The 72,089-nt window shown below is 46.6% G+C and overlaps 1 protein-coding gene across 1 annotated transcript; it reads right to left on the reverse strand.

Moving 5' to 3' along the window:
• Positions 1–9,317: 9,317 nt before the first annotated feature.
• Positions 9,318–42,971, reverse strand: LOC142578043 (uncharacterized). Its single transcript, XM_075687462.1, has 8 exons — positions 42,896–42,971; positions 38,739–38,964; positions 36,123–36,303; positions 28,993–29,108; positions 25,951–26,098; positions 18,191–18,394; positions 13,558–13,683; positions 9,318–9,620 (listed from the first exon to the last, which is right to left on the reverse strand). Exons 1-8 carry the CDS (start codon positions 42,948–42,950, stop codon positions 9,408–9,410), a joined length of 1,269 nt encoding a protein of 422 aa, XP_075543577.1. The 5' UTR covers positions 42,951–42,971; the 3' UTR covers positions 9,318–9,407.
• Between the last annotated feature and the right edge of the window lie 29,118 nt (positions 42,972–72,089).

Below are 72,089 nucleotides of genomic sequence, written 5' to 3' on the forward strand. Positions count from 1 at the left end.
GTGAGCGGGATGAGCAGTCGTTTGTTGAGCTTAAGCCCTAGTGAGCGCGGATGAGCACAATTTTGATGAGGTTTTGTTGGAATGAGCCGGGATGAGCAGTCGTTTGATGAGCTTGAGTCCTAGTGAGCGCGGATCAGCACAGTTTTGATGAAGTTTAGTTGGAGTGAGCCAGGATGAAGCAGTGGTTTGATGAGTTTGATTCCTGTTGATCCCAGATGAATAGAATGTTAGTGAGTATGAGTCCGAGTGAACCTTGCTGAGTAGAATTTTGTTGAGTGTGAATTCAACTCAGCATTAAACATAAAATATACAATTTGTGAGTGAGTGTGAATGAATTCCGATGGCTTTGCCGCCCTATAAACAGGGCGTCCATATTTGCTTCACAATGTAGCTGAAGGGTTGCTTTGGCGGCCAACTTTTTCAGTGGTCCACGTGCTCAGTGATATGCCATTTCTTCTACGCTATGATGCAAAAAACTTCTATGTCTTTTTCAGACGGTAATCATTAAAGGGGAGATCAATGTTAAAAAGAATATTTCAGGTTTGGTATTATGAAGCTGGTCCATGTGAAAAGTAGTGAAAGCGATTCACTGGCGACGTATTAACGTCAGGTCATCGACAGTTTGTGCAGCGTTGCCACTAGGCTGGTTGTGTGGTCAAGGCATAGGAAATATGACCGCATACGACTTTACATGCAGTTCAATAGAAGTCTCCGACTGGCACTTGTACACAACAAACGGGTGCACCATTGCTTCCCTATTGTCCCAGTGACAATACTGAGGTTTGTGTTGGGCCATTGCCCATCTATAATTTAGAATATTAGCAACAGAAGGGCATCAGTGTGTTTGATGTACGCCTTCAAGTTTACTAGATAAGGGGTTGGCACTTTAATAACAAAATTATGCACTTTGATCTTCCGTGCCATCTCAACAAGATGGAAGGGAAAATTTACTGGGCCCCCAGCAGACGCCATAAAATCAGGGACGTCACGTTGAGTTAGTCGGCCAATTTCCAGCCGGCGTCGCGACCTGTCTTTCGTATTTTCGGCTTTTCTTGCTTAGGCAGCCAATTCTGAAGGTAAAAGTGTCGTTTTTGGTACTCAAGAAGGATAGCTTACTAATATCGTTGATCAAATTTTTATAGTTCGTTCTAAGCGCTTGTAAAATTTTATCACAGGTTGCATGATTACAGTGCGAACAGTTTCATGGTCTAGACTCTATAGTATGTATTAAGAATATTGTAAAAGAATTTAAGGCAGTCCAGATCGCAGCGCGCCGAGAGTGGTGTCATGCTGAGGGAAGGAAGGAAGAGCAGCCAAGGCAAGGACTATCGGTCGTACCTGCGACATATGAGGCGCAAAAATTTTGTCTGCGTGGATTCCATTTTTCTAGCATTGCACAAGTTGGCAGCACACAAAACAACAGAGGTGTCCTCAAGCCCCGGTTGCGGACGCCGTTTTGCGCAGCAATACCTTCGTATCCTTAGGTGTAGCAGAAAGCGGGCGCTTTACATATGCAATTTTTTAATGCGAAATCATTCTATACTCCATTGCGCGAAAATCTGGCATTGTAGTCGGCGGCGTGACCAAATGATGGTACCAGAAATGGCCGACGACAAAGAGTAACAACACGTAAAAAACAACCTGGTTAACGTCAAATTTCGCAGGGAGATTCCCGTACACAATGTAAACTGATGCTGTTGACAATATTATTAGGTAAATTTTGGTCTAGCTGGGTATCGAACACGGCATCCTGGGTGCGAGGCAAGCACGCTGCCCGGACGCTACAGCGGCTCTTAGTTCTGATTGATTAAATGTGTGCATAGTGCGTGTGTCATACAAGCAGCTAGGTTCTTTCGTGAAAGCTCCTTGGCGTCATTGCATACGTCACGTCGCAGGCATCTGTAGTCGCGGACAACTTTCTGTGGCAATGAAGGAAAAGCTACGGGCGCGTGGCTGCTGCACACGTGTTGCGGCACCAAGTAGTGCGCCAGCGTTTGACATTGCTTTTGGTTGCTCAGAACAGAAGCCGAATCGACGCAGCTTCCACGTGCGACGGTTTCGCGTTTGCCCAGACGCGGAAGGGAAGAGCCGCGAAATTAGAAAACTTGCATTTAGTGGTGTGTTTTACCTTATTTAACTGTTGCTAATAAGGTATTGATGTTTTCTATTCCCCACCTCAAACTAACGCGGATGAAAAATTGGAGGACGCTTAAGCTTCGCCTTCAAGAGTGGAACGCGACAGCGTTCCCGTCGACCCGCCAAGGGGTATTGGGCTACGGCGCAGCGACTACGCGCCCCGCATCGGACGCGGTGAGCGTCGAGCAACGCAGCGTTCGGCGCGACAACGAAATGTGCGCCTCAGCAAGCGACGCACGCCTGAGCCTTAGAAACAGCTCGTTTCTAAGGTAACACCGCGTTCACTAGAGGCGCTTTTGTACCGCTTTGAAGCATAGAACTCGTGGCTCAGTGGTAACGTCTCCGTCTCACACTCCGGAGACCCTGGTTCGATTCCCACCCAGCCCATCTTGGAAGTTGCTTTTTATTTATGAAGTGCCTGCAGGGATTTATCGCTCACGGCCAACGCCGCGGACGCCGACGCCGACACCGACGCCGACGCCGACGACACCGGCTTTTCTGCGACACGAGCTCCTTAACGCTATCGCGTTAAAATGCGGGACTCTCTTCAGAAGCGCTGTCACATGCGCGCGCTTTGTTTCCGTAACATACTCTTCATTGCCACAGAAAGTTGTCCGCGAGTATAGATGACTAAACGTGTTTCTAGTGCATGCATCGTTGGACACATGGCGGCGTAGCCAAAGTGTAGGTGGTGGTGCCATGTGATGAGTGCATAAAATGAGTGCATCAAATAGAAAAGCATTAATGTCCAGTAGAACGCCTCTGACAGATCCTCCGAATTAGGAACTCCTCGAGGGAAAGCGAACGCGTTTTCATTTGGCCTTGCCGAGGCGCAGGTGAAACGCAGACGAGAGCTTGCGCACACAACTAACGCGTAGAAAATATCATTTCACCAAAACGACTATAATGCTTCCGCATTCCTACTCCAACACGTAAGCAGTCTTAACTGCTTCTGTCTAATTCTTTAAAGTAATTTAAAGGCTACCATATGTACTTGCTTTGACCGTAATAATATACTTGTGGAACCAACACCAAGATACATTCGATTTGAGGAGGAGATGGAGCCGCCGCGGCTAGGTGTTGCGCTGCTAAGCACGAGGTCGCGGGATAAAATCCTGATCGCGGGATCGAATCCCAGCGGTGGCGGTCGCATTGGGGAAACGTTAAAGATTTCGAGTGGGGCAAAATGCGAAAAATGCCCACGTCCTGTGCATTGGGGTACGTTAAATATCCACTGGTGGTCAAAATTAATCTGGAGTGCCCCACTACGGCATGCCTCATCATGCCATCGTGGTTTCGGCACGTAATTATTCCAATGAATAGGGAAAACTGTGAAGACTACAGCTTTCCCTAGAAATAAAATTCACAAAGGCAATTCGTTCGATTTGTATGGTGAATCTTCTCGAGGCCGCGGCAGCATGCACGTAGACGACACGGCACTAAGTCAAACCATCTGATTGCATCTAATGGACATGTAGGCGGGTAGCTAACGTGTTTGACCTTTGCACTCAGCGAGCTCGTATCGCCTTAGTGTGAGAGAAGTAATCTGAGGAACAGCATCCTGCCACACATATTGCAAGCGCTGCTGCTTTGTGCCGTGTGCGCATGCCTCTACCGCATGGTAACCATTGCACACAATGCGCCGATGTCTCCCTTGTGCGCACAGATCTATTACCAAGACATCAAGCATTCATAGTTAGAAACTATAGGTCTCCTCAGCCTTTCTGTGACTTGCACCTACAACAGCGGAGAGCACCCTTGTGCGTAGGTAAATGACTCACAGTTATTTTATTGCATTTAACGAGTTCTATTTCAAAGTCATTGTAGTGAACGACTCGCGATGCAGTTCGCTTTGACAACCGTGGAAATGCCTTGCTTGGCATCAAAATACGTCAGTTCAGCTTAAGTTTGGTGTATCGTTGTGACGTGTCCCTAAAATAACTGAAGCCATATGTTTTCGAGACAGAAACATGCGGAAACGTTGTGTACAAATGCAAGAAGCATGGATGTAACGGGGAAAATCATTGGCATGGATCAGTCAGCTTCGTCCCCATCACATAATATTGGTAGTTTCTGTCATCAACCGGACACTACCAATTCAATAACTATCGCCTTCTTGGAGTAAGCTAAGACGAAGCACAAATTGAGGAATCGCGCAATATAATTCGAGCGGCGTAAACGATGTTTCTTCACGTCTGGACCGATGATATGCAGACGCGACTGAACTGAAGCATATGGAAGTTAGCGCAGCATTTGATAGAGATTTTATTCTTTTTATGCAGGCAAAGAGGGTCAGATGGTAATCGAAGAAGCACGAGAATATCACGCGTAAGCCATACGTCCATTTACCACCTGCGACATGCGCTCAAAAGAAAGGAAGACTGGATGCCATGAGGTAATGCCATATGTGCACAGAGTATGCCATATATCTGAAGAAGGTGGCTAACATGCGTAGGATGCCCATTGTTTTATTAGCTCCCACCAAGCTGGCAGAGTTGCGTCCACGAATTACTGGTGTTCCTTAGCGAGGGTGTCAGAAGAGGTATTCAAAATCTTCCAGGCGTTGTGTCGGATAAGAAATCCCCCTGAGTAGCAGCAAGAATCCCGGCATTTGACAAACGGGACGCTGCTATAGTGACCGGCAGTGGGATCAGGGATCACGTTGCCCGCGTCGATAAAGCTTAAGGCACATCGTCCTCAGCACTGCGAGGCTTGCCTAGGCGTGCCTGGGGCTCTATAACGTAAAACAATTCCAATATGTTCTTATTCCAATCTCCTGACGTCAAATTTGATTGCGTAACCGCTGACGCAAGCATCCGGCGGTGACCCGCTGGCTTGTCGGAAGAGACCAATCAAACGCTATCTTCATCTATAGGAGGTCACTTTATTTGTTTTAAAAACGAATAACACTGCTTACACTGAGTGGCTTGTCTTATCTAATTGGCTGACAAGAGGCGGAGAGCACACTCAAGTGGAGAAGGATTTGATGGGGCCGAGCCAGTGCAATGAAAATCCTTAACCGGATGAAGAGTGTTGTGCTGGCGTCTGTGATTGGTCCGCTTTCCTTTACTTAGCTTGCGGTGGCTGGTCGAAAATTGCGGCGGCACGCAAGGGAATGTTAGGGGGCTGCTAAAACGATCCCTAAGCAAAAAAGAGTAGGCAGAGCAAGGTCGTGAATGCGCCGAAAGTGTTCGAAAACGTTACACGGCCACGCAAAAAGTTTCATTGTACAGAAATAAACTCATATTCTCCAGCAGGTGCGAGTACGTAGCCAGTGCCTGAGTGATCGGCGGCAGCGTTCTTTTATTGCTTTCGGAACGGGGCAGCCTGTGGCTATACAGCAGAAATTTCAGTTTTCTTCGGCATATTATTTCATCTCTAACGCGTACACGATACTCTGACGCGGTGAGTTTGGCGGTTTTGTGACTTCGCGTGCACGCAGGTGGAGTGGGCGCAGCCCTAAATCTTTTGACCGATAGCTGAGGTCTAACGGCGAAAAGGCGTCGAATCATAAATAACAATTTTTCTTTTGATCGGTCCAATCATGCATAACCATTGCATATCATAATATGTGTAACGTCATATTAGATGGGACGCTATCGCTGTTTTTGTGACGTTGCGTGACAGAAATTCGACGTGGGGATGGTCCAAAAATGTTTTTCACCGATCGCGTAGGGCTGATTGCAGGATTAGAATAGAAAAGTGTGGAATAGCTTTACGTTATAGGAGCCCCTGGTTTTGCGTAAGTTGGGACTGTAGGTAAGAACATAGATGAAACTGCGAGGAAATTATTGGAGGACTTTATATCAGAAAGAAATGGTCTGCTCGTGTTATTACCACATCCAGTACGTTGTTTCCTTCGCTAATATTCGATTTGAAAAACAGCTTTTATTTATTTCTATGCCACGCATTCCCTGTATACTGCGCGCGCGTGGATGTCATCTTCGTTTTGTAAGTGGGTCAGCTAATAAACAGTTGACACCTGACGCGTCTCTGTGTGCATGTTTCCTTGTTCCTATTCCCCTGCTTTATGTTCCTACTTAGCGCCAAGAACAACATGCATATTATGTGTCTACACTCCGTGTGGCGGGTATTTGGAGCCAGGTGGTTCAATGTGACGTGCAGTATAGGTGTCGTATGGGGGGGGGGGGGGAGATCCTACAGACATGATTCTTGAAATGACCATGCGTTGCGTAGCCGGTCGCTACAACAAACGAAATTTCCATACGTTGCTGACAGCGGGAAAGGACCACGTATCTTGGTCATTCATGTGTGACACAATGTTTTAGAAGAGATGTCGACGCCGCTGCACAGATTCCCTGCTGAAGACATCGTCGTTCGTTTTCAAGTTTGGCACGGATCAAGCAGAGGGACGTATCAAATCACACTACGATAAACGCCGTGCCAAAATAGATGAGGGTGTGTTTGTTATAGGTGTCGGTAAAACCTAAAAAATTCAATTGGGGTGTTTTACGTACAAAACCACGATTTCATTATGAGGCATGTCGTAGTGGGGGACTAAGGAAATTTGGGCCACCTGGGCTTCTTTAACGTGCACCTAAATCTATGAACACGGGTGTTTTCGCATTTCGCCCCCACCTAAATGCAGCCGCCGTGGCCGGGGCTCAATTCTGCAACGTCGTGCTTAGTAGCCGAACACCATAACTACTAAGCAACCGAGGCTGTTTGGTAAAATCTAGATTCGACGTGTTAGCCGCTTCATGAGTGTACATAGGAGCTATGGGTTATTCAGTGTTGTAATGGCCAACAGTAGTTTTATGCCATCAAGACACAAGGCTTGCGTTTATAGCGTTTTATGGAGTAGAAATAACAAGCGGTGTAATGCAATTATGAGGCGGTAAGAATACACTTTTATTCATCTGTAATGCTTCCGGCAAAAATTACCTGCCGTCATACCTCATTGTGCAACAAGCAAGTTCACGTACCCATAGCTGCTAGTGAAAACTAACGGGGTACTAAATTTAAATTAAATTATGGGTTTTACGTGCTAAAAGCACTTTCTAATTATGAGGCACGCCGTAGTGGAGGACTCCGGAAATTTCGACCACCTGGGGTTCTTTAACGTGCACCTAAATCTAAGTACACGGGTGTTTTCGCAGTTCGCCCCCATTGAAATGCGGCCGCCGTGGCCGGGATTCGATCCCGTGACCTCGTGCTCAGCAGCCCAACACCATAGCCACTGAGCAACCACGGCGGGTACGCATGAGTGATGTGCGCTGTGTGCGCTGTGGAGAAGTACATCAATTAGCCACTGATACCATAGCCACTGATCAACCACGGCGGGTGGGGTGCTAAATTTGAGCAAACTCATACCTATCAGTTGTCAGCGCTTTACGGTCAGTAATTTGCGTTGTATTTGTAACAGGAGCATGCTAGCCCAATGAATAATGAATAGACGTAAGGTCACGGCTCTGGAGTTCCTTCTTGCAAACTCAGCACGTCTGGTGGAAGCGCGATCAGCATGATGACGAGATGATTACAGCGGCAAAGCCACTCATACACTGTACCTTACGCAAACAATATTGCAATGAAGAAAGCCAGAGTGTAGGCAGCAGCTTTGCGAAAAAGCGTCGCGTGCAGCATAGGCTACAGTTCGGAGACTGTGCTCGGTTAACCGCTCTACACAACTTTGGCACGTTTCATCTTATGAACTTCCTTTAAAGTATTCATGAATAGTAGCACATATATGGCAACCATTTTTGCAATTCAAACAATTCACAGCATCCGTGGCAGTGCACTACCTACACGGATAGACAACGTCATCGAACTGTTAGGCGCTATTCTGCGTATTTCTTCACTACACAGCATTCTTTACATATTCCTGCAGTAATATTAGGGCATATCGCTTCATGAGAACACGGAAAATCAGCATCTTACCCATGGCTTTCCAGATAAGAGCGAAGCAGGTACGGAAAAAACGCCCCTCTTACTTTTCGTCGTCTTCAGGAATGTGCACGCACGTCTGTATTTATGACATATGTCCACTACGGTAGAGAAGCCAGTGAGAATAAAAATCACGATGGCATTGTCACGCTGTCAGAGGTCTGTACATATCAGGCCTGCAAGCGTAGGCTGACGTCGTTTATTTTGTGAACTTTTCTTTTCATCCACTTACAATATTTTTTTTCTTCACACAACACAACGCAAAACATGCGGAGTCATCTCGGGAACCCCTGCGAAACGCCGCTCTCATGATACCTCATTCTATCAAAAATTATCACCACTGTGCACGTGATCCGGCTATCTACCATTGCAGCTCGTACTGCTATGCATGCAAAGCAGTTGTGTTACTCGTATTTTCTTGCCGATTCTTTCTTTTTTAGCAACAAAGTAAGGGCTTAATGTGTTGAAACAAAGTTGTGGCTGCCTGCAGCAAATTGCTTCTAACAGTTGACGAGTGAATTGCTGTTGATGAATCAAACATAGTATATAAAATGGGCATCATGGATAGTGGTGGAAGAGAAGGTTCTTGTTCATTCAATTTACTGACTTGACTGAATTAGCGGTGCTATCACGCTAATCAAAAAATCGATTGCACACTTTAAAACTCCTTAGGCTGTCAGTCTTCTCGGCAGTGACAGATCGCGCAAAGGGCGAGGAAGGTAGGGCGGCACCATTCAAGCGAACGGTTTCTGTCGTCTAGAAACCCTCGTTATCACTAACGAGAGTTTTTTTTTTTATCGAACGCTCGTTCACGGTACGAAGGACACTGCACGCATGCGCCTTATCACGATGTACTTTTACATATTTCTGACACGTTTCATGTAAATAGAAAAATATAAGAGTAAGGCTTGGCGCTTTACTTGAAAGAAATGCTGCCAAAGATCACAAAAGCGCCTGTGTGATTTATGGAATGTACAGGACCGAGCGACCGTCTCTGGTACAAGGCCCTTTCACTACGTTGATGACATCAGCGCTTGGCGTTGGCCTCTTAAAAATCTTTTTCTTCCCCTTTCCCTATTCCCCCAATACGGCATTGACAAGCATCCTCTCTCCTGGTAAACCTCCCTGCCTGTCATTTATCCTGATCTCTGGCTTTCTCTGTTTGAGAGGAAGAATGCAGTAGTCAACAGCGGTGCAGTACTAACGATAAACCATGAAAAAAAGTTCATTGACTGCCAACTTTCAGCAGTCACAACTTTGAAGAAAGAAATGTCGCTTTATTTTCTTCAATTTACAAACCTAGCGCCCCTCGCAAGGAACAGAAGTTTTATTCGCAAAATCATCACAATGTTATCAAAGGACTGAAATTAGCCACGGGCATCATCCTCCTTGAGTTCCAGGCACGCTCTCCGCTGCATACGGGACGTGTACTTGAAGGCGAAGAACTCGGCCAATTTCTTGAGCATGCGCAGCCGGGGGAAAGAGCCGTAGCCGCAGGTGTTACTGCCGTCTTCGAACTGGACATCTGCAGCGGCTAGCGTATACTTCAAGTCCGTCATGTTGGCCTTAGTGATGCACAACTGCGCAATCATTTTTGCCAGAAAAAAACAACAAAGAAACGAGAAATGAGTGGCTCGATCAGACCACGTAACAAAGAAGCTAACAGCCACGGATGCAACAGAGTACAAAATTAGGGTTCATATTTCCAGAGTATTCTTCCTCTACATCCCACCTCGACCATGGTGACCTGGACAAGAAAAAGGCCGATGGCAGCGGCACTCGTTGACGGAAGTGGTCACTGCGCTGCGTTCACGCTCTGCGGCGATTCTTGAGAAGCGCAGCCTATATATATGGTCGAGGGGCAGCGCGGTGAACAACTAAATTAGGTGGATGTATAGATTTACTCAATTTTTACCACAGTGTATTTCACGAATATTGGGTGAGACTTTATTTCCTAACAAATCAAAAGTCGTACCTTTCATGCATATGAGATAACTTCCGCAAAAGGGCATTCAGGAATCATACTTTTGCGTGTTTATTGAACTGTACACCCTCATTCTAAACAAATAGTTGGCACTAAATTCCCGATTAAACTCTCACTTCAATGCAGCAATGGACCGCGCAAATAGTGAAGCTGAGAGAGTATAGACAAAACGCAGCCTTTCGAAAAGCTCAAACACAACGATGTAGTTGATAGCGGAGCTAAAAAAAAGACACCGTCGCCATTCTCGTTTGCAGGAAGCGCCACGCTACCCATAATGGTGAGAACCAGTGCGGCTCCACGGCATGACTTCCTTGATTAGGCGGCACCCGCGGCATGCTTTTTGAGAAATCTTGGAGGCGATGTACTGGGATGATGCCATATACGCTGACCACCAGATGCGTGCGTCGTCTGCTTAGGGGCTACTTAAAGGCCGCTAACCAGAAAATTACGCGACAGCTGCAGATTTGTCAAGATTCCATTGAACACGCCGTGGTTGCTCAGTAGCTATGGTGTTGGGCTGCTGAGCACAAAGTCGCGAGATCGAAGCCCAGCCACGGCGGCCGCATTTAGATGGGGGCGAAATGCGAAAACACCCGTGTACATAGATTTAGGTGCACGCTAAAGAACCCCAGGTGGTCGAAACTTCCGGAGTCCTCCACTACGGCATGTCTCATAATCAGTTCGTCGTTTTGGCCCGTAAAGCCCCATAATTTAGGATTGCATTAATAGGATATACTGTTCGCTTATAACAAATTTAGCGAATGTGGAGTTGCGTCACATAGAACACGCACAAAAAAGAGCTCTTTCAACAGCGAACTCATGGCAGAAAACCTCTGCCGATTATTGACCAGCACGCGGGCTAAGGTAAATTAATGAGGAGAGTTCCTGTCGATGAATAGGACCGTGCGCCATAGCAACGCAAATTACATAGCCGGACTTCTAGCTTCAATTGGGGCGAAGAGGGGAGAGCACAGAAGCCCTCCCATTGAACTTACGTCATCCAACTGCTCTGAATGCTGGTTACGTTAATGTGACCGCGCAAAAGATAACTGATGCTAAACACTGGTACTCTCACAGTTCGCTTTATGAAGTTTTTACAGCTACTAGCGACAGCTTGCGCTGATCTTACTCATTTTTATTGTGATAAAAATTATGTGAACACTTCAGGTGAATTTCCATGGGCGCTGTCACCGTCGACGTCTCCGTGAGGTTCCGTATAAAGTCCAAGTTCCATTAGATTGATGCCACGCGCCGAACGCTGTACGTGTTAGGAAAAGTATGCGAGGGTGAGCGAAGAAGAGCTGCGTTTACACGGATACGACGTTCTCGTATCCGTATTCGTATCGTATTCGTTCTCGTGTCGTAAGTACTTATGGCCAGTCCGCCCAAACTACCTTCTCATTGTGCCCTTAGCATGGCGGCCAGAAATTCTGCACGCCCTGCATGATGATCAGACGTCAGGGCACCTCCGATTTTCCCGTACGCTCGCAAGGATACAGCAGAAGTACTACTAGCAGCGCTTCACCATCGACGACGCCCGCTACGTCAAGACATACCGAGACTGTGTGTGACGCTAGACAGCCCCGACAAGGTCAGCAACACTGCTGCAGCCAGTCGAGCCTCCTTACCGACCCTTCCGACAAGTCGGGATGGACTTATTGGGGCCATTTCCGACGTCATCTTTCGGAAATAAGGGGATTCCCGTGGCTACCGACCACCTGACCCACTACGCCGAAACGAAAGCTCTGCCTGAAGGTAGTAGGGCCAAAGCGGCGAAATTCTTCGTCGAGAATACACTGCTACGACATGGTGTCCCGGAAATGCTCATCAGCGACGGAGGAACGGCTTTTACAGAGGAGCTCACTTAAGCGATTCGGCAACACCACCGCACAAGACACAGGAGGACCAGCCTTCGACGAATGGTCTTACCGAGACCCTAAATAGGACCTTCGCCAACATGTGGGCGAGGGTCTATATTGAAATATGTTTTTTTTTCTGTGCAGGCCATTAGTCCCTGCGTTTTTGATAATGCCCTATTGTTGTTCGTCTTTGAAACACTGCCTACTGTTTCTGCGACTAGAATCCGCATATTTGGCTATCTATCCTTGGTTGTAGTTTCTTTTCTTTTTACTGCCGTCATTGTGATTGGTACACTCTTAGTTCTTGTGTGCAGTTTTGCCATATTTATAATTCCAGCCAATATTCTTTTTTATTTTTTTTTCGTGTTAACCTTTTTCCTGCCCAACCTTATATTGCCGTCATACCACTTTATTATCGATTTCTGCATTTCTTTCTGTTAAATTGCAAATTTAAGCCGTATGTACACTGTCGAGTTACTTTGTACTTTACTTACCCCCTTTACTCGATGCCCTGTCAGGGGGTCTGTAAGGTATATTAAATAAATAAATAATTAATATGGGCAATCTACGTCGAACACAAATCGTGGGATACCGTGCTTCCGTAAGTAACCTTCGCTTATAATACGGCCCCTGAAAGAAAGAGCGTAGATCACTCCATTCGAGCTTGTTTACGGAAGGAACCCAACGACGACTCTCGACACCATGCTGCCGCACGTCACCGGCAAAGAGAATCTCGACGTCGCCACCTACCTCCAGCGCGCCGAAGAAGCCCGACAGCTCGCCCTCCTTATCAAAAACCAGCAGAGGACCTACAGCCGGCACTACAATATCCGACGACGATACGTGGAGTACCAGCCTGGCGACCGCGCTTGGGTTTGAACCCTTATACGCCGACGAGGTCTAAGTAAGAAACTTCCGCGACGCTACTTCTGACCCTACAAGATCATCCGACGAATTGGTGCACTGGAGTGGTCGTGCCAGACGGCATTTCGCTACCCCAACACCCTCTGGACTATAGCATGGACTATATCAAGTCGCTCACGACTTGATATAGTCCATGCTGTGCGACTTAAGCCGTTCTACCAGCGCCGACTAACTTTGGGACTCTGTTTCTTCGTTACTCTTTCTTTGCTAACCGTGCTTTTGTTTTTCCACTCTGCTGTTTGTAGCATCGGGACGATGCTCTTTAAGATGGTGACATTGACACGTCTACTTGCTTATCTTTCTCGGGTGATCGCTTCTTCATCATCTAACAAAGGTTAAACGTTACCGCAATGCGCAGGACGCGTCTCCACAATCGTAAGTTTCTCAAATGCTACCGATGGTTCTATCCGTTGTTGTCACCGAACCTAGCGTAGTCTGATTGTAGGCATGACTCAAATTGTGTAGCACTTTCTAGAAGACACGCGAGCATTGGCGATTGTTCGAGAGATTTTAATGATTCACGTATAAAAGCCGACGCGCTTGCCCCGCCGATCAGATTTCGGCGATCGTCGACTGTGTTCGCCGCTATCATTGCGCTTTGAGAGCAATTTCCTTTTGTGGGCACCGGTTCGCCCAATAAAAGTTTGGTTCCGTTATTCACAGTTCTGCGACTATTTTTTTAACCGTCACAACAAAGTGACAGTATTATCAATCCGAAATCTGTCGCCACCTTTAAGCATGCGCTCTCACCTTGAAGCGCAGGCTTGAAGCACTGTCATACGTAAAGAACAACCTCTCCGTCTTGTTGTACGCCACGAGCGCTTGGAACTCTCGGTCCAATTGGAATGTATTGTTTAATGCGGGATTCTTGCAAGCCTGTCGAAAGAAATGAACGATGCCTCAGCTGCCATGACATTCTTCCTGGGCATACTTGAAAACCTTCAACATATTCTATTCCCATTGGTTGACACACGAGACGATTTTTGCCAATCGTTAATAAAACATTGACAATCTAAATCAATAATTGCTAACCAAGAGTCACTAGATTTTAAGTTTTTCTTTTAAATGCAACAAACCTCGTCAAATTCGGTGCATTGGTTGCCGATAAACACTAATTCTCCTTTTATACGTATTTAGATAGGAGCACCAGAGCTAAAGCTTCCTCTTAAGAAATTGCTTAAATTACGCGTGGCTCAGTACTAGAAGCAGCGTAGTCAGAGCGAGGGCTAAAAGGTACTTCCAGTAGCGCACTGATGTTCTTGAAATACAAGTACCAATCTATGTTTCATATGTAAACCGAAAAGCAGAATAAAATAATAAAAACGAAGGGTACGTCAACCTGTAGCAGTGGTCCTCGTAAAGAAAGTGCCCAGTTCACAAAACAATATAATGAGAACATCACTGCACTCTCCACGATAGCTTCTTCTCTACAAAAGAAGCTAGCGCACAGGTTAGTCTAAATTTAAGATGGGGCGGAAAGGTGGAAACAACCTTTCGGAAAGAAAGGTTGTTTCTTTTGTTGGAAGAACAGGAACAAGGTGTCTCTGAGACACACAACCCATTTCATCCAACTTTTGTTGGATCGCACTCGAGAGATCGTTTCTTTTCTTAGAAAAAACAGCGAAATATTTGTTGATTTCCCGTCGATACACGTATCCTAAAGGCAAGGTTGACACGTCGACAAAAAATCGGGTCGTATTATTTATCATTCCTTCTGAGTAGTATTCGCGACGAAAATGCTGTCAAACACTTTTAAACGTGAACGCCCAGATCTAGATCTTTCAAATTACACTTGCTGAGGTTTTTATTGATATGTGCCACGCAAAAAGTATCCAAGTTAATGACCGGTTTAAAATGTTCACTCTTTCCGTAATATCAATGTTTTTAAGGAATACGCCCTCACAAGAAGACCAGTATAGAATAGACGCAGTGGTAGCTCAGTGGCTATGCGTTTGAATTGCAGAGTGCGATGTTGTGGGTCCGATTCCACCTATTGCGGTGGTATTCCAATGGAGGCAAAATGCTAAAACGCTCGCCCTCTCTACCCACTGGGTGCACGCTAAAAAACTACAGATTGTCGAAATAAACAGCGAGACCCGTGCCATGGCCTAAGTCTTATCGGTTTTTTCACACGTGAAGCACTAAATATTGCATTTAATCTAGAACTTACAGCTACAAAGTCGCATTTCTTCTATGTTGCACCGAATTACGGTGTTTCTACCGTTCCAATGCCACATGCCAGTTTTACAGCCGGCCCTCCTAAAAGTCACGTTAATAAAGTTCTATCACTGACACCAATTCAGCATCTAGAAAAATGCAATCAGAAGTGTTTTGTAAACAAGCATTAATCATTTCTTATTTAATATCTGCTCTTCACATCATAGAGGACATTTCTGACAACAATTTTACTAGATTGAGCATCTTATACAAAGAAAATTCTATGACCAGTTTAACTATCAATTGAGTGCTTCAATATAATTCATCATCATCATCATCAGCCTAGTTACGCCCACTGCAGGGCAAAGGCCTCTCCCATACTTCTCCAACTACCCCGGTCATGTACTAATTGTGGCCATCTTGTCCCTGCAAACGTCTTAATGTCATCCGCCCACCTAACTGTCTGCCGCCCCCTGCTACGCTTCTCTTCCATTCGAATCCAGTCCGTAACCCTTACTGACCATAAGTTATCTTCCCTCCTCATTACATGTCCGGCTGATGCCCATTTCTTTTTCTTGATTTCCACTAAGATGTCATTTACCCGCGTTTGTTCCCTCACCCAATCTGCTCTTTTCTTATCCCTTAACGTTACACCCATCATTCTTCTTTCCATAGCTCGTTGCGTCGTCCTCAATTTGAGTAGAACCCTTTTCGTTAGCCTCCAGGTTTCTGCCCCGTAGGTGAGTACTGGTAACACACAGCTGTTATACACCTTCCTTTTGAGGGATAGTGGCAACCTGCTGTTCATGATTTGAGAATGCCTGCCAAACGCACCCCAGCCCATTCTTATTCTTCTGGTTATTTCAGTCTCATGATCCGAACCCGTGGTCACTAGCTGCCCTAAATAGACGTATTCCCTTACCACTTCCAGTGCCTCGCTATCTATCGTAAACTGCTGTTCTCTTCCGAGACTGTTAAATATTACTTTAGTTTTCTGCAGATTAATTTTCAGACCCACCCTTCTGCTTTGCCTCTCCAGGTCAGTGAGCATGCATTGCAATTGGTCTCCTGAGTTACTGAGCAAGGCAATATCATCAGCGAATCGCAAGTTGCTAAGGTATTCTCCATCAACTTTTATCCCCAATTCTTCCCACTCCAGGTCTCTGAATACCTCCTGTAAACATGCTGTGAATAGCATTGGAGAGATCGTATCTCCCTGTCTTACGCCTTTCTTTATTGGGATTTTGTTGCTTTCTTTGTGGAGGACTACGGTGGCTGTGGAGCCGCCATAGATATCTTCCAATATTTTTACATATGGCTCATCTACAACCTGATTCCGTAATGCCTCCATGACTGCTGAGGTTTCGACTGAATCAAACGCTTTCTCGTAATCAGTGAAAGCTATATATAAGGGTTGGTTATATTCTGCACATTTCTCTATCACTTGATTGATAGTGTGAATCTGGTATATTGTTGAGTAGCCTTTACGGAATCCTGCCTGGTCCTTTGGTTGACAGAGGTCTAAGGTGTTCCTAATTCTATTTGCGATTACCTTAGTAAATACTTTGTAGGCAACGGACAGTAAGCTGATCGGTCTATAATTTTTCAAGTCTTTGGCGTCCCCTTTCTTATGGATTAGGATTATGTTAGCGTTCTTCCAAGATTCCGGTACGTTCGAGGTCATGAGGCATTGTGTATATAGGGCGGTCAATCTTTCTAGGACAGTGTTCCCACCATCCTTCAACAAATCTGCTGTTACCTGATCCTCCCCAGCTGCCTTCCCCCTTTGCATAGCTCCTAAGGCTTTCTTTACTTCTTCTGGCGTTACCTGTGGGATTTCGAATTCCTCTAGGCTATTCTCTTTTCCACTATCGTCGTGGGTGCTACTGGTACTGTATAAGTCTCTATAGAACTCCTCAGCGACTTGAACTATCTCATCCATATTAGTAACGATATTGCCGGCTTTGTCTCTTAACGCACACATCTGATTCTTGCCTATTCCTAGTTTCTTCTTCACTGCTTCTTTCTTCTTTCTTCTTCAAATGGAGGAAGCCTAAAAGGCTTCCTCCATTCCTGAGAGCCTGTTCAATTCTATCCATATTAGAATTGAACAGGCTCTCAGGAACAGGCTCTCAGGCTCTCAATATAATTACTTCCTATAAAATCACACTCTAATACCTTCTGGACAGTCACGGGTAATCCTCATTAAGTCAGCTCGCTTCCTGCCGAGCGTCAACCAATTGCCTTACCTTGAGGGCCTGCTGCTGTCTTTGGAAATCGCCGGTGTAAGCACGAAATTTGGTGGCCGAGAGGGAAAAGTAGACGTGCAACAGTGGATGAGCTTAGAGCAGTTGTCCCGTTAGCTCAGCTTTTTGCTCACTGTTGCGCGCCGTGAAGTTATGGCTGCAGTAACTTTCCTTCTCTCAGTGAGAAATCGTGTAATAGCAGCTTGAAATATATTCTGGTAATGTTCAGTTTGATTTAGAATCTTGAGTCCAAGGAATTATTTACAATTCAAACAACATTTCTGACGTGTGTTGAGAGTAAACAGAGCTTTATAAGCTGTCGCACGGCCTCAATAACATCAGTACACTGTAGCTTACTCACACTAAGTAAACTGGTATCTAAATTGTTCGCCACAGCCTGAGATTCTCGAATCAGCGCTATTATTAGCTTACGTTAAGTGAGCATTCAGCCAGTATTTTGTGCAGCAGTAGGTACAGCGATTATATTGTGGCCGTTACCCTTACAAGGCAGTTTGCGTTCGTGACATGTGCATAATCAATTAGGTTTTAGGGAACCTAAAATGGCCACTTGGCCATTGCATGATAGCGCCCAATATATCCACAATACATACCATAAGATCGAAATAGCTAAGTAAATGCGTCATTCATTTTAGGTAGCGTCATTTATTTAGTGTCAGGTATTTGGCAAGATGGCACAGGTGCAAGTGCATATGATACCTTTCAGAAAACGCCCGTTTCCTCTTCTTTGTTTTTCCATAACAAAAGTCAGTCCACCGGCACGAGGCATAAAACTGACTGCTCATTACAAAAGTACGCTGGCCGATAATAAAACTACGGGTCTTCGATATTCTTAAACAAAATAGAACATCACTGTTATTGCTTCCACTCTCTTGGGCGTTTGTTAGCAGACGTGTCAGTACGTAGCCGACGCAAAGAATGCCGAAGTGCTTCTCCGGCGCAGAAGTTACAAACATGCGCACCTCGGCAATGTTGGCGATTTGGTCATCTTCCGTTGGCTTGCGAGGTCGGCATTTCTGCCCGAGGGTGTAATTCCCGGGGTCGTTTGGCGCAAAGTCAGAGTACAGCGGCACATACCACCGGCCGCCCAGCCCCACGGCCACAGCGTACGTCGTGGTGGAAGGCCACAAATCGTGCTTGTGTTGAAGGTGGTAAATGGAGTCGGCCTGAGCAATGAATGCGTTTTCACAGTGAACACTCGTACAGAGCAATGCGGTGAATGCGGCACTCATAAATTATGCGTAACACTTTGGTAGCGTCATGAGGTACTATAAAGCTGTCGTGCGCGGTTGACCTTGAACGGGGAAGCTTACGTCTTCCTAAACAAATGCTGCCTGTGTACCTTTCACAACGAAGTTGTCAGCCTGTAGTTGGTCGGGATTTTTCTTGGGCTGGTTCTGTGCTCACCCAAGAACAGTACCGCCACCTATCAAACGCGGTCACTAAAACAGACCTCGAAGAGCAGGTGGAAAATGGTTTTGTCTAAGAGAAATACCTTTTCTCGTATATTAGATTTGCAATACAAAGTTACCATGCCTGCAGCCTGTGTGTAAGCTGTACTATAGGAATTGTGACGCAATTTACTTTTAGAAATTTAATTAGTTCAATAACGCCCTTGCTCTTGGCGAAGGGCCTAGGATAATGAGGATGCATGCTGCGCTTCCGCAACGTCTGCGCCTGCGTGACGTGCGTCTGCGCACAATGTATCTATCCTTGATGTGTAGGCGCTCTGCTCATTGCAGATGTTGCACACCGTGTGCTCCGACCGCAATAGTCATAATGGCAAACACTGTTCAGAAACAGTACCGCCACCTAGTGGCCAAGGCCACTCAGATAAACCTCAAAGCCCAGCTGGAAAAGGGCCTTGAGTTTCCGCGTGACAGAAATATGCTTCCTCGTATATTCGAGTTACAATCCGAAGCTATCATGTCTGCAGCTTGTGTGTAGATGCTCGTTCCCAGTAAGCCGACGCGACACCACCATCTACAAGAGCATGACAAGACAACGACGGTCGTTATCGGCCTACTAGTCTGCAGACTGTCACTGAGAGGCATTCTGTTCCGTTAAGCCGACAACGCAGCCGACAACCGCGAGATTTCGCAATGTGACAGCATTTCTTGACGCCGACCCTGAAAAAAACAGTGAACAGACTGTTGCTCGGGTAGTCGTCGTAAAATCTGCCGCAGAGTGCAAACATCGCACCGACACCAAGATTGCCGCACCAAAAAATAATGGAAACATACTTTCGAAGTTGAAATGCATGATCGTCAGGCCTTGCCAGCAGTCTTTTATCGAGCGAGAGCCGGTGCCGATTTTGTTCAGCGAGGAACCTACCTGCAGCCAAGGGGTTCATGCTCGTATAGGCGTCTGCAACTAAAAGCTCGCCCACTAGAGTCCGCACGGAGAGACAGCCTACCCAAGTTCAAACTTGAAGCGAAAAAGGCCCCCTCCTCTCAGCATGCGCTGAATGGCTCGTAGTTCTCAAATCGCCCTGATACCTCCGCGCACAATCTCGAAAATTATAAAAAAGTTACGGATATCGGACGACTTATTCTCTACCATTATGTGTGTCATAGCGGCGGAAAGACAGCAATGTATAAATTCGCCTTTTCGCGAAAAAAGCAGACGACGCGCATCGGGTAGCGATTGGAAAAGAAACTTGGCAGTGAGAGAAAGCGACGACTGATACTACACCGGTTTGTTCGAAACACTTTACTCGGGACTTCTTTCTTCTCGGGAAGCAGAACATTGCTACCATATATATACATTGCTTTCAATATGCTGCTGGCCCTTCAAATCGCGGAGTGCGCTTTATTTAGGCAGGCGCTTTAATAAATTATAGTGATGTACGTTTAGGCTTCATGTGGTTTATTCGTTTATAGCTTCCTGCCCCAGTAGCAGCGTTCCTAATGATTGGGGTAGCAAGAATGTGCTTTTGTCTTCAGGCACGGAAGCACAAATGATAACTGCTTCCGAAAGTCTCAAGTTAATCAGAACACATGCTATGCCGCGACGCGATATATAGCCTTCATAGCATGCTTTAGTTTTGCGGTGCAACCAAAAGATGATCTTTTCTCATTCAACTAGTTGAGTTGTCAGTTCATTTGCTCGCAAAAAAATTTGAAACAACAGCAAACAGCGTTCGTTCCACATTTGGAGCGTTCGACCGGCGCACACCGCTGCTAGTTTGCTTCCAGAGACTGTGCACACACCTAAATTCTATTACAACTGGATCATTACGTATCCTAGTCACGCATTTACAGTAATACAGCTGACGTTGCCCAAAAGAAAACTTTCACTAAATTGTGGAAACATGTTGGAAGAAACTGGCATGCAAAAAAAAAAACTGCAACTTGAAGGCGCTGCCATGTAAGTCATGTATGGTCGTGTCGTTGACATCGGTGCAGTGTGACAGGAGTGCCGACAGGACGGAAAACGCTGTCGCCAACAGTCGACAGACCAAAATCGGTGTCCTGTCGGCCTAGAGTGAACTGCCTTAAAATAACACTAAAGGCAAATATAAAGCCGACACGGGCTGTTGAAATATCAATATCCTCGCAGCGCTTGTTTCGGGCCAAAAAGGACTTCGTTTTACGAGAAAATTGTGCCGGAAGGAAGGATCCGCATACCTTTAGCCCAATTCAAGTCGCCCGCCCCCGAGCGGGGAGTGCTGACGTCGCATACGCCATCACCGCCCTTTACTACCACCGGTGAGTAAAACGGTGCCCGACAGATAGCAGTACGGTTTTCTGCGCAAAACCCGAACAGGCGGCAATGGAGGAACCGAGCCATGACAGAGCGTTGAATACGACGCTGCAGCCGCATTTGGTCAAGTAGCCTATGCCATTAGGAAATCCCGCAACATCACGCGGACATGGCAATCTACGCTACTTGCAGTTTGTGAGATTGGCGAGCCAGCCAAACCAGCGCAGCACTACGCGATAACGAAACTACTGAAACGCGATAGCGCATGTGGCGTAGAGCAGAGAAAGCAAAACATTTCGACCGCCCGCGTCATTGTCAAGGTTAACGTCAGTGAGTTTGTTTTTGTAAACATCAAATAGGACTACGCAAGTAGCGTTTTCTTTCTACTTATAATGCAATTCAACAATATTTTATTATCACTGGTTGAGTAATAGTTATAGAATTATAATGAGTGACTTTGTCATCCGGCTAGTACATGAATGTCCCAGGGGAGTCTCTAATCGTGTCACGCAGTCACCTCAGCATCTTGATTACTAAGGCTCTGTACGCGATAATATTGACACCTTATACGCTCACGAGCACTAATCTACCGCTTTACCTTTACTTAACGTTTGCGTTTATTGTCCATTTTAGACGTACTTTACCATGACTGACGCAATTTGCTTTGAAAAATCAATTACTTTAATAACGCACTAGCGCTTGGCGGAGGGCCCACAAGAATGAGGATGTGTGCTACACTTTCAGACACGTGCGTGCACGCATGATGTACGCCACTTGTGATGGTGGTGCTTCTAAAACGTCGGCAACAGCTTCTCTGTACAAGCGGATTCACAGGGTGGAATGCAGGCAGATTTTTTTTTTACGCTCGCGCATATTCTATCAATGTTTTGCTTAATACAAAAGGCATTTTATCATTAAAACTACACTCTTAAGCAAAATTATACGCTTTTGCCACACATCAATAATCTTCATCTGTTTTATCCGCATTTCCTTTCTTTAACGCGGCGAGCCCGGTACTTCCCAGTAACGAACGGCACGCGCGTTATCAGCATGACATAGCATTCCCGACAGGAAAATAGCGGGCGCGGCGTTTTGAAGAAAGGAAACGCAAGCAAGGCAGATGACGATTATTGTTGCGTGGGAGAGATAACACCGAAAAGGGTGAACTTTTGCCTAAGGGTGTACTAATGCTTCTCGACATTGGGCCAATATGCAGATGTTAAAACAGTTGTGCTTTGCTTTACGGCCACTGCTCGTGCTGACCAGCGAAGTAGACATCGAAGTTGCCTTCCAGGGAAAAATTTGTTTGCCAGGTTCACAGGTTCACCCAAACCTGTGTTGCACCTATGGTGTTTTTGTGCGGAACCCATCGCCTCGTGCTCCATATCGTTGAAGGAGAACCTCCATCCATTAGCAATGGCATCTTGATACATGTTACAAAGGAAACGAGCAAATTATTGGGACACTAGAGAGGACAGGTGGCTACACGCACTAGCTACCATTGGATCTAATGTCAATGAACCTGTTTCGTCACTGTTAACTTCACTGGGTCGTCCTGTTCTGCTTTGCATTGGCAGAAGTGTGATCGGGTACGTTAGCGCAGCGTTAGTCACTACTGTGGGAACTTGTGCGCTTATTCCGAGGGAAACATGTACAGAATGGAACTGCAACTGTTAAAACACATTACCAAACGTCATTTCAGTTCGAACGATCACTATACGCGCCAACTTTTTTTTTTTTGCAGGCGCCTACATCGTCAGTGGCCTTCGTGTCCCGAGAAAAGTCAATTGCGTACATATCCAGATCCTAAACCTCTATTGAAATTACATGCACCCGTTCATCTTCTGCACAGTGTTTTGCTGCATAGCAATTACGTGTCTGCCCGGCTAATCCGCAAAACCAGGTGGTCCCTCCAAAGCGACCGACCCTGCTGCGAGTAACACTATCTATGGAACTGATCCAGTTGGATCTGCCGCTAACACCAAGATGTGAGTACTTGTCGAAAAACCGATCGAGCAGACGCGCCAAGTCCCCTCAAAAGAAGGCAGAAATACAGCTTTGCCGTATGAAATGAGTTATGCGTTTGCACCCTATAGCGTAAAACTATTCCAATATGTTTTTATTCCAATCTGCTGACGTCAAACTTGCGTAAACGCCAACGCGAGCATCGGGCGGTCACCCGCAGTGTTGTGTAAGCAGACCAATGAAGCGGTCTCCTCTTTCATAGGAGCTCACTTTTGTTTGCTTGAAAAACGAATAACATTGCCTACACTATGAAGCTTGTCTTATCTAATTGACTGGCAATAGGCAAGGAGCACGCTCAAGTGGAGAGGGCTTTCATGGCGCCGAGCCACGGCATTGAAAATCGATAACCGGATGAAGAGGGTGGTGCCGCGTCTGCGATTGGTCCGCTTCCCCTTATCTTAGCTCGCGGTGGCTGGTCGAAAATCGCGGCGGCATGCAACGGAAGCTTAAGAATGACGCTAAAACGAATCCTCCGGAAAGAAGAGTTGCCAGAACGACGTCGTAAACGGTCTGAAAGTACTTTAAAACGTTACATGGATACGCGAAATGTTTTGTTATACGCAAATGCACCAATGCTTTCCGGCAGGTGCGAGGAGCCAGTGCCTGATACATCAGCAGCCACCATCTTTTATTTCTTCCGGAATGGGGCAGCCTGCGGCTATTCAGAAGAAAATTCAGTTTTGTTCGACATATTAATGCATCTTTAACGCGTGCACGTCCCTTTGACGCTGTGAGTTTCTGCGGTTTTGTGACGTCGCGTGACAGGCAGGTGAAGTGAGTGCAGCCCGAAAACTTTTTACCAATAACGGAGGGCTATAACGGCGACGAATCATAAATAACTATTTTTCACTTGTTCGGTCAAATAATGCATAATCAGTATGTACACGTCATATCAGATGAGGAGCTATCGCAATTTTCGTGACCTCGAGTTACAAACAGGTGAAGTGGGGGTGGTCTAAAAAAGTTTTTAACCAATCGCCCAGGGCTGCTCGCAGAATTTGAATAGAAAAGTTTGGAATAGTTTTACGTTATAGCGCCCCTAGTTTCAGCGAGCACATGTATAGACTAGTCGTTCTTTCGTTGAGCCTTTCCGTAGTCTGAGATTAGAGCGAATAACAGGAACCTCTGCAGAAGTATAGCTAAACTACATTTAAGCGGATTCTTTATGAATGCCGCCCTTTGTGCGAGCTATTCGGTAAATCTGCAGCAGCAGCAGCAGCTACGGTCAGCATAACCCGGCAGGGTTCACAAAAGAAGTGAACTAGGGTGGTTGCTTGGGCTAGTTGGTAATTCATGATCAAAAATAACGTACAGCGCAAAGGACCAGGACAGCGATAGACGACATACACAGCGCTGTGTATGTCGTCTATCGCTGTCCTGGTCCTTTGCGCTGTACGTTATTTTTGATCACAAAAGAAGCCACGACTTAAAACGCGCATTTGCACTTCCTGCGCTCTAGATGATGTAAGAATCAGGAGCAATGTGGTAATATTTATTCGTGTAGGTGCTACGGGAGCTGAGGAGAGAGAGAGGGAGAGAGAACAGACTTTATTTATCCAAAAAAATAAAAATATCGGTCAATGCCCTCAGTTCAGGGCACCTCGCTGGCAGTCTTCTCCAGTGCCTACCTGAAAAATTCCGCCAGGTAAACTTGCTCTACAGAAATAGGGGCCTGAGTCAGCCATGCAGTCGTGGGTGGCGAGGAAAGTTGTGAAGAGGGAGGTCAGTGTTATATACGTAGTGTTAGGATATCCATGCACCATTCACAAGGGAGAGGCGCTCAATCAATAGTCAACGATGCAGGTGTAATCATGATGATTATATAATGTGTTTGCGTGTACATATCGTATTAATGTGCCCTGTTGACGTGGTACGTTTGGGTGTAGCTGCGGAAACACTCTTTCTGTTCTGTAGGGCTCTAGTTCTGGTGAACCTTTCCATGATCCCGTCTCAATTTTCATCACGGACGCGTTGCTTAGCCCTTCATTTCCCAGCAGCCCCGACGGCCATGTATGTACCCAGGTGATTTCTGTTGGTTTGTGAATGCGTCGTTGTAAATCTTTGTTAATGGGATCGTGCAGCTCTGGGTTTTGTAACTATCGACAGGCTCTGGTTGAGTCTGTGAAAAGTATTGGTATGTGTGGCTGATGTGCTGGCTGTTGTTGCATACGATATGCTATTGCTCGAAGTTCTGCTGTGACGTGCTGTGACGGAGGTGGAGGACTGCATTTAATTAGAACGGTTTTATTACCCTGTTTTTGCTAGCTTGCGTTGGTGAATATGAATCTGCACGCAGCAAGCTGTCTCCCTAGAGGAATCTTTTTTTCTGCTTGCCAGGAAAGACGACACATTGCAATCTATTTCATTCCAGCATGCAGAAATGCAGGTTACCAAGTGCACATCGTCGTAAGAGTGCTTATCACATTGCTTTGAATACATTTCATGTTGAGATATGTCATGGCGTTGTTTAGGCTAGATCATTCCAAATTACCACACTGACTTGAGCAGCTATCGCGAGTCACATAAAGTGTGCCATTAGCGGCCTGCGCTGTGGTTTTCTTATCATGTATTATTTTTCTGGAGCTGTAGGACACAATTATAACGTAAGTACGCTGTCTTAAAATTGAAAGACACGCGACTTCAAGAAACCTTGGCGCGGTCAACAAAGATATATCGCTATGAAACAGCCGCTTTCGTGTGACTTGTTCGTTGCTATACATAACGCCAGCGTTGACGGTCTCCCCAGCCATCTCCCATTTTTTAGCATTTTATTAATGTTTTGTAAGTGTGAGCTCCGAAATAATGACGGATTACCGAAATATCTTACTCAAAGAAATATGACAGAGTACTTCGAAACGAGGACGTAACACAGAGTGGATAACCACGAGCGCTGTAACCACATATTACTTATCTGCAACATAGATCCAGAAATGAAATTCACCGTAAAGTCCTTTCAAGGTACTCTAGTATAGTTGCCGGTGAGTCGTCTTACCAGGCGGACAGGGTATAAAGACCTGCTAAACGGGGGGTCGAGGAGCTCCGATGACAATATAGTTGGCGGCACGAGAAGACAATCCGTGTACCAGTTGTCAGCCTCGGCATGGTATGCGATAACCACAAAAATGTCCACGTGAAATGCCCTGCAGCGAAAAAGAACGATATCTTCGGCTCAGAAATGGCAAAAAAAAAAACGTTTCATTCATTCATTCGCCCTGATGCATGATATAACTGCAGTGTGGTGATATGGCAAACATTTAGCCACTTGTGATTAAATGTAAGAAATCGCTTTTCAAAAGCACACTCTAATGCGAATAATGTGATTTCTCTACTTCAGCCGTTTTGAGTCTATATATACAAGGTGTCACAGCTAACTTTAGCCGGACTTTAAAGATATGCAAATGCCACGTAGCTGGACAGAAGAAAGGTTATGGTGTTTGTCGTTGCTTGGAGATATTCAAACTATATTTTTATTACGCTTATTTAGATAAATAGTCTTGATTATTGAACTTCTCAAATAATATAATTCTGTTAAAAGTGTGAGTAAGAAAATTGTAGAGCAACATGAGAAACTCCCGATACAGCTTTTTGTGGCTCAATACGTACTACATAAAAGCTCTTTTCCGAGCGTGAAAGAAGCCCGCGAATCACGCGAATTCTGTCGAGCGGACAGCCACACGCTAATTTCGCGTTCCTTTTGCGGGCTTCTTTCACGCTCGGCAAAACCCTTTTATGTAGCGCGCATTGAGCAACGAAAAGCTGCAGCGGGAGTTTCGTCGTTCCATCGACGTCACTCCTTCTTCGTCATTCTATCGTCGTCACTGCATGCGCCATCAGCGTACGGTCCTCGTTCTGCCGTCACCAGCGACGGTCCTGACAAAGCGGGCTAATCGCAGAGACAGTGTATGTCTCACACAGCCGAAGAGCTTGAAATCCCAGGAGGGCCCGCACAGATTCTAAATGAAGGTGTCTAAGTCAATACGGTCTGTCACTACGAGGTGGCCACGGTGCGTGAATGCTAATTGCATTAACTTCGGTATAGTCATCTTAAGATGGGTTCTCCCGGAATTCTCACGTATTCGCGACACACAAAACAAAAGTCTGGTCAACATTATTCCCAGGTCATCAACAACTCAAATTCCTAGAGACGAGCGTGCTCAGGCGTGAGGCAGATAATACCACATTCGACGGAGGCAGCGCTTTGAGTTTGACAGTGCTATGTCAACAAGGGGAAGAGCATTGAGGTGGTTGAAAGTAGGCAATGAAAAGCAAACTTCGAAAGCTGCTAGACAACGCAGAGTTGAATAAGCAAATTGACAAAGAGTTAGAAAAATATCTACATTGTAATCACGCTAAACATATTGGAAACTATTTTATTAGTGCCGAGACTCGGTGCAAAAACAATTAACTAGACTATCTTCAGGCATGCAAGCTATCTTTCGTATAGCAACCACAAGCAGATTCAATGAGTAGAGTTTTGGTAGAGCTGGTTACATGCTTATGGAGGAAAATACATGCCTAGATTGAGGCAGAGTTGCCTGCAATATTTTGTTGCTGCAAAAAAGTATGTAAATTTCCGACAGCCGTCAGTAATTTGCTGCTTTGCACTGTCTCTGCGGCATCATTTTCATGTGAAATAAAAATAAATAAATTTTCAACAATTCTCAAAGTACCTAAATAAATATGTAGGCAATAAACTCTGTAGAGGTCATTTACATATTTTTCTGTCTTAAGGCACTGTGCAACTCGCTGTTGCTTCACTGTTTTTCTTCATTATTTGTTACACCGAGTTGAATATTCTGCTATAGTTTATGACATGATTAGTCCAACTAAATAAATTTAGACTTTCTTGCGTCCATGGTTCTTCGATAAATACTTTAGGCCTACACGGACGATGCAAAACTTCTCAACATTGGTGAGAGGGATGTGAAAAAGAAAACAGAACGCAGTAACTTTTATTGTCTCAGTGAATTTTTGATGCTAATTTCACACGTTCAGTAGGTCAACCCTCGTGTTCGCAGCCCTGCACGTTTTTCTAGCACTAGGTACGTTCCCTGCGAACTAATATGAACAAACAAGTAAACTATATTGCAATCCGACTAGAAAAAACCACGTCGCCAACGACTGCTAAAGCGGCATGTGCATGGGATGCACACTGACTGGCAGTGTGCATGGGAGCGTTCAGCTATGCCTTTCCTATAGCACGTTGCCGCGCAACTATATAGCAAATGTAGAAAGGCGATTCATATCACACTTTCAAGCACGAGCATGGTGATTCACGGATGCAGTTTTCTGCGTCTTCCTCCGTAACTGTAAGCCGGCGTTGTGCCACTCACGGTGGCTGTTGCCAGCCGGATCCTTCTCTATTTTCGTAACTGGCCATATTAGCTGCGTGTCCACATATCAAATACTCAAACAGTAATCTGTGAGTGTTCGGCTAGCGACTAAATGAAATTGAATCTGCTTTTTTTTCTCTCACACAGTTAAAGTAGCCAGCGGGAGAGAACGCAGGGCAAAACGTTGAGTTGATGCACCTCCGAGACGACCCGGCGCCTGTCAATCATATGACAGCATCTTCACGGCAACCGAGAACTAGATCTATCTTCGCATAGGCTCCAGGGCTAATGAGTAAAACAGAACCGGGCCGTGACGGGTCGGGCCAGGCCACAATCCTTCGGGCCCGGGCAGGGTAGGGGCGAACTTTAATATGATCGTACCGGGCTTGGGTGGGCCAACGCATGAAACTTGCGGGCACGGGCCGGGGACCGGGCCGGAAAAACCGGCCCGTGCACTGCTCAAGTGGGCTGTACTGGGCGACTTCGGATTATTTTGCCCTTCCCTGATTCTTTAACGCAGTCTCCAAGAGCGGCGCGCGAGCGTTTTGTGCATATCGCCCTCGTGCTAATATGGTTGCCAAGTTCAATACTTAAACCACCGTCCACGTGCTCAGCAACGCAAAGCCAGTGCTACTCAGCTAAGGCGGCGGTTTTCACAGCGTTGCAAAAAAAAACGTCAAAATGAGCAATGCATTCGTTACCTCAGTTTTTGAGCGACAAGTTCTCCGTTTAGGTGCGAGTACAGCGTGTGGAATATAATCGTATAGCTTGGTCGGTCCGTGGGGCTTTTCTTATAATTCATCAAGTTGGAAATCATCTGAAGAAGAAAGTAACATTATGCAAGAACATTAAATGCGAGATACAGTCGAACGCTCTTATAACGAAGTCCTTGGGCTTCCGAAATCATTAGTCACGCAGGCCACACATCGCACAGTTCGCAGTTTAACGCGGACACAATTATTACTTCGTTGTGCACGTCATTTTGTTGTAGAGGCCTTTGTTGTAGAGGTGCTCGAGTGTACATTTAACTATTTAAGGCTCCAACAGAATGCGTTGCACGCACATTAAATGCAAACTAATATATCACGTGAGGTATTCGTGGGTTCTAGCATCGTTTCTCAATATCTCAATAAAGAAATCGGCCGCAAAGATCATTTTCCTATGGACGCCCACAAAGAAAATTTTCGAAGCGAAGAAATAAACGAAACTGATGTTCAGTTGAAATAAGGCGCCTTCAAATTCTAAAGGTCCAGTGTATTTTTTTGGATGACAACACCACTCATATAATATTTTCATGGAAGGTATTCGGTACACTGAAAACTGTTCAGGTTGGCTGTGTGCATCACTTTTTCGCGCTTCTGTGCTTATTCGCTGTATACTTCTGCAGCTGAAATTTTTATTGTAAAAATTCTTGCACTGGTCAGTGTGCCAGTTTGTCTCATGAGTTACACCGCTACCCTTAAGATGGCATTGAATTGTTGAAGGCGACCAACGAATTTTTTTTGCGTCTTGTGACAAATAAACTTGATGGCTGTGACAAACGGCATGAAAACTGCTCGAAATAACGCTTAACTATCGCTCTTATACTGCCTGTCAGACATACCGGTATTCGCACGGCGTGGCTAGAATTTATATATAGTTTTCGGCCATACGGTTTCTTTGATGACAGGACTAGTTTAAGTTTACTATCGCATAAAGTAATGTATTACATCAATAAAAATAACCAAGGCAGTGAGCCATGAAACAAACCAGCTCCATTGTGCCTGTAGAAATGTTTGTTCTGTACATTGAATGAGGTTAGCACTCTAGTTTCTCTAGCATGGATTTCTTCCACAATTAGCACTTTGAAAACATAAAAGTTGACAATCGTTGAATTCTTTTACTCTGCCTTTTTTAAGCAGCAAACATATCCCCTTGCCCAAATATAACCTAATTTCGTTCCGAAAATTTGATCAAACATGTTTAACATATTTTTGCACGTTTCCTTCTTTTTTATTTTACCGCGTTAATTAGCCACGACAGCGTAGCCAATGCAGCACCGGCACCTGAGTAACCAGGCTCCTGCTTTTTTTAGATATCTTTTTCCAAGAGTAACACCCTTTTCGCACTAGAAAAAATGCGTACAAAATATACGAGTGCGGAGAAGCTCGGCAGTAAACCTGTGCGTAAACCAAGGCTTAGAGAACTGCTGGTTTGGCAAATAATCATGAACATGTTCCCATGCGAGTCACAACCAGAATATTTGCGCAAACTGAAAAATAATGTTGAGTGCGTCAACCAGACTTCAATGTCATTGTGTTCTTCTGACAAGAAACTTCCCTTGAATGTCGTCGTGACTTACCGCTTTCAGTAACGACATGTTTGCGCTTGCAACACATTGGCGCATAAGCTTGCACTGTCTGCTTTAGTAATAAAGAGTTGATAGTTGTACTTCCTCTTGCTCGTAGAGCTTTTTCTAAAGCACAAGTTCTTTCTGTGTGAACACGTACAAACTATGCCAGCTTTACAAAGTTTACTGTAGTTCCGAGGGCATTCAGGAAGCATTTCTAGCGCGGAACGATCTTGCGTTGAAGTGAACACGCTTGATTTTGACAGGTGCGTTGTGTCCCATTTGAAGTGCAACAACTTATTGAAATGCACACCTGGCTAATTTTTTCGTCTCAGCATAAGCACGTGCATTACGTGGTCTAAACCTCATCCCCTTAAGCTGCTTATGGTAATGTATTTACCACGAAAATCCGCCCGGTGCCATATTTCCTCGCTTGCGTCAGCGCGCGATTTGTAACATGTCCGATAAGCCCCTCGACCGACAATGACAGTTGTTTCGAAAACACGAGAAATTCACTAAAACTGAAATATCCGCTCATACCATTGATGGAAGCATCCGGTAAACATAGCTTCCATCAAAAATATACCGACAGTTACAATACTACTTAATGGAAAATTTGAGCGCCACTCTACACATGTTTTCATTGCGCGATATATTGGCTGGCGCGGACAATCAGTCTCACGTGGCACATTGCAAACGGAGTGAAGCGTGGCGCGATGGCCTCACTAATCGGGAAATCACGAGAGACAGTGCTTGAGTGACACGTGGGCGCGATGCACAGCAGCCGCCGCAGACAGACATCCGCTCATGCAGCGCTATGTTTCCATGCACGGTGTCGGTGGACGTGCTCGCCGCATGCCATCGGTGAACAGACGACGGCGCGTTACTCTGGCGCCGTCTAGCAGCGGTTGTTGCCGCAAAGCCCATCTTGCGCGCCAATACTCTTTTCTTCGCCCACTTTCACCATACTCTCCTCCTCCTCTTCTTTGCGCCTCATAGTGCCACCGCACGTTCCTCCTCCGCTTTTCTCCTCGCGCCCTCTTTGCTATCATCGTATTTTTTTCCCCGATACGCTCCGGGTTCATTCTTTCACCCTTCGCTGTGCTCGGTTGCTCGGTTACGCGGAGGAAGGACGCCGATGAGGATGAATCAACATTTATTGGGCCCGAAATAAATCGCTTGTGCATGCAGGCACCAGATGGGGTGGTTCCCTAGTTACGGGACCCACATGTTCCCAGCAGCTCCTGACCCCTGTCCATCAGTGCGAGCACTGACGGACAGGAAGGACGCCGACGCGACACGCAGGAACGGGCGCATCAGAGCTGCGCTCGAAATCATCGTTGACGTAACAACAGATTGATTCGAGCGGGTTGGTACATGTTTAATGTTTTCTTGGTCGTTTATGCAGATCCTTAATGGCTGGTGCTTTTTCTAGTCAAGTTAGGCGGCAGTCAGTGCTAGTCCTTTTGCGGTTTTTTTCTTGTCCTTAGCCCCATCGCATTCATTCAATATATCTTCATCACTGACGAAATAAAATAGATGTACGCGAACCCAATGCCAGCCTGTCGGATTTATCCTATCACACTCTGCTCAAGTGGGACGTTCTGATCAACTGGTTTCTTCTCAGGAACGGTTGAAAACCTCCCCGAAAATTTGTGCCCGAGAAAATTCAAATTTGATATCTCAAAAAATTCAAATTTGATATCTCATATACTTTACCATTACTTATTTAACCCCAGAATGCTCAAACTTATAACTTTGAAAGCGGTCATTTTGCTACCAGCAAATTCTAGTTGAAACGTTCGAAAATTAACACAGACGAACAAGAGAACAGCAATTACAAAACTGGTACATCAAGTCAGCCAGTGCACGACTCAGGAGGTAGTCATGAGACAGCTCGCGGACAAATATCTCCCGCTCGAACAACCGGGCGATAGCGACGAACGCGTGGAGTACATGGGAGGACCGTGCGAGGATATGGACCGCGATTTCACCGAGGGTGAGGTACGGGCCGCCCTCAATGGTCTCTCTAGTAGATCGGCAGCCGGACCCGACGGTATTACCAATAAACTCTTAATGAATCTAGACGATGAGTCGATCACTTTCCTGACGGATTATTTCACCGAGTTGTGGAGAAAGGGAGACTATCCGGAGGAATGGAAGATAGCTAACACCATCCTCATACCAAAACCGGGCAAACCACTCCATCTGGATAACCTACGTCCAATATCGCTTACATCGTGCATAGGTAAAGCTATGGAACACGTTATTCTTAATAGACTCACTAGATACGTCGAGCAAAATGACATACTCCCGTATAACATGATCGGTTTCCGGCCCGGACTATCGACTCAGGACGCCATGCTCCTGATCAAACACCAGCTCATACACGTTAGCCCGGTGCACGCGAGAGCGATTCTGGGACTAGACGTCGAAAAAGCTTTTGATCGCATAGAGCACAAGGCCATCCTCGAGGTCCTGTCCGAGCTGGGGTTGGGCGAGAGGCTATACAGTGTAGTCAAGGCGTTTCTGGGCGGTAGGCAAGCGAGCCTCACGCTAGGTGAACTAAAATCGAAGGTGATGAACCTGGGAAACAGGGGCACCCCGCAAGGGGCCGTACTTTCGCCCATGCTATTTAATCTAGCAATGACCAGAGTCGCGAGGAAACTGGAGAGTATAGAAGGTATACACTTTGCAATATACGCCGATGATATAACCATATGGAGCGCCAACGGTAACGTAGGGCAAACGGAGACCAGACTGCAGGAGAGCATACACGCCGTGGAAAGCACGCTAGGCGAGATGGGACTCAACTGTTCGGCGGCAAAGTCGGAGCTTTTGGTCCTAAAACATCGACGCAGGGGTCGAAGACCCAGGGGCTACGTCCCCGGGGAGGAACCCAAGATTATGTTACGCTGTCACGACGGATCCGCGATCAGGCAGGTGGAAAATATTAAAGTTTTAGGCTTCCACATAGCAGCGGGAGGTACCAACATGAATGCCATTCAACACATTTCAAACAAGACGGACCAAGTCATCAGATTACTAAGGAGAATAAGCAACAGACACAGAGGCCTGGGTGAGGACAGCGCTCTAAGGCTAGTGCACGCCTTCGCTCTATGTCACTTCACCTACGTGGCAGGTCTATTTAAATGGTCGCAGGCCGAGCTGAACAAGCTAAACACTCTAATCAGAAAGTTAGTGAAGGCTACCCTAGGTATACCCATCAGCACCTCGAACGTGAAGCTCATGAACCTAGGCGTGCACAATACGATAGAAGAGATGGCGGAAGCGCAACAGATGGCGCAGCAGGAAAGACTGACGAAAACGCGAGCGGGCAGGCTTATACTCAAAGCGATAGGGACAGACGCAAATAGATCGATGAACCCGAAGGAATCCGAGGTAGAATTGAGCGGGCAACTTAGAGACGCGATCAGAACCACCCCCCTCCCGAGAAATATGCACCCGGAACACAACGTTAGCAGGAGAAAAGCGAGAGCGAAAGCTTTGTTGAAAGAAATTGAACAGCTAGGACAACAGGCGGCCCTTGTAGACGCTGCCTGGGTCCAAGGCAAAGAGGCCTACACCGCCGTGGTGGTCGACAGCCGGGGCGAGGTACGGGACGCCGTCACCATCTTCACTAAGGATTCCACGGTGGCGGAGCAAGCCGCGATTGCTCTAGCCATCAGGAACCGTAAATGGTCTTTCATCTATAGCGATTCCAAAGCAGCAATTAAGAGCTTTGACAAAGGCTATGTAGCTGGGACTGCGGCTAAAATTATCGACAAGGTCGAAACTATCAAAACAGAAATCCGATGGTTTCCTGCACATATGGGACAAGTGGACGAGACTCGGCCCAACCTCAACGAGGTGACGAACGACCTGGCACGAGGACTTGCTTGCCGTGCCGGTCAGAACCGAACCGACGCCCACTACCATTCCGGGGAACATAAAGATCAGTTACTAACTTACAACGACATCACTAAATATTACTACTTGGGGCGTAGGCAATTCCCTCTGCCACACGTAAAATTGAACAGGGCTCAGGCAGTGACGCTACGTTTACTGCAAACCGGGACGTACCCCACTCCGTATTTCATAAATAAAATTCACCCCGAAAGAGAAATTAGGAAAGATTGTAACGTGTGCGCTGGCATCATTGACATCAGACACATGCTGGCAGGCTGTCCCGCGACTCTCGCCGACCGGGAAGAAAAATGGCTTTACTGGCACAAGTTGATAACAAGCTCTTCATATCAAGATCAGCTACGGGCTGTCCAGAGGGTCCATGATGACGCCATAAGGCTCGGCCTGGCGGTGCCGACGTGGACGCGGCCCGCCTCGGTCTGAAAATACCGGGCTTCAGGACACTAATAAAGTTTTGTGAATGAATGAATGAACAACTAGAGCTTCTTTATTATTTACAGCGAGTGGTCAGTTGCGTAGAGTTAAAGAAACCAAATGCTTTTAATTTAATTCCTCTAAAAACAAGACTATTTAATAACATAACATTTATTTCGTTGTGTTTTTATAATATATCCTTCATATCAAGATTTAAAGACGAACAACGTCCTTTGATTATACCTTGGTGTGTATTGGTGTTACAGCTTTCCAGCAATAAATATACATATTCGCATTTGATTCTAGTTAACCTATCTCGGTACCATGAATTTTCAGGGTGACTTCTGCCTAGAATGTTGAGCCTACTGGTGTGCCGAAAGTAATTTTGGAGACCCAATCGACTGTGAATTGAATGATGCCTGGAGCTAATCAAGTCCAATATCGGATACTCTTCGAATATCTTCAAATACCGAACAGCCATGTTCAACATGATTGAAGAACGATCTTCACATCTTGGTACATTCCCAACCCTAGCAAGTTTCTGTCGTTACATTGCACATCTTGAAGCCTAGTTTACATAAACGAGAAATGGGGCGTTATGACCATAGGATCCATTTATTCGCATAGTTTAAAGTCATTGTTCAGCAAGACAAACAGCGGTTTAGCCGGAAAAGTCTGGTCCCCTGTGTGACGTACAGAGTACTTCATTACGAAACTTCTCTTCTTTAGCGTCTGCACTATGGTGACCCGGTCAAAATTTCTTGCAATTGGTGTCGCAGAGTTGGCGTTTTGAAATGTCCAAAAATATTCCAAACCTAATTTTATTTACTAATTACTATTCTATTTGAAAATGAAGTGGAATACGGTAAAGGGTTCATAATTAGGGTAGGGGGGAACATTCGAAACTTCCGAATAGCAGCTCGAATATTGCCCTGTTACACTAGGAGAACAAATCGAATATGGCAATATTCAATTCGTGTTTTGAAAGCTTTGGACATCCGCACATTCCTAGTTAAAGCCCGTTTAGTAGGGCTGGTCGATTTACTTTCTTCAACCCTAATAATGCGCGTCATCTGCTCTTTTCAGCACTTCCGTAACAAGGTTCAAAGTTGTAAGAGGGTTCAAGTAATTCAGCATTAGCTTCCGGTTCATGACACTCACCCTCAAGCTTTTGGCCGCGTACTCGACGGACGTTGCAGCGTTTACTGTAGTCGATCTCAAAGGTGCGTTCACTTGGGCGTAGTGGTAGATGCGGTTTCGCTCCCAGAAATATTCCAAGAAATTTGTTGTCGTGACGTTTCGCACAAGTTCTTCCATCGCGGTCTCGTTTCTCATGGTGGAGCTAAAACGAAAAAGAGAAACGCGTAATGATCCAGCGTACACCAACCTCTAACAGCTACTCTAAATGAAATATGATGAAAAATGAATTTTCATTGTACGCTAGAAGGCCAAATACCTTGAACAGATGATGAATCTAGGGAGAGCACTGATAAATACAATGGGCGCGTTACTGAACCTACAACCTAGCTTCGGAGCACATATTTTGATTTCATGCTACAAAGTGATATTGATATTTGGATTAAAGGTATCATTAAACTTTTTCTGAGTCTCACATCAATAAAGAAAAGAATTGGTGGTGCGGTTCATAAGAGTGCAGAATCTGGACTTAGGATGCGATAATTTTTTTCATTTCGTTAGGTCTAGGTGTGTGTTGCAGCAAGCACAACCTCAGACAAAAAACAAAAGATTTCAACGCTAACAAATTATGACGACCTTTGTGACACTTCTGCTAGGCAACATCGAGAGACCTGAATGTGAACTGAGGTCCTTATCGCTGTGAACGTCCTTACTTGCATACAGTGGATGGCGATAAACAAAATTTCTGCAAGCGCTCTCAACAAGTTTGGTGATAGTCCATTTACATATTCAAGCACAAAACCAGCTACCAGACACTATAAACACGTAGGTAGTGCCGAAGAATATACGTCCAGTTGCTATCCTTCAACAAATATTGATAATTTTTTGCCTGCCATAGAAAATGTACGCTAAACCTATGAATATAAATTCTAAACATGTGAAGGAAAATTTCATAATCGCCAAGTAAAAGGCTTCATAATTCCAAAGATTCTGCGAATGGGCTTTCAAATTTCTTTCTGACGGCGTGCACACATGTTAAAAAAGGGTGTGCAGGCACTCTCACGTTTAGCTACACACTCCGTATCGTCATTGATGTTTTAAATTATTTGAATCATTGATATGTTCGCCAACAGCACAAACCTCGAATAGGAAAACAAGTCCGTCCGATAACATTCATGCTGCAAAAGTATTTCGGCTTATTTTCTTCGCATTAGTTCATGCTAAGCGATATGTCAAGGCTCTTGTTCCAGAAAACGTGACGTGTTATAATTGCAATATTTCCCTGGACAAGCAATTGGAACTAATTGCAATTTCCCTGGAAATTTTTACTGGACAAGCTGGGATATGAGATTTCACTGCGAAGAGTTCCACAGATCACCACATCGCCTGAACGCAAAATTGTGATCAAATAAACCAATGAGGCTGTGGTGACTCGTGTCAAGGTCAAAATACAAGTAATATCTCAGAAAAGAATCACACTGAATTTTCCCACTGCTGTTTAGGAACCGGACAAGATTGCACACTGACAAGAAAACATTTGAAGACTCAAATGAACGCTACTCGCAATTTTTAGATTGGGGGAAGACGCCAAGCAGCAAAACATCAAATTTTGTGCGATATGCTCGTAGGTTCTGTAACAGGGCCCAACTTCATATTATCAATGAAAAAATATAGACCTAGTAGGTGGGTGTCTTAGCCAAGTTACGACATTACATTCGCGAAGTCCGTCAAGCACGTTAATTCATACTTTAATGTCAGCAGTTTTTGCTTTTATTTAGTGCCACAATCAGTTAACGTTTCTGTAGCTGGAAGAAAGATATTAACTTGAAAGTCTGCTTTAGTGGACCAGGAATATCATAAGGAGCGCCTTCTTAATTATAGTAATGTTGTATTTAACACATGGGCATTTTGTCTTATTTCTTGAGGCTCAGTACTACAACTTCTACCAAGCAGCCTTAGCTGCTAGTAAAATAGAGAGGGCAACTGAAATTTCTCGTCATTCAATGGTTAGATTTTATGTTCCACAACTGTACAGTCGACTGCAGGACACGATGTGGTAAAATGCTCCGGAGTATTCTAAGTCCTTCATTTTAGTAATCAGGCTTCTAAATTTGGGCTGCCATTCTTTCAATTTCTCTTTGATACAAATAAAGACGCTACGGCAGCAAATACATTCTGCTCCTAGAGCGCTTTGCTTTTCAGTTACAGTCGCTGTGTCCTTTCTTTAACTGTTGTTACAAACCAGTGAAAGGCGCTATTTGAGCATGACTCTAGTTTTCGTTTCTTCCTGGATCTCAGTACTCATGGGGACAACATGAAATTAAACGGGGTGATCTCAGCTTGCGCTCCCGCCTATTAAACTCTCTGAACAAAAGTGCAAGCTTGTAGACCAGCAGCCACGTTTTGCTTCCGTGTACGATATCACGCGCGGAAGTACGTTACAGAAAGACGCGCATGCAAACTCGGATATAAGTAGACCGAGAACAACAAAAACGCTGCAAGTTTTACACCTGCCTTCGCGTGCTATAAATTTGTACCAACTTCCTCAGCTTTCACTACTTCTTGCATGCTGAGCTTGAACGCTGGGGATGTCACCAGTTTTGCTAAGGGTGTTCATTGCGGTCTCCATGGCGCACTCACTTTGCGTCGAAGCCTATGGCGTACTCGGTTTTCTCGCTCTCCTTGGCTGTCTCGAGAAAAACTTCGAAGTCTTCGTTGTAGGGTGGAATCAGCGTGCTTCCATCGGGTGTGTACAGGGAGTCGAACACTGTGATGGTGCACAATCCGTCGGGTGCAGGCACGTAGGAGCTCACGTCGAAATCCTCTTGCACAGTGCAGATGAGAGAGCCTGGCGGGAGCGGTTTTTCTAAGGGCGTACGAGAAAGCAGTGGTAATGCACCATGCGTGTTGGGCTCATATCGCATCGAGTAGTATATTGGTGCCTTAGGGCAACGATATCGATACCAACGCGTCATGCAGTTGAGACACCTGACGTCAGCTAAATGATCCGATTAGGAAGGTCGTCGGCGTAAGCAATATGTCCACCTAAAGGATAAGTCCAATAAACTTCGCTTCGGCTCAGTTCGGTAGAAGTGAGTAGCATAAACCACTGAAGCAATTTTGACGAAGCCACAGCGCGCGAAACCATATATTTATTTTTTGTTTGTTAGTTTGTTATTTTGTTAGCCGCATCTAAGCGGACGACGCGTGTAATTGGTGGCTGTCGCGAATGACGTCAGTCCTATGAAGCTGCCTACAAGATTCTCCAGCGAGCTGCGGATAGCCGCAGACGCCACCTTATGAAAGAGCTGATGCCGAGGAGCCTTACCTTCCAGGTCATGTATTACTTCCGAAGAGCGGTGATGGCGGCGTTCTCTTTGTTTCAGTATCAAGAACGGCTACATTTCCCAGCTTTTTGATAAACGTCAAATTTTTCACGAAGTTCCTCCATATTGTCACATTCCGGTGACAGAGAACACGGCAGCAAAGTATGTGAATCACAAAACTATTCCTTTTTTGGGCGAATCTGTCCCCACAAAAGCAAGTGACACTCAAAGCACAACGATAGGGGCGAGCACCGTCGGCGATTCGTCGAAATCTTATCTGCGGGTCTGGCGCGTCGGCTTCTCAACAAGCCTCGTCGAAGGTTCAAGCGTAATCGCTGGCGCCGGCGTGCCTCCCATGATGAGATCGCACGAAGCTCGGTGACAACACGCAACGGAAAGAACCATCGTTAATATTCGAGCAATTTCCCGAGCAATGCAGGCGCGTTCCGCGCCAAGCAATAGCATCTACCATTGCTTAACCGGTGGAAACCGGTCTCCGGAGAAAGATAAATAAGTACGCGCGTCAGTATGTACACTGTATTAAAGTAGGCTTCTTACACGGCTCAGAATTTCATTGTAGTCGGCCTTGAACTTTGGACCCACCTAAGCATTTTCGGAGAGCTGTTTCTCTGGCAGCCAATATCATTAGAGATAGCTACAAAGGGCTAAATATAATGCCATGAATTTGGGACAGGAAGAGATCGGAGGCAAAGAGCAATCGCAAATAAATTCTCGGAGCGCTGGATTTTACTTTGCGCACTGTATTACGCAGACGTGTGTGTCTCGTTACGAGGGTATCGTAAGAAGTCAACAAATGAGGACACCAAGGTCAACATAGGGGAAATTACTTGTACTTAGTAATTCAATTGAAGGAACGGTAAATTTTTGGAAATGAAAGTGGATAAAAAATGTAGAAAGGCCGCAGGTGGAATGCGAACCCACACATTCGCATTACGCGTGCGATGCTTTTACCAATTGAGCTACCATGGCGCCGTTTTTACCACCACTTTCTGCGGTATTCATGTTTTACTACTAGAACTAACTCCCGGAGTGTTAGCCAGCGCTACCACTCGCAAACCAAAGTGGTGGATGTGGAACATTCTTTTTGCCGCTGGAACCACGAGTAGTGATCTATTTGGGCAAGGGCAACTGGTAAATAAACCCACACGTGCTACCTGAAGGCATCAGTTTTGCCAGATTCGAAACCATGGTAATGTACTGAACGAGAAGAAAGGGAGCCGAGGGTACTGATAGCTGTTAATCATATCCTAAGAAGCCTATAAGCAAAGACGCCAAGGACAACATAGGGAAAAAGCCCACGAATCGCGCAACGTTGATGCATTTAGGTAGCATGCGTAATGTTATTGACCAGTTGCCGTTGCCCAAATAGATGATGATGATGATGATGATGATGATGATGATGATGATGATGATGGTGGTGGTGGTGGTGGTGGTGGTGGTGGTGGTGGTGGTGGTGGTGGCAACTTCATTGTACCGCCGGATAAGGAGGCCCCCTACTCCCCGTCCCCGGCACACAGGCCTTGGGGACGGGGCCCGGGACCTCCGCGATTAGAAGCAAGCAAAGAGGTCTTGACTCTTCGCGGTTTCTTCCGCCAGGCGGATGGCGTGTTGCTGTGGAGTAGGGTCCTCTATCCGCAGCAGGGCTTCCAAGGCCTTTCTAAAATTTATGTTTGCTTTAGCCCATGGGGAGCTAGCGCATTCCCAGATTATGTGGTCGAGGCTCCCTCTCGCCCTACAGAGTTCGCACTTATCGTTTTCTCTATCATGTATGACATGGTATGCCCAGACCGGGTTTACGAAGTTCCCTCCTTGCAGGCGCTGCCATGCGACTGCATCTCTATTGCTTAGACTTTTATCCGGTGGTGGCACCATTCTCCTGGGTAGCCGATATACTTTTTGACAATCTCCGTGTAATTTTGCAGACGCTTGTCCAGATCGCGTACTCGTGACGCCTGCGACAAAAAGGATGTTCAACATGCGCCGCTTAGGTTTGTGAGTGGTGGCGCTGGCTAACACTTCGAGAGTTAGTTCTAGTAGTAAAGCATAAGTACCCTAGAAAGAGGATGGAAAACGACGTCGCCGGTAGCTCAATTGGTAAGAGGATCGCATGCGTAATGCGAAGACGTGTCTTCGTAACCTCCACCTCCCTGCGGCCATTCTTCTTTTTTTTCATTCGCATTCATTTCCATTAATTTATCATGTCTTAAATTCAGTTACTAAGTAAAAGTAATTTCCTCTATGTTGCCCTTGGTGTCTTTGTTCTTGGCTTCTTATGACATTATTCATAAAAAATCGGGCCCCTCCGTACTTTGTTTTTCTGGTTACGAATGGTACTAACGTTACATGCCGGAAAAACGAAAGCGTCATTCACGGGACTAAATTTTGGTTTGTAAAATTAACACCATTCTCTAGTTGAGGTCTATGGCCGTATTTCATTTCTGTATGCAGTCGCATAGAAGAAAGGGGAACATATATTCCCTATGATGTCGCAAAGCTCCAATCATGAGAAACGGAGCGTTTCACGTACAACACACGTTCTTAAAGCATATGGCACTCCTCTAGCTTTTCTCTGACGACCTCTCAACGTGTACGTCTCCTGACAAAGTCGACGTATGCACAACGCCGGTATCACACACCTTCGGAATACGTAACTTTTGGGAGGCAGCCTAGCGCCTTTGAGGAAAAGATGTCGTTTCTAGCCTAACAGTAACGTTGGGGCTTTATAGCCTCTTTTTCCGTGTACTGCTTTTACGTGAGTGGTAATTGAGTGTTCTCTTGACCAGCAATTGAACTTGATATACACCGTTGTCCAGTCTCTGTTCCATGTTTCTAGCGACTGCTACGTAGGCCGCGCGGGCCCTATCTTGAAAGCTATCTGCATGGGGGGGCCGAGTGCCTAGAATGCTGATAGCTTCGTGACCAGAGTGTTCTCGTCGCTTAGTTCGCGTTGAAGCGAGAGGCAGCATGGCAGTGAAGGTAAATCGCTCGGTGCTACGAGCCCTATCTTGAAGGCGATCGTCTTACGTGACTGAAGGATGGACGGGCCGACGTTTCTCCTCGTTCGGTAAGCCTACCAGTGCTTCCGCATTTAAAAGCAAAGACACTAACGTACACGTCTCGCAGCTGTGAAATGAGTGCCATCTTATGGAACCGCGAATTCCAAACGGGGAGAGGTGCTATTACCCAGCTCCTGTAACGGCAGCTATTGACCCGTTACTATAAGGCTGCTGAAATAAAGACACCCCCCTCCCCTCAGTTTACTTACTTCCTTCTTCTTACCACTAATATTGATGTTGCACCTTATGTGCATTCATTTTCTTTTCGGGAATAAACCATTGTAGATTGAGTCAAGTTTCAGTACTTAAGCTGCGGTGTTCTCAGAAGTACTGTAGAAATAGAGTTATGACATATCCCGCTACCGAACAGCTACCGAACAGCTACCGAACGTACGGGTGGTGGTAGTGGTAGATTTCCTTCCAGTCCTTCCCCAGACATCTGGAGTCATCGGTGCCCTCGTTGATGACGTCGTAGCTGCATTTGAAGACGTTGCCACGTTATTATTCAGCCAAACGGAGAACCACTATCACACACTAGATGGTGATGACTTTCCCTAACGTACCCTTTTATAACTTTGTTTAAAATGCCATTCTCGCGGACTTAAACACTTTTTTTGTCGTAGCTGTTGCGAAGCTTACTTTTTCGACGAAATGCCCGGCAGCATTCATGCACAGGAAAGGCAACTTAACTTATTGTCTATCCTACGTACAACAATGTTTGCGCCATAGCTTCGCTCTGTTTTGTGCAATTCCCTCTAGACGTTACAGTGCATTAGTATAATCGTGAATCAAGAGCACCAATGTGCACCAGCTTGCACACCAGAATGTGAAGTTCGGTTTGCAGAAGGCTGCTGGTGCTTTGCGAAGCGCCGCCATGCTTTGTGTTTCAATGTCAGTACACGCCCTTTAACGCAATTATAGTGCATAATGCGCAAAACCGCAACTCACAGGCATCAATGGTTAGCAATACATTGAGAACGTTAGCCCTTGCGACAAAAGACCATGTGTATAGTCATCACCATAATAAGGAGTGCATTTTTTTTTCCATGCATCACATGCAGGAATTCGCTTATTGCCACCCTTTCAAATCACGGTCCCGAAGCAGCGTCTTCGTTAGATCCAAGAGCACGTTAGTATAAGCTTATCTTCCACCTCGCAAAAAGCGATCTAGTTGACCCGACCACGTGTGGAGGCCTGCAATGTTTGAAGAGATATATTCAAAACGTGCCTTCCTTGTTCTGTTGTTCCATGTCTACTGGCGACGTACAGCATACCAGCATCAAGTATAAAATAAACAAGGTAGCCTATGTCATTGCTCAGACCGAACGAACTTCGTAAATTGGCCGGCATGACCCCGCGATGGACAAATCGTTGAGAACGTGCACCACCACTCGCGGACTTGAATTTCTAAATCAAGCATCAAGCCGCTGCTATTTCTGGCACTCAGCGGTTGCGAAATGCAGGAAAATCATGTTGCGCCTATTATTGATGAGGAAGCGTCGAACCCCCCCCCCCCCCCCATGGAGCGAAAAAGCCGGCGGCACCTGTAGCATCAAAACCTTCCCATTGACTGCGAGCGCGTCTCGCCCACTCGAGACGCCAGCCCGCGCTTGCTGGCTCGGGCCTCGACGGAGCAGAGTGGCCGAAAAGGAACGCCTGCTGCCGCGGTATTGCGTGAGAGGAGAGGGCGTCGCCGGGACGCCCGGTCACCCTCACTCTTGTAAACCAGCGTTACCTGCGTTTTTCTTGTCCGACAAAGCTCGCTCCTGCGTTCTAACTACCGCCTTGGTAAGGCCAAATCAAAATTGGAGGACGCTTAAGCTTCGCCTTCAAGAGTGGAACGCGGCAGCGTTCCCGTCGACCCGCCAAGCGGTGTAACACAATGGGCTACGGCGCAGCGACTACGCGCCCCGCATCGGACGCGGTGAGCGTCGAACAACGCAGCGTTCGGCGCGACAACGAAATGTGCGCCTGAGCAAGCGACGCACGCCTGAGCCGTAGAAACAGCTCGTTTCTAAGGCAACACCGCGTTCACTAGAGGCGCTTTTGTACCGCTTTGAAGCATCGAACTCAAAGAAAAAAGAACTTGTGGCTCAGTGGTAACGTCTCCGTCTCACACTCCGGAGACCCTCGTTCGATTCCCACCCAGCCCATCTTGGAAGTTGCTTTTTATTTATGAAGTGCCTGCCGTGATTTATCGCTCACGGCCAACGCCGCGGACGCCGACACCGACACCGACGCCGACGACATCGGCTTTTCTGCGACGCGAGCTCCTTAACGCTATCGCGTTAAAACGCGCAAAGTGATTCAACGCGTTTACTTGCCCTCGAGGAGTCCATAGCTGCGTTCTCTTGAACATTACAGAGGTTTAGAATTGGGGCCCCGAGACATTGTGGCCTCAAGCGCCATTGCGTTGGTTACCCTTTGGTTAGGAGGAGCATCAGAGTTTTAGACTTGGGTCAAGAGCAGCAATTGAAATCGTCAGCGCTATGACTTCAATTGATGCAACAAACCAACTAGCCCAAGAATCTGCATTCAAGAGCAGCGTTTGGTTGCGTGCTCGGAACGCCACAGTGTAGAAAATAGAAGGCGCTTGACAGCTAAAAAAATAAGAACAAGAGTCTTTTTACAAGTTAAACGTGAAATAATGCAATTTTAAGAAACCTATTATGACCCATTCCACTCTGTGAAGGTGGATGAACAGGGAAGCTGTTTAGTGCAGCACACAGAGGTGACACAGAATTATCAACAAAGGTACGAACTGATTTACCGAAATATTTTTATACATTCGCGTGGACGACGGGACTGCCGCCAGAGGAGCCGGCAAAAACTAGTCACGCGTGATGTTTCGGAGGTTCTACCCATATAGTTTCATCTCAATGGTTCTGCCACCACGGGAGAGAGGACGATGAGGAAAGCAGATACACAAGCGCTTGCAACGCCAACACGAAGAGGTGCGAACGTAGACATTGCCGACGCAGGTGCTTCAATGTGCTTCAACGCATAAAAGGACATTTTGTTAACAAATTAACTGCAATGTCAATACATTTATCAGCAAAGTTTGGGAATTAGTTACTCGAAACTGATATCATCCTGACCATTCGTTCCAAATGGATCCGCCTTGCGAATTCCACGGCTAGAATTTGCGAATTGCAATATAGGCCATAAGGTGATTAGTTAAAAACTCTATTAGTGAGTTTTGTTAATTAGTCGATTGTGCATTTAAATTTTTTTAGTGTCCACAGCATCGAGTAGACCACCTCATGAAATACAATTGAACTATCTGCCACAGGTAACGTTTAAAGATTTTTGACAGTGTTCGCTGAAACGCCCTGTATATACGAGTGCTTAGGTAGGGTATTCCAGCTAATGTTGGGCAGAGGTGTTCATAAGTGGCAAAATAAATCACACCTGTATAATCTTAGTCAAAAATTGTCTGGTTTATTAGGCAAGAATATACAAAAAGCATTTTCGTTCTTTTTAATTGCAATATGAATTATATGGACACTTCAGGCACATATCTTCCGTCGCCGTGAGGTTCCGGAGGAGTGAAAGCGTGTCAGGGTGAGCCGGAGAACGCGGTTCAATCTCGCGCGCGCGAACGAGGAACGCGGCCCGGATGCGTTCCCTTTCTTGTGGCGCGCGAGGCAGGGAGGTGAGGCGTTTTTCTCCGGTGGCAGCTCCTCGCCTCCCACTCCGTACAGAGTGGAGACAACCGCGGCGTTTATGGGGCTCTTGCATTGCCCAGGGAGCGCTGCGAAAATCGTGCTAAAAAGCGCACTCTGTCCTGAACTGGGTAGTACCAAGCTCGGTCATCTTCTTCGAAAGGCACGTTTACAATATGGACCGGCCACTTTCGGTTTTGTTGTACCACGGCTTGCAGCTCATATCAGCGTGCCGAAGATTTTTTCAGGGGTGGCACGGTGCGTAAAGGCAATAAATTATGCAACGCCGAATACGTGTACGTCGTTCAAGAAATAAGCGCCGAAGTTTTAGCGCAGTGTCAATCGCAACTGAAGCGAGTCGCGTATGAAGTTGAACTTCAGGTAAGGTTTGCAAGCCGCTAGATTCAGGCGCACAAACGCGAGGAAATGCATGCTATAAATGAATTCACAGCAGCGATAAGCAGACATCATGTGTACGGAACTGCTCGAGCGCACGACGGTACGCGCCGCGTCGGCAGGAGTCCTTCAGCATGCCTCGATGTACGAACTGCTCGAGCGCACGATCGTACGCCCCGCGATGGCAGCGGTCTTTCGACACGCCGCGAAACGGCGGGCCTCCTGCAATCTTTCTTGACTGCATGCCGCTAGACAAGTAGTTATGCCTGCACTGTATACATATATAGTAGCGGTCATCTGTCCCTTTAGCAACTGATAAATAACTGATGCAATGCATATGAACTCGCAGTAACGTACGTGTGAATCGCGCTGCAACGCGAACTCGTGCGCTTGATGTAGCTTTTAATGACAGCGCTCGAACATCGATGTGCTGAAATCAATACTACCTTTCTGCGCTGCCTCAGCGTGCTGGCTTGACGTCAAGGATGAGCATATTTAACTCTCTAACCTGTGCTGCTCGTAGTGGGGTAGTGAATTGTCGCCGGTTAGCCCGACCATTTGTGCTCATTTGCACACACCTGGTCACTTCACCACTTCGCACCGGTCGATTTGTTAATTGTCACTGAGGCCGGGTCTCGAGTCGTGAATCACGAGCCATGCCTGCTGCTATATCGGTCTGCTGTCGGAACTGTAGGTGCAAAAGACTGAATTTTAGAACGCAGATAATCAAGCACACTTCAAGACAGGCAAAGCAGTCAGGATGGCGCGAAGTTTCGCTTACCGAACGCGACGAACTGCAGCTATCCAGCGCGCCCGACGCCCCGCTTCGTTCGGCCTTCAACGGAAACAGTAGAATCTGATGTTGGGATTCAGGCCTTCTTGTTCGCAGCCCACGGCACACGGAGAGTCCGTTTTCGTTAAACTATAGGCTGCGGCGAGCTCGCAGCGGGGTCGGCGTTGTCTGTGAGAAGTGACGAGCTTTTTCGCACACGCAACAGGGCAGTAAAAAGCGCGAATCGACGCAAAGCTCGGGCTAGAAACGTGCGTCTCCACAGCCGGGACTCAGTAAGTACCACCAAAATAACGTTTCGCGCGCCGCCACCAGGCGCCGCTACTATACCTCAAACTCCAGCGCGAGAGACCCAGTGTGGCGTTGGCCACGCGGTAGTAGACGCTTTGAAGGACGCCGCAGGAACGCGTCGCCGGCGCTCGTGTGTCTCGAAAGCGATCTGCCACAGGGCCAAAGTGCGCGCCCGCGTGGGCCTCCTCTTCAAAGCGATATGCGTTGTTTGCAGAGTGCGCGTAGTGCCGGTAGGTTCGTATGCGCTGCGCTTTCGACGTTTCGTTCGCGCTGAAGCGAGACATGCATGAATGTCAATTCGCTTGCTGCTGCCGCGATTCGTCACTCCAGAGTTTCACAGCGAATTACCGCGCTCATCGAGCGAGATGTGTTGATGTTTACCTGTGCGCGCGCGACACCGCGCTGGTTCATTTAGTCAAAACACGTTGACGGGCTAATTGGTTCGAATCCACGATAGAATATGTAAGCGCAACTGAACAAGGACGTAGAAAGAAGCAGACACACAAAGATAGCCCTGTCTCTGTATGTCTGTTTCTTTCTACGTCCTCGTTGATTCACGCTTACACATTCTATCATTGTTATTTAATTAGTAAGTGAATGTTTACAAGTTTATACGACCGATAAGACTAGTATATTTACTCCGTGCAGCTATCTACTAATTTTCTATCGCAATGGTACTTCGCCTCTCAGGCGCAACTGCGATTTTTTTTCTGATTTTGGAAAGTTACTTCCAATGGTGAAGCTGTTAGCAGACTGCCCGGCGCTATATCCTGTGTAAGTTCTTTCCTTCCTTCACACTCATCACAAAAAATGCGACAATGTGCGAAATGTGCGTCCAGTTGCCTCACAAGTGATTTAAAGCAACTCCGACCGCTGCCCGACTCGGCCACAGCCTGGATGTGGAACGCTCCCAGCGTTGGCCTTGGGGGCTTTCCGCTGATCGTGAACTGCGTGCTCCGTGTGACAATAACAGCGTACGCAATGACTTTCGAAGAAATCACTCTGGAATTTTATCCGTCCTCGAAAAGAGCTCAGCGATGTCATTTTGCTTATACGAAAAAAAAAAGGCACTGTGTCCCCGCTATCAAAAAAAGAAACGAGGACGCTTATTCACTTCCTAAATGAACTGAGAAAAGGCTCCTGCACAAGTTATTTAGCAGTTATGGTTAATATCCCTTCCTACAGCAGAGCAACGGCCCCTATGGTTCCGCATCAAACCTTTGTTGTAAATGTGAATGACGATTCTTCCCCGTGGGCTCTAAATGTTGTAACATCATGTTCGCATGCCATAGTCCAGTTTCCTACAACCCATATTTATCGCACAAAAAGTTACCTCGTTCCCATAAAGTGCAATACTCTTCAGGGTTGACACGATACTCTTCTCTCGCATCCGTATAAACGCAAGTATCCAAGTACACGAATGGCCGAAATGACCCGGCTCCAGTGTAAAGGATTTACTGCTGCCGGGCTCCCGGACACTCTGCGCCTTCTGGAGGAGCCGTCAAGTCCTCGCCTGCCCAGTCGCACATGCCCAGCATCGAAATGACCAGTGGCGCCATTGGCACACATCTAGTCGCACAAACCTGAGTTCGGGTCAGAAAGGTTCACAGAACAGCGGCATATACCCAGTGGCACGCACCCATGTGAACGGCCAACATTTCAAATCGCACTACTTTCGGGACTGGCCAACATCCTCAGACTGTGCTGGGTTCGGGATCGGCCCGTAATTTTGGTCGGATCGGTAGATAGCCAGGTTTCCGCAAAGAAAGCTGGACTGATGATGCCACGAATGCGATTCGTAATGCAAAGCGCTTGAAAGCGACTACGATGGAACTGTGTCTGCATATCCACAAATTCTGCTGTATCCTTAATTTGCTGTCACTGCATCGAGTTTTTTTTTTTTTAACACGCCGCGGCAGTCCTGATCGGGCAGCACCCAAATGTCAGCCAGCGAGACAATACTGCGAATTTACGTAAAACAATGTTTTCTTGGGAGCTCGGTTTAGCAGAGGCAAGTAATACACGTTTTGACAGGTTGAGAACGAAGAGTAGACTGGCTTTGTTCCACAGTAAAACCGGTTTGCCTAGTGGCCGTGGTGGCGCCCCTGTCGGGCAGCCACCTCACATCCCAAGAAAGAACAGGGGGCAACGATGTTCACGTGGAGGCCAGGCGACGTAACCGAATTTCACAGAAGCGGGGGACAAATCACAGTGATAGATGGTCGCTACAGTTTCATATGTATACGCGGCTCTGAAACCTGCGCCACTTGGCACCTGTTGATTCTAGGAATATATCGCCCACAGATGCAGAAAAAAGAAAGGACAGAAGCTTGTTTCCTCGTTTTCTAATCTGCCTTCATCTGCTCAGTGACGAAGATTGTGTCGTCGGGTTCTTTGAGACCAGTCAAGCGGTCCTATAGGCGTAATTTTCGCCGGCACAGCAAATAATAAATAGAGCGCGTTTGCTTGGGCAGTCGAATTGGTGGCAGTGCATGCCGTTTCTGGGTACACAGAGGCGGTACTACGCATACAGTGATTGGGAAAGGGCCTTTAAAAAAAAGGGAAAGTCCCATTAAAACATCAGATGCACCAGATCCCAGCAAACTTCTGCCGTACATGGTTTGGAGTATCCTCGAAATTCAATTCGTATAGATGGTGGGTGCCACCATGATGAAGTGCAAAAGAAACACGTCTGCCAAATGTCGATGCTCTTAAACCGACAATCGTATTAAGCTTGTACTCTTGTATGTACTTTAGTTTTTTACACTGTAGTAGTCGTATGGTTTTAATTACCAAAAAATAAGACCCCTTGAATTTCCTTAAGCTTCACGCTCATAGGTTGAGTACGATCTTGTAGGTTCCTCATGTTTACCACTTTGCCTGCTCGTATAGAACCCATATCACCTATCAGACATCGTGCATTGCATTTTGCTTTCAGCATAAACTGTAATGCAATGGCTAAACACGTACTCGAGCATGTTTCATGCGTCGTCACTTCAATGCGCTAGGGAGACCCCTTTTTGACCAAGCTGAACAGGCTGAACACTCAAAGCGTCATGTCATATTGTGCATCGAGGCCGACATCGACATCGCATAAACATTATTCATGACACCAAGTTTTCGCTTGCCACCTTGCGGCCGCACCGAGAATCAGCCAATTCAAGTTCAGGCCTGAAATGAAACAGGCTCTCCCATGACGCCATGCACTGAAAAGTTGCCTTCTTGTTCTCAAATCGTCGTGATGCCACAGCCCCCAAGCACGAAACAGAAAAAAAAGACGGATGTCGAAATCCTTTTGCTGTGTACCATTATGCGTATCATCGCGCTGGAAAGACCGCAATGTATCATTTCAGCGTTTCACCAAGGAGCAGACGACGTGAAGACTCAACGGCGCGCATCGCAGAGCCACAGCGTTAAGAAAGTCGCTCATTGGGAAAACGTGACCAATGCTGCGCTGTTTACTTCTAAGCACTTCACTCGAGATGAATTCTTTCGTTCCGGCGAGTAGGCAATTGCTTCATATATATATATATATATATATATATATATATATATATATATATATATATATATATATATATTGTCACGCGCTAAGGCAAGAATAAGCAGCAGGATCAGCAGCCAGACACGAAAATGTCAGACACAAGGAGGACGGTTCACCAGCTGGCGCAAGATCCTTGACTTCGTCGTCTGCAATCACCGTTTTTGCTGGGCACGCAGCGCTGGCTCAAAACACTAGGTGGCATTATTCCCCCTCCCAACGGAGCATCGACTCGATGCTCAAACACAAAACGTACATGGAAACTACACAAATTAGGTAAGACAAAAAAAAAAGTGCGGGGGGGTGGGGGACGCGCTAGCACACATACGGAAATGCACACGGAAAAATGTGTTCTGTGGTCGGGAACAAAAAAAAAAAAACGCTTCACAGTTCTTTGGAGGAAGACGCGAGGACAGCGAAAAAAAAAGGTTGTTTCACTAGTACACTTCACCATGTAAAATACGGCTTGAGGCGGACCACATGTACAGTCTCTGCGCGTGGTAAACAGCGCTTGGACGATGGCAGGTCTCCATCTGGGATCACTTCATAGTTCACGTCGCTTACACGCCTTAGTACTGTGTATGGTCCGAAGTACTTGCTGAGGAGTTTCTCGCTGAGGCCTCGCCGTCTAATGGGTGTCCAAACCCAAACTTGGTCACCAGGCTCGTAGGTCACTTGTCTATGGTGGAGATTGTACCTTATTGCATCGGTACACTGCTGCTGTCTTATGTGCACGCGGGCCAGTTGACGCGCTTCCTCGGCGCGCTGAATGTACTCCTCGACGTCAGGAGCTAACTGGTCGAGCTGGTCGGTATCTTCATATGGCATCATGGCGTCTAGCATAGTTTCGACATCTCGACCATAAACGAGGCGGAATGGCGGGAAGCGTGTAGTTTCCTGCGTGGCAGTGTTGTACGCAAACGTTACGTACGGTAGGATTTCGTCCCACGTCTTGTGCTGCACATCCACGTACATAGCGAGCATGTCTGCCAGTGTTTTGTTTAGTCTTTCTGTCAAGCCGTTAGTCTGAGGGTGGTATGCAGTGGCCTTTCGATGACTCGTGTAGCTCAGCTTGAAGATGTCATCCAGAAGCTTCGCCGTAAATGCCGTCCCTCGGTCAGTGATGATGAATGACGGTGCGACGTGCCGAAGTACAATGTGATGCATAAAAAACTGGCCAACTTCAGATGCTGTCCCGCGTGGTAGTGCCTTCGTCTCAGCGTAACGCGTCAAGTAGTCAGTTGCGACAATGATCCACTTATTGCCGGAGGAAGACAAGGGAAATGGTCCAAGAAGGTCCATTCCAACTTGATCAAACGGCGTACGCGGAGGGTCGATGGGTTGTAGAAGGCCTGCAGGCTTGCAGGGTGGTGACTTGCGGCGCTGGCATTCACGGCATCCTTTCACGTAGCGTTTGACGCAAGCAGTCAGTCTAGGCCAGTAGTACAGTTGCCGTACCCTGTCCAGAGTCCTTGAGTAGCCCAAGTGACCAGATGTCGGCTCGTCGTGGCAGGCTAATAGGATGTCGTCGCGAAGGGCTTGAGGTACTACTAGCAGATGTGGTTTGTCGCCGGCACCTGTGTTTCTTTTGTATAAGATGCCCCCTCGTAGGCAAAATGACGACAACCGTCGCGAAAGTGGGCGAGGAATGGACGCGATGCCGCCTTCTAAGTGATCGATGACGGGTCTTAGCTCAGCGTCCGATCGCTGTTTAGCGAGCAGATCCGGCCCGCTGAGGGCTCCCAGAAAGGCGCTGTCGTCTTCCTCGTCAGGATTCTGAGATTTAATAGGTGCCCGTGATAACGTGTCAGCATCTTCATGTTTCCTGCCTGACTTGTACACGATGGTGATGTTGAATTCCTGGAGTCGCAGACTCCAACGTGCCAATCGTCCAGAAGGGTCTCGGAGGTTGGTCAACCAGCACAAAGCGTGATGGTCGGTCACAACTTTAAATGGCCGCCCGTAGAGATACGTCCTAAACTTTGTGGCAGCCCAAATAACCGCGAGGCACTCCTTCTCTGTGGTGGAATAATTGGACTCTGCGCGTGACAGAGTGCGGCTCGCGTAGGCTATAACTCGTTCAGTGCCGTCTTGTCGTTGCGCCAGGATAGCTCCGAGACCGATATTGCTGGCGTCAGTGGGTACTTCTGTGTCGGCATCCTCATCAAAATGACCGAGCACGGGAGGAGAAGACAAGCAACGTTGTAGCTCCGCAAAGGCGGTCTGTTGTGCATGAGTCCAGAGGAATGGCGTGTCGTCACGCGTAAGGCGAAATAGCAGATCTGCAATCTTCGAAAAAGTTTCAATGAAGCGTCGATAATATGCACACAAGCCCAAAATCGTCTCACACTTTTCTTATCGGTTGGAGCGGGAAAAGCTGCTATGGCAGCAGTCTTCTCAGGATCAGGCCGAACACCTGCCGCGCTTACGACGTGACCAAGGAACTTCAGTTCCTCGTAACCGAAATGGCATTTCTCTGGCTTGAGTGTAAGGTCAGCCGATCGAATGGCTTCGAGTACATTCCGAAGGCGTCGAAGGTGCTCGTCAAAAGTTTCCGAAAAGACAACGACATCATCGAGATATACGAGGCAGCTTTTCCATTTGAGGTCAGCGAGAACGGTATCCATCATTCGCTGAAATGTGGCTGGAGCGGAACAGAGCCCGAAAGGGAGTACTCTAAATTCGTAAAGGCCGTCCGGAGTTACGAAAGCAGTTTTCTCGCGGTCACGCTCATCTACTTCAATTTGCCAGTAGCCGCTTTTCAGATCGATAGAGGAGAAATACTTCGCGTGCCTCAGCCTGTCCAGAGAATCGTCGACACGAGGCAACGGGTACACGTCTTTCTTTGTGACGTTGTTTAGCTTCCAGTAGTCTACACAAAATCGAAGCGTGCCATCTTTCTTTTTAACAAGGACGACTGGCGATGACCAGGGTCTGCATGAAGGCTGGATTACGCCGTCTTGAAGCATTTCCTTCACCTGCGTTTGAATAGCATGTCGTTCGGTCGGGGAAACACGATAAGGCTGTTGCCGTATGGGGGGCACGTCGTCATAGGTGATGATACGGTGTTTCGTAATCGATGTTTGACGTACCTTCGACGACCGTGCAAAGCAAGAGTGGAACTCAAGCAACAGCTCGCGCAGGGGTTGTCTGTTCTCTTCAGGAAGCGTTGGACTAATGTCGACGTTGCGTAGAGGTGCTTCAGCAGTGCCGATTGCCTCGGAAACAAAACACTCAGTGACATCGGCGATCGGGTCGGCGTAGGCGATGACAGTACCGGGGAAAAGGTGCCGGTGTTCGTAGCTGAAGTTGGTGACAAGAACCTCACAGTGGCCATCGTGGAGATCGAAAAGGCTTCTTGCTACGCAAACACCATGAGAAAGCAGGAGAGACCGATTGCTTTCTACGACTGCTTCACCGTGTATGAGCTTGTCACATGCCACTTGAACCACGACACTTGCACGCGGTGGTAGCGTGACAGCGTCATCGATGACACGAAGAGATGCTCGAGGGTGGATGGTGTTGGTCGTCGCTGTGGCGCTTTTTGTCGAGAAAGTGACGAGGCGTTGTCGAATGTTGATTATAGCGCCGTGCTCCCTGAGAAAGTCCATGCCGATGATTAGGTCTCGAGAACACTGAGGGAGAATGCTCAAACTGGCAACAAACGTAGAGCCGCGAATCTGTATTCGTGCCGTGCACATGCCGAGTGGTGTGACGATGTGCCCGCCAGCTGTACGAACTGGCGTGTGATTCCAAGGCGTGGTCACTTTCTTCAGAAGGGTGGCCAGTTTTTCGCTGATTATAGAATAATCCGCTCCAGTGTCCACTAATTCACGACCGTCAAGCAGTACAGGAATGTCCAAGGAAATTCTTTTTCTGGAATCAGCAGGTACTGTCGTCGTCGATGTATCGGCGGTCCGCGTACGCGTCAGTGGGGGTCCTTGAGGACGTCCAGACTGAGCGGCCTCGCCCCCAAAGGTCGCTGTGGTTAGTTTTCCCGTCGTGGGCTGGGCGACCGACCCTGCACCACGCTTGCATACGTACGGCGAGTCGGAGAAAACCGCCGCGGCGAAGGGGAGCGTGACTGGTGTCGAGCTGATGGAGATCCGCGCTGCTGGGCAACGTATTCTTCAATTTCAGGAGGACGCTGGCCGAACCTAGGTCGCGGTGAGTTCGCTGAGAATCCGCGTAGTCCGAGCTCTCGATAGGAGCACTGTCGGTAGACATGCCCAGCTTCGCCACAGTGAAAGCAAAGGGGACGGCGATCAGGTGCCCGCCACACGTCTGATTTCCTCGGGGCCTGTCGGTGGTCCTGGTAATACGAGGCAGCTTGGACGGGCTCTAGCATGGCCGGGCGCGCGGCGCGAAGCGGGGAGGGAGGTGGAGCAGGTTGCCTCAAAGCTTGCGAATATGACATATGTGCGCTGTCATGTCTTAGCGGTCGAGCTTCTGTATTGAAGGGTGGTTCTTTTAGCGCATGCTGAACTTTGTCACGGAGAACGCTGGACAAGGAGCTGAGCGTCGGCTGTGAAGGTACCGACAGTTTCTGGAGTTCTTCGCGGATCACGGAACGAATGAGCTCTCGAAAGAAATCGACGTGACCCCCGAGAGCTCCGAAGAAGTCCGTAGGTGAGGCAGTGTTCACTTGACGTTCGTATGATGGTGTCCGCTGGCGAAGAGTCTGCTCCATGGTGATGGCCTCGGAAAGAAATTCTGACACAGTCTTGGGAGGACTGCGCACGAGACCGCCGAACAGCTGCTCTTTCACTCCGCGCATCAGGTACCGCACCTTCTTTTCTTCCGACATGCTGGGGTCGGCTCGTCGAAAGAGACGCGTCATGTCTTCGACGTACATTGCGACACTCTCGTTCGGCATTTGGATACGGGACTGGAGATCACGCTCAGCTCGCTCTCGGCGATCAGGGCTCGCATAGGTCTCAAGAATCCGCCTTTTGAATTCTGCCCATGAAGTTAAGGCATCTGCACGGTTCTCGTACCATACACGTGCGCCATCGTTAAGGCTGAATAGACATTTTTCAGCTTGTCTGCGTCATCCCACTTGTTGAACGCGGCAACACGTTCATAGTGCAACAGCCAATCTTCAACGTCCTCATGTATGGCACCGTGGAAGGGATTCGGCGTTCGCGGATTGAGTAGCATACAATGAATCGGCGTTGTGCCTTCCATACCGGTTGGGGTGGTCGGAGCTGCCATTTTCTTTGGGAGGAGTCCAAACTCAGGGGCTTGTCCACGGATCCTTCTGCTGGCGCGGTGTACAGGCGTAACCACCGGTACGGGGCTGGAGCTCCTGCTGCCCGGAGGGGTTTGGTGCATAGATTAGATTACCCAGCACCTCCACCAGTTTGTCACGCGCTAAGGCAAGAATAAGCAGCAGGATCAGCAGCCAGACACGAAAATGTCAGACACAAGGAGGACGGTTCACCAGCTGGCGCAAGATCCTTGACTTCGTCGTCTTCAATCACCGTTTTTGCTGGGCACGCAGCGCTGGCTCAAAACACTAGGTGGCAATATATATATATATATATAGAGAGAGAGAGATTACACGTTATTTACACATACACACACGTGTGTGTGTGTGTGTGTGTGTGTGTGTGTGTGTGTGTGTGTGTGTGTGTGTGTGTGTGTGTGTGTGTGTGTGTGTGTGTGTGCGTGTGCGTGTGCGTGTGCGTGTGCGTGTGTAAATTATCATGCAGGCGTTACAAATCGTGTTGTGTATTTGAGTACGTAAGCTTACCCGCCGTGGTTTCTCAGTGGCTATGGTGTTGGGCTGCTGAGCAAGAGGTCGCGGGATCGAATCCCGGCTACGGTGGCCGCATTTCGATGGAGGCGAAATGCGAAAACACCCGTGTATGTACACTTAGGTGCACTTTAAGGAACCCCAGGTGGTCGAAATTTACGGAGTCCTCCACTACGGCGCGCCTCATAATCAGAAAGTGGTTTTGGCACGTTAAACCCCATAATTTAATTTTAAGTATTTAAGCTTATTTAGGTTTTATTAGCTTACTTCTCTGCCGAAGTCTTGGAGTTATTGATGCTTTAAGCAGGAGGATATTCTTGCTAATATACTTTCTTCCGCAGTCATCGTAGCAGTGAACGATAACTAGCTCCGGTCTGAAGTATATCGTGACATGTTATGCCTTGGGTGATATATCATTTTGATAACGTGCCTGAAGTCGGACACCTAATTAGAAGATGCTGCTTTCTTTTTCATTTCATCGGAGAGCTGACAGTTTATTTGCTCGCGAGATAGGAACAACGGCAAACAGCGATCGTTCCGGCTTTAGAGCATTCGAGCTGCGCACAGTGTCGCTGGCTTGCTTTCCGACGCTGTGAGCCGAGCTTAATTTCGTTATCACTCGTCCAATCCCTTTCTAAGTCCTGCATGTAGGCTAATGCAAATTACTTTAGTCAAAATATATCATAACTGAATTTCGGAAATCTATTTGAAGAAACACAACTTGCTCCGACTGTTTGTTATTTACTTTTCACCTTCTCAACATTTCACCGATGATTTGTAACTCCCTACGGGTGACCGGTGTCTATTTGTGATCAAGTCCGAGCCCTGTTTTGAACGCGGCGTCGGGCGAACACGAACAAGCATTAGTCATACGACGGAGACTACTTTATCCCACGTATCGGCAAAAGGAAAAAAGAAAGGTGCACCCCCGACTCCGAAATGGAAATCTCATTTCTTTTGAACGCAAGAGATACTGCAAAGGTCACTTTCCTGTTTTTATCCAAGTTCTATCAGTGCACAAAATGCATATTTAGCTCTTGTAAAAACAGCGCAGATGTCACTGCCATTATATATGGACATGCTATGTGATATACTCAAAGTGAGTCGTAGTGAGCAGTTGCTTGTACGAAGGTCGAAAACAGGCAAGTACAGTACCTGTAGTAATGGAGCAACGCCGTGAACAATTGCGTGCAACTTTCGGAGAACCCTGCTATGCACAAACACTTCCCTTCTTCAACCACCTGCTTGCTTGAAAGGCCATTTCTCTTTTCAATAATTTGATGCAGGCACTCAAAGCAAGCCGAACATTTGTATGAACAGCGCAACTATTTGTGCTGTCTTGTCGCTCAAGCTTCGGGATGGATCAAAATGGAATCAATGGCAACAAGGACCCTTTCAGTTACGACGAAACATCTCGAACTGACGCCGCGATTTAGAAGCTTGAGCACAGCGCCAAAGGAAAGAGCTGCCGCGGCCCCTAGATAATGTAGCCATCTTGTTTTATTTCGACAGTCTTACCAGCACAAGTAGCCGATTCTGGAGTTGCCCGATAGCGTGCTTTAATCCTCTTGAAACCTTTAAAGTTGGCTTCACCTTCTTTACATATAGATTCATGCCGACCGCACACGGTAGAAATGGTGAAAGTCACGTGCTATTAGCAGCGAAGCACAGTTTGCCACCGATAACTGCGTTCAACCTGTCCCTTCGTGGCTGTAGGGCTGGCGTACCTGCTGTCGGACGTGGTACAACTGCGGTGCCTCCGCGTCTGAAACCTGCGTCCTTATCTCCGATGGGACCCTTGGTCTCGATCTCTTTCTCACTTACGTCTCGAACACCTGAAAATGTAACAACATTTGAGATGAAGCAAGTCAGAAGGCATGCGCCAATGTACACTCGGCGTGCTTGGCAAGGTCGGAATTTAAAGGCACTCCCTCACCTAATTGCCGTATGAAAGTTCAAACGTTAACAAGCCCGTTCAGAGTAATTCAGTTGGTTACAACACGGCAGTTGTATACTTAATTTGAAAGAAATGGTCTGTTACGCTGTTTCTTATTGAAATAGAGAACAAAACTTGGAGGACGCTTAAGCTTCGCCTTCAAGAGTAGAACGCGATAGCGTTATCGCACCCCGTTCGCACCGCCCACATATTCGCTTGGCATGCTCTTGAGTCACACAAAGACGAAACGTGCGCCTGAGCAACCGGAATGAACCAAAGAAATCGGTGTCCCGGAGGAAGAAACGATCTGCGCGAGCCAAACGTCGTGATCAGCACGCACAGCCGGGCCGCTACGCGCCATGAAGACGGACGCGAGCATGGGGCTGACGCCTCGATGGGATCGTCCTCTATCTCGCTTAGGCGCACCACGCAGACGCATGACTCCTCGCCAGCAGCACGGCACACATCGCAGGGGACGCTTTCCCACCAGGCGCGCTACGGCGCAGCGATCACGTCAGAGGCGTCCCGCATCGGAGGCTGCACCTAGAAATCGCGCTGTGAGGGGAAAGTGGAGCCGCATCGCCTAAACACGAGGGTTCCAGTGACGCACGATGAAAGTTGGAAGGGAAGAGAGCGAGAAAACTTATTAAACGCAAGGGTATTTGGGGCATCCTCGCACCGGTCCCCGCACGGCCCCAATGCACTTGAACGAGACAAAGGGGAAAAACGGGCGAGTGGCGCGCCACTTGTCGGGGCAGCGCCGTTCACTGCGAGGAGGGGGTCTTCTGTGTTTGCAGCAAGATGGCTCTGCGTATGCGCCAAGCGCAAAAGAAATGTAGCGGAAACGTACTCCGCTACGCGTTTAACTGCGACTTCTGTAATTTACATGCTCATAATTACCGATATACACCGCAGTAGAACTTTCTACGGCACTTTTCTAAGGCAACATCGCATTCACTAGAGGCGCTTTTGTCCCACTTTGAACCATCGAGCTCATGGCTGAGTGATAGCGTCTCCGTCTCACACTCCGGAGACCCCGGTTTGATTCCCACCCAACTCATCTTGCAAGTAGTTTTTTATTTATGAATTGCCTTCCGCCATTTTTCGCTCATGGCCCACGCCGCCGACGCCGACGACACCGGCTTTTCTGCGACACGAGCGCCTTAACGCTGTCGCGTTAAAATTTCCCGACCATACGATACTGTGTCCGCAGTTAACCGTCTCATAAGAAGCCGCTGCAGACGTATTGTCGAATATAGTAGTGCAAACGTTGCTGGTATGTTGTACTTGTGATGAGCAAGCAATCATCATCATCATGATGGTTTTTTATTTTCACCACTCGATACAATCTGCATTAGCTGTCCAGTTTTCCAGCCCTACGGCGCCGTATTTAGTAAAATCTATTTCAGTTTTCCTTATTTCCGTTGTTATGACGAATAACAATCGATCCTGTAGATAATGGTCTTAATACGGTTTTAGTTGAGCGCCACTTGCGCTCCGCTTGCATTTCACTCGCCGTGACACTGCTGGGAACTGCGCGGATGTCGCATTTGTTGAGCTCAACTTGACGTAACGCGAGTGACGCGCTAACAGCTCGGCTGCAAGAACAACAACAAGCCAAGCAGACGCGTAGCCTGGCGCCAGCGCGCAAGTATTCCACCTTAGGTGCTATGTGAAAATTGCTAGATTGTGCCAGTCTGAGCGGAGCGGATCGTAAATGCCCAGTTAAAATGCTCTATATTAAGAGAGTTTTTCTGTATGTGTGGTATTCCGGCAAGCTCAAGTGGAATGCGAGTTTTACCGGATTAGCGCAGGTGCAAAGGTGAGGTGGCCTTAATCTTGCAGCCACGCGGTGCTGCAGAGCTCAACCAGAGCAACAAAGAGCTAATATTGGCGCAAATTTCGGCAGCAACACGATTACGCCACTGCCGAAGATTTACGCCAGCAGAGAAGTAGAATGTACTTGGCTGCTGCGCCTCTCTGGTTGAGTTGTATGCAACGAGGTGGCTGCACCGTGCAGGCTGTTCACGTATCCGCCTCTTCTCATTTGATAAAAGCCCAGCCCGCTTGCGTTTACCAGAATACCAGATGCGTTGTAACTCTCTATTGGCGGCGCTCTAGCCTTCAACTCAATACGGAAAAGGAAAATAACCTCTATTCTCACAAAATGCGGCTCCAGGGTCGGTGTTTTCTATCGCTTTCTACTTCGCTTTCTATTCTTGCCGTATGTTGCTCTGTGTCGCCGATCCCCCACAATTACGTGCTGCACAGGTGACACAGGGCTAATATAAAAAATTGGCTGTGGTTTAGCTCTTGTTAAACCTGGTTGAATTGCCAAAAGTAATATCTGCATGGCTACGCTTGTAATCCTGCCTGTCGTGTAACTTGAGCTTGGTCTTGGTGTATCTTGGACTTGCTTTCTTTAATTCGGTTATACAGGTGGTAATCTATGTTCTCTATTAAAGAAAAAGACTTGTTTCACTCAGGAAATCCCTTTTTATTTACTCCAATGAAAACAATTTTATGATCCGTGAACAAGTGTGACTTGGTTTCCACGTTGTTGATGTTGTATTTAGTGTTTGGTGTGACTCTCTGTAGGAACAAGTCAACGCTTCTTCCTGTTCCTCTGTTTCCTGGGCACGTTGCAACCTCTTTCTCTCATTCTTCCTAGCTTGCTTAGCTTTCGCCTTAGAATTTAACTGTTCCGAAGCAGTAGAGCAATTAGATTCAGATATAGACTCTTCGTCGGTAACTTCCATGGCGAGACTGATCAACCAAGGCGTAGCGTTGGTTGATCACCGCTATATATTCCAGTTGGTTGATATAGAGCAATGCTATGTATTCCAGTGAAGCCGCCACGGAGCGGGCGCAGGGCGAGGACGTCGTCATATCAACGGAGACCACTTGTTAGGCACTGCATTGGCTCGAGGGCCACGGCACACGCGACGAACGCCTCCCTTCTAGCTGCGGCGGGGAGCAAGCTGACGTGGCGCGTCGTCATAGCAATGGAGAGAGCTTACGTCACACCACCTGCTAAGCGCAGGGCCGGCTCTGGGAGGGCGACGGCAAACGCGACGAGCGGTTAGTCCTGGCGTAGTATTGCTTTCGCAATAAACACTACAGAGGGGAAGCCCCCCTTCAAGCCCATCCCTTTAAATAGGATACCGCAACGGCGCCGTCATGTTACTGCTCTGTAGATTCACGCAGGCTCAGATGACAATACCATAACGGCCAGACGCGATTCAGACGAGACGCACGATAAACGCGATCCCAAGCCCCTTTCAGTATGGTGGTGCCACCTAGTTAAGACACCTACAAACTCATGCTTTAATCGCACCGTTAATTTTACATCGAAATTTTCCAAATGGCCATCTGATCCTCTTGAAAAAAATGTACGAAATGAATTCTACACTATGTCCATATGTACGTGCTACATGGTAATGCTTGTTTATGAATAATATTTTCAGTATATTTAGCGTCACAAAAAATGGGTCCTCGCATCATGACAGCGCCTTGGCGGTTGCCACCTTTAGAGCGCAGCTCTTAGGCGCCCGTTCCTGCGTTGAGCGTTGGAGTCCCTCGGCGTCGGCGGTGTCCCTCGATGTAACCGAGCGCACGAGCACAGCGACGGATGAAAGAGCGAACGTGGAGCGCAGCGGAGAATGAAAGCAACGCCTCCCAGATATTAAAAGGGTTGTGCACCTCGATCCATGACGTCATGCTACCTTGCCCAAATGCCACAGAAACTAATGGGGATGCTCCCGAGTAAGCCGCGGTGATAGTGACGCGAGCGCTTTCGTTACGCCGTGCTTGGAGGTGGAAATTTCGCTTGAAGTAGAATTACGCCACAAAACAAAGTGAACAGGCCTTCTATCTAGGAGGCATTGTGAAATACGGCGATAGGGAAGAGAGCACGAGGGCAAAAGCGGAGGACGAGGGTGCAGCGGAACCACGAGGCGGAAAGCGGAGGAGTAGGTCATGGCAAAAGCGAGGAAAAAAGAAGCGTAGTGCCGCGCAAGACGGGCTCTGCGGCGACGACTGCTACTAGATGGCGCCAGAGTACCAGAGTAACGAGCCGTCGTCTATTCAACGATGACGCCATCGATGAAGCATGCGGTGAGCGCGATGACCGATACCATATATGGAAACAAAGGGCTGCATGAGCAGAGCTCTGTCTGCGGCGGCGGGTGTGAATCGCGCCCAAGCGTCACGCACGCCCTGCCTCTCGCGATCTCCCGACTAGGGAAGCAGTCACGCGACAGTTGGCTCCGTTTTCAAAGTACCGCACGGGAGGGATTGTAACGATAATACAAAAAATTGATACGCAAAGTGAGAACACGTAAAAGACTGCGCTCAAATTTCGGATTTCGGAGTATCCTAATTCTCGCTGGGGGGGGGGGGGGGGAGGGAATTTCTTCCGTCAGCCTTTTCTCTGTAAAATTAGTATAGTAGCTCTATGACAAGGGCTTGCAAACTACGTCTACGCCGACGACGGAGGACGCAAAAAAAAAACAAAATAAAACCGAGGATCACAAAACCTCGCCACAGTTTCGTATTTCGCGCCGCCATGAGAGCTCGTTCCTTGGAGCGTCCCCAGTGTCACGAGCTTCTGGCGGCATCATGCACGGCCAAATGAGCACGGCAAACCAGCGCGCGTTGAACATCTTTTCTAAGCTGGTAACGTTATACGACAGCACAGCACCGTGCTGTGCTGTCGCTGAAAGATATGAATACCTTCGGCGCGGTTTGATTCTTAGGCGCTGCCGTCACGTTCACATCCGCGCAGCACTCTCTATCAAGTACGTGCCCATGCATAACTTGTACTTTCAATACTTCTGGTTGTGCGATATGCATCGAACGTTACCGGCGAGTGAGATGCCCTTCGTCCGATCGCTTCATTTATCGATCAGCGGCGATTGCTTATTCATAAAGAAACAACTCCCCGACGATTACGATACTCACTAATTTGAAATTGGAGCGCAGCTGTATCACGTTTACATTTCGCGATATAGTAGCTGGCGCGCACAATCATTCGGCGTGGCTGTCTAGATAACCGGGAGATCGCGAGACGCGGCACGCGGGTGACGCGTGGGCGCGGTTCACCGCAGCCGCTGAAGACGGACATCCGCTTATGCAGCGCTTTGTTTCCATACAGACTACGTGAGCGGCTCTGGCGCCATCTGAATCACCCAGTGATTCGAATAGGATATAAAACGATTCAAATTGGGGTATAAAAATTTGGCAGGAATTTATCAGTGTGTTTACAAGCCTGTATATAAAGTAGCACCAAGCATACGTATATTGCAGTATTAATGTTCCACTTGTACAGTTATCGGAATATTTTCGCAACAGTTTCGAATCATAACCATACTTCCCTGCAATATACAGCCGAAATTTCAGACTGCCACTGTTGCTAGGAATATTGTGGGTTGCTGCATGCTACATAAGATTCTCAAAAGTCTGTACCACTCTCCAAAACTTGAAATACTTTTTGTTTACTTTCGCGACTTACAGTTGACGCCTAACCACCCATCAAACTCTAGCTTGTGCACATCTTATTTGTTGTTATACATACCATGAAAAAAGTTATTTCTTCTTCCAAGCTGGTTTGAAAATTTCAACGGAAGCATTCGTAGCTGCTTTCCGCTTGGTTAACCTCATTATTTGTCCATTCATTATGAACATCAACCAAATAGCCCGACTCGCCACATTGTTGCTTAGCCTCCGTGGTCCGTTCCGCGGAAAAGAAAGGCTGACTTGGTTAATACTGAAGGAGAAAGGGTAGAGGGGGCTGTTACAGCCCTCCAAACACCTACTCTCTCCCGTCGGTACGCTGCGGGAGAGATTCAAATTTCTTTTTTTTTCTTACTGTATTTCACTCACCAGGTTGACGTACACCTATGCGTATTTCCAACATGGCACCCGGGAAATGCATGTGCGAGCTGTGTTCCCAGTGGGCAAATAATAAAACAAGACAAGCAACGAAAAATCTGAAGAAGTATGAGGAGAGTAATAAATTAGACTTTCCAACAGCACTCACCGGAATTCACCAGCAGAAGCGCCGTGAGAACCACGGTGACCATGAACAGCGTGCAAGCCGTCGAGAGGCAGAACCAACAGGTAGTGTTGCCGCTGTCCCTTGTGGGCAATAAGGGCAGATCAGCAAATGAGTGACACAACCAGCAAGTGTACTACTAATAACTGGTTGTTTTTAATGATCTATGCAAAGTGCAGGAAAAGAAATTGCTACTGATCGCACGGAGTTTAGGGTAACGTGCTGACACCTGAGCGGTAGTAAGCAGGGCAACGGGGGATCGGTGTAACAATACTGGGAGACAAGACGATAGCGGGGAGAATATAGAGATAAGATGAACCTACTAGCATAAATATACAAAATAGCCACTAAATGAGGATGTATCAAGAGTTGGCGTGTGAAGTTACTCCTTCGACACAATTTACTTCTTAGCACACCGACGGTTGTAGCAGTAATCCTGATAGGATTAAAAGCTGGGCGCATTGGCGCAGTTTCCTTTTTAAGATTGCGCGAACCAAGTGGAAAGAATGAGCAGGAAGAAAACATTCTCTTAAGTAACCTCTCTGCGTACGTCCAGTTCTCGCGCACTGTTGCATGGAATATAGCAATGTCTCATTTCTATAATACAAACGAATGCAAGAGTGAAATATTATATCCTGATAAACCTTTACACAGCAATCGTGGCATACTGAACGATGTCAGTCTCACCGTTTAAATATATTTGGCAAGCAATGAAATAAACAAAACAAATGCCTTGTGGCGACGCCACCGTACTTGTAGCTTCTGCTGCCGCTCACTGCATGTGGCGTCATGAATTTTGCGTGTCGCTTACACCTAAATAATTAACCGATTAAGAAGGCCTACATCGCAAATGAATGTACGATTCACCCAGCCTACTTCGCGCTAGTTTCTTGCACAACAACGACACGTTCATCATCGGAAAACATGAAACAAAACACGCGTTGAACCAGCGCAACGCCGCTCGTCGGAGTATTTTAGATCGCAGAGTCATAATTATGCGACACATGCAGACCCGCGGTATGGACGTGCTTATAAAATGACGGTATTTCGCAAAAATCAGTCGCGTTGTGTTTTAATAGACTGGTCGAGAACACTTCAACGATGGATGAACCTCTAAAGTAAGCGCACCGCAATTCCCGTTATTTCACAGCTTGCTGTGTACGACCGACTATAACTTGCGTTATGCGCGTGGGAAGAGGGGGTCCCAACCCTGTTCCCAGTGGTTCAACCACGACACGGATACGAGAAAATACCTTGCTGTGCATTTTTTTACAAATTTATTCTAACCATGGGCGCAAGACCCGTGGCTCGTAGTAAAAAAAAAAATCAGTTTTGCTAGAGCCCTTCGTAAACGCAGGTTCAAGATGACGATTGTCCAGTATTTGCACTTACGAACAGTGCTCGCGTAAGAACAGTTGTGTCAGTACGTGCCCTGGTTGATTATTACAGCATGTGCCCATAACGACAACAGAAATTCCAGTGCAAACTACTTACTCGCTCTGTCGTCGGCCTGTAAAATGGAAATTCGCAAAAAATATTTTTTTTAAATTCTTCGTCGTTTGTATTTTTTTCAGGTTCACATTTGGTCAAATTGCACCGCCTGCATACCCGGTAAAAGAATAAAGCTGCATGTAGAGCTGTTCAAGACACGGCACAGTAGAACGCTGAGTTGACTGCATTTACGTGTACGGTCCCATCCTTTCTGCCTATATTTTGGTGTTGGTCTTCAACCTTTAGCACGGAGCATAATGCCATTCTGGTGCAATGCAGAAGACAAAATAAAGAATACCAAGCGTACTTCTATAATTGTCCGAGCGCAATGTCCAGCGAAAATTGAGGAATGTCTGGTCGATGCGTAATTCAAAAGGTAATTATTCAACATAATGTGATTTCTTGCCCAATCGCAGCCCTTAAAAGCTTTGATCGCCAACACTCCATGTCCTGGCCTATGAAACTGTCATTTTTTTTTTCTGATATAATGTATTGACGGAAATTTTTCGCATCCCATGCACTGTGGGACTCGGTGTACGCGAACCTTTAATGCAGACGTTTGCATAAACGTTACATGTGTAAAAGTTGCGCGGGGCTGTATATAAATTGCAGTGTGTCCCAGCTAACACAAGCCACGCTCTAAAAAGCATCCGGGTACGAGATACCATTACTCAAGCAACAATAATCTGCTCGCAGTCATCTTCCGTATGTTGGGCATACTTTTGATTGTTTCGTTAAGTTTTATGAATCGGCCAAATTACTGTTTACTGCTTCAATGGCAATATGCTCTAAAGCTGTTGTGAACAAAATAAAGAAATAGCAATGTAAGCGCGTGACCACTCACACCACGCCCACGTGACAGTAACGTTTTCAAAGGAGGCACAGTCCATCCGAAATTGACACAATAATAATTATATCGTCTTTAGGATCGGCCCAGTTTCCTCCGCGATATACTCGACGACGCATAAAAAGCCCTGGTAGTGGCAGAGAGAGACCTTTAACATTGAATGCCATCGTATATATAGACACTGTCTTAACCAGAGCTGCAACGGTAAAAAAATATATTCGAACAAGAATTGCTGACAAAATAGAAACTGAGAAAAGAAAAAAGTGTTTCTTTTCATGCTTTATTTTCGTCAGCCTTTCTTCTTTCTATTTTACATTCCCTTGGCTCTGACCAATGAATTGCGTGAAATTAAAGGCGGTATTTCTTTTTAAACTAATTTAGTTCGCAGTTTAACGTCCGTCTTTCATTTATATTCTTAATGTCCGTCATTGTCACACGTTCTGTTTCGAAAGACATTGCAATGCTCTCGGGCTTTTTCCACGGTCCCAATAACATAGTCTCAGTCGGATTGCGGGGCCCAATTTGGCCACGGGGCTCCCATTAACGGATTGGACGAGCGAGCGTCTTGCCGGGTTGAGTGACCTCGCCTACACGAAAGCGCGTGGAAGACTGACACGACAGCGCGGCGTGCGCATAACGATTTGTTACTAGATTTGTTACACCCTGCAAGCAAAGTTTGCGCCGTTTGCGGCTGTATCTCGCCCCAAACAATTATTGTGTCTGTGTTGCTTGCGTTTCCTTTCTTCAAATATCTGCACTGGCTGATTTCCTGTCGAGAAAGCTCTGTCACCTCGATACGCGCATCCCGTTCGTGACCTCAATATACCAGGCAGGCAGCGTTCAAGAAAAGACACGCAAAACAGATGACGATACGGCTTGAGGACAAGATACGCGCCAATTGGAGTAAAAACTCGCTTAGGGTGTAGAAGTAAGCCTCGCGCTGGCCATCGTTCTGCTCCTATGGGAATGATAGAACGTCGCCCATCGACGATGTCTCTGTACATTAGCAGGCATGCTACAATTCCCAATATATTTGCAGAGTTAATGTTCCATCGTAAAGCGCGATCATTTCTCATACTTATATTTATTTTACCCCTTGCTGAAGGCTTGCGAACTCAACATGTATGTTCTTTTAAGGTTTGTATAACGTGTATGAGGCAAAATGAAACGCCTCTAAATGCGTGGTGTTCGCTACTGTTTCCTGCTGTAATAGGTGTGAGACCTTTGGCAATCGTCCGTCGCATTTAGTCTCACACTTTCCATCAACCCCTGTATTGATGGGAAATAATAATAATTATTATTATTATTATTATTATTATTATTATTATTATTATTATTATTATTATTATTATTATTATTATTATTATTATTATTATTATTATTATTATTATTATTATTATTATTATTATTATTATTATTATTATTTATTATTATTATTATTTATTATTTGAGCATTGCATATAATTGTCATATCCCTTCCGGGGCCGACATTTTCGGCTTCTTACGTCTTCCTTCATTCCATTCTCTTTTTGTACAAACAGTTGTTCATCGCCACTTTTGAAATTCAGAATTTTTAATTAAATATGATCCTAACCGGAAGTTGCGAAATACCGTTCGATATGTTGTACAACGGAGTGTAACAAGGTATGGAAAGGCACGACGGTGTGCTTATGTGCCGGACATTTTTAATGGGCTACCAGAAGAACTTTTTGCTATAAACTCTATGCGGAACCTAAAAACCCATTTGAGAACACTGAGTTGATTCTTTTGTTCTTCTACAGTTGATGCTTAGACGTATGAGATTATGTATTATAAGCTTTGCTTCCTTGGAGTTAGTACGGATGTCCTTGATACTGGCTTTGTGATTGCCTTGTTTTTCTATTTCTTCAGCTGAACCTATTGTTCCTTTCAATGTTTTGCTTGTTGTTGCCATTTTGTAACCTCTGCCGCAAACTGCCGGGCCCAGTCCTTCAAGCCTCCTGTTGGCTTTGACGGGCCTGAACCTTTCTGTATCCTCTACAAAGTGGCAATAAATATTATAATTATTATTATTATTATTATTATTATTATTATTATTATTATTATTATTATTATTATTATTATTATTATTATTATTATTATTATTATTATTATTATTATTATTATTATTATTATAAGTCTGTATAATCTACAATTTTGTGGCTTCGTACACTGTAGTTGTTTCATTTAGCCGCTTTTTGTGGTTTACATTTCCAATTAACCGCATTCTTTAAACGCATGAAGGCAATAAAGTAACTTACTTAAATAATGTGGTATAAACTTTGTAAACAGGGATAACGTGCCTCAGAAAGGCTGGCCAACGTTTCGATAGGAGGACCTATCTTCGTCAAAGCCGGCCTCGTCTTCCTCGGCGTGTTAGTTTTAAAGGGTTAGTGCAGTGACGTCACGTGCGGGTGTTGACGCTGGCGGCTGGTTTTAAAGAGAGAGACTTCAGAGGAAGCGAGCGCTGTCGTCCGGCGTCTGCGAGCTTCGTTCCCAAAACGAAGGGACAAGAGCGGGAGAGTGGGAACGCGGGCAGAAAAGAAAAGAAAGATAAGCAGAGAAAAAAAGGAAAAAAGAAAGAAAGAGGGGGGAAAGCCAGGGCGTTGTTAGGACCAGGACATTGAGCCAGCACATTGTTATTAAGGAAGCAGATAAGGGTGGAAGTATAGTTATTTGGCCAGTAGAAAAATACAAGCACGAGGCTTACAGACAGCTAAATAACCTAGAACATTACCGCAAACTAGATAACGATCCGACATTGTCCTACACAGTGACAATTACCAACAGGCTGAAATCACTTTTGGCTGATGAATTGATAATACCGTCAGAATACAAATTTCTTAATCTAAGCAACAACACTGCCGGGCGTTTTTACCTCCTTCCAAAAATTCATGAAATTCCATTCGCTGAACTATACACTGCTATTATCCCAGACCGTCCGATAGTATCAAACAACAACACCCCGACAGAGAGCATCTCCACATTCCTTAAACACTACTTTGGTGACTTGCCAAAAGCACTTCCGTCATTTGTACAAGATACGCCCCACCTGATGATAATTATAGAGGACATTAATACTAAAGGCGCACTACCCCACAACACAATTCTCGGAACACTAGACGTCACGGCGCTGTACACCAACATTCCAATGCCTCATCCTTTATCTTCGATAAAACAAACGCTGTCTAAACACAATGCACAACACTCTACTGAAGTCTACTTGTCTCTCCTTGAATTAGTTCTAACACATAATTACTTCGAATTTGAGGAGAGTTACTACCTACAGATACATGGTACAAGCATGGGTACGCCTTTTGCACCAACCTACGCGAACATATTTATGGGGATTCTAGAAACAGATTTCCTATGGCGCTGCACTACCAAGCCCCACACATACCTACGATACATAGACGACATACTAATAATATGGGTACATGGTGAAGACACTCTAGATAAATATGTAGCATTTCTAAACTCTGTTCACCCAACAATAAAATTCACATCAGAATCCTCAACTTAGCGCATAAACTTTCTGGACACAACAATATGCGTTGACAATGGTGAGCTAAAGACAACGCTGTATAGGAAAGCTTTCGACAAACAACAGTACCTAGAATATACCAGCCACCATCCCAGACATTGAAAACAAGACAACTTTAAAGGCAAGCCACACGACTACGTCGCATTTGCGTTGAAAACCAAGACTACATAGATAGACTCGATCACTTTAAAGAAACCCTATCAAACAGGAACCACCCAAACAGTGACCTTCAAACAGCCTACATCGCTGCAACCAAACTTGATCGAGCCGAGGTCCTCAAGCACCGCCCGAGGATCACAAGAACAACCAACGCCTCTTCTTACTACCAAATTCTCAGACGCACTCCCAAACGTGAATAACATCCTTAGTAAATATTACCCAATTCTCACCAGCAACCAGAAACTTAATAAGATTTTTCCCGACCCTCCCAGTGTAGCCTACAGACGCAAGACTAATTTTAAAGATGTTCTTGTGCACGCCAAACTACAGACAAAGAGGAAGTTGGGTACCAATCCCTGTGGCCGCCCCAGGTGCTCTACATGCAAACATATTCAATCTACTACTACAGTAAAAAGTACAGCGAAGAATTACGCACACAAGGTAACTTGGGCTTTCACCTGCACATCAAGCAACGTAGTCTACTGTCTAGAATGCGCCGCTTGTAGCAAACAATACATAGGTGAGACTAGACAACAAATTCATACAAGACTCAACGGTCACCGCGCGGACACAAAACACAATTTACCCAAAGCAGTAGCCAGCCACTTTAATGAACATGGTCATATATTTGACAAAGCAAGGCTCTATATACTACAAGCAAATTTCCGTTCCCCTCGCGAAAGGAAGTATGCGCAATCATACCTCATACACAAGTTTAATTGCCTACACGCGACATGAATTAACTTGGGACGCGGCAACTTTGAATCTTTAAAAGCGGTAACTTAAATCTGAAATTCTCATATTATCAACCAAGACACAAAACACATTATGCCACCAGCTCACCTTAATTCTTAACCTCACCTACTCTTCCATTTCCAAATTTTCTTTTTCCTGCCTCCTACTCGATTTAATGTACTCTTTCAGGTTTTTACGTCTATACCAACTGTACAACCCCCTTCTTCCATGTACACTTGCCCCCGCCCGCTTCTACGCGCGTCACCCTCCTGTTTGTTATTCCGGCTTCGGTCCCCCCTCCCCTGCTCTATTCCCTTCCTTTCTTTTTTATATATTTTTTGAAACCCCCTCATCAACACATT

This window comes from Dermacentor variabilis, chromosome 4 (genome assembly GCF_050947875.1).
Source record: "Dermacentor variabilis isolate Ectoservices chromosome 4, ASM5094787v1, whole genome shotgun sequence".
Classification (NCBI taxonomy): Eukaryota; Metazoa; Arthropoda; class Arachnida; order Ixodida; family Ixodidae; genus Dermacentor; species Dermacentor variabilis.

Bases quoted from the DNA above. Each gene is read 5' to 3' on its own strand.
- LOC142578043 (XM_075687462.1), bottom strand. From the start codon at position 42,950: ATGACTCCAGATGTCTGGGGAAGGACTGGAAGGAAATCTACCACTACC. The intron at 38,965-42,895 runs GTACGTTCGGTA...GTACGCCCTTAG, and splicing joins ATCTACCACTACCACCACCC to AAAAACCGCTCCCGCCAGGC. The intron at 9,621-13,557 runs GTGAGAGCGCAT...ATGATTGCGCAG, and splicing joins CTTCAAGCCTGCGCTTCAAG to TTGTGCATCACTAAGGCCAA.